This window comes from Pistacia vera, unplaced genomic scaffold (genome assembly GCF_008641045.1).
Source record: "Pistacia vera cultivar Batoury unplaced genomic scaffold, PisVer_v2 Contig121, whole genome shotgun sequence".
In the NCBI taxonomy this organism is placed as follows: Eukaryota; Viridiplantae; Streptophyta; class Magnoliopsida; order Sapindales; family Anacardiaceae; genus Pistacia; species Pistacia vera.
The window spans coordinates 111552-171657 of record NW_022195260.1 but is presented as its reverse complement, the minus strand read 5'-3'; the positions used below and the strand labels follow the sequence as shown (position 1 = coordinate 171657).

Genomic DNA, 60106 nt, shown 5'->3' with positions numbered 1-60106 from the left:
ACTTCTTGATGGAAGTCTATTTAACAAAAACGCTGTTGTACTCACAGCCTCAGCCCATAATTTTTTAGGCAAATTCTTCTCATGCAACATACACCTAGCCATTTCCATAAGTGTCCTATTCTTCCTTTCACTCACTCCATTTTGTTGTGGAGTGTAAGGAATTATTAACTGATGCTCGATTCCAGCTTCATCACAAAATCTATTAAACATCCCTGAAGTATACTCTTTACCGTTATCTGATCTTAACACTTGAATACTACGACCACTTTGATTCTCAATCCAAGCCTTGAACCTCCAGAATACACCAGCCACTTCTGATTTAAATCTAAGAAAATAAACCCAACACATTTTGGTAAAATCATCAATAAACAGAATGTAATACTTACTTCCTTTCAAAGATGGTGTCTTCATTGGTCCTCCAAGATCAGTATGAATTAGTTCCAGCTTCTGAGATGCTCTCCACACAGATTTTGGAAATGGTGTCTGAACTAGCTTGCCAAACTGACAAGCTTCACAAGTAGGAACATCCTCCTTCAGAGTTGGTAAGTCTTTAACCAACTCATTCCTTTGCATATAAAGAAGAGCCCTATGACGAAAGTGACCCATTCTTTTATGCCAAATTTCTTCACTACTCACATGACTCAAACAAGCAACATGCTCCTCCTCAATTGGATTAAACGAGAAGCTCTTGCCTCTCATTCTAATAGTGAACAACTCCTGACCATTCTCTTCATAAATTCTACAAGTTTTATCTTCATAAATTCTACAAGTTTTATCTTCAAAAATTACTTTGAAACCTTTTTCAAGTAATTGCCCAACACTTAATAAATTCTGATCAATTTCAGGAACATAAAGCACATCATGAATAACTTTAGTACCTGATACACTATCAATGACAACCGTTCCTTTTCCCTTGACTTTAATAAAATCTCCATTTCTAATTTTAACTTTGGAAATTAAAGACTTATCAAGTTCTTTGAAAATCTCCTTGTCGTAAGCCATGTGATTGGTACAGCCACTATCAATAGGCCAACACTCACTTGAACTATTGCTGGCATAACAAGTAGCTATGAGCAATTGATCTTCCTCTTGCGACTCCTGCTAGTTTGCAACTTGAGCTTCATTTTCTTGTTGCTTCTCTTGTTACACAACTTTGCCTTTGCAAAACCTCTCTATATGACCCTTCTGTTTGCATCTCCTGCAAATTAAATCAGGTCTCCTCCAACATCTAATTTCTAGATGGTTAGTTTTTCCGCAATGGCAACATGGAGGCAATCTGCCAAAGCTAGTGTTACTGCTACTAGCACCAGCTTCTTTATTTTTCCTACATTGTTTCTTATTCTTCTTCTCTTTATTGCTATCACAAATCTGTAATTTAGCCTTTAATGCACCTTCAATAGACCCCTCCTCTCTCATCTGCAATCTTCGTTCATGTGCTTGCAAAGCACTCAAAAGCTCTGCTAATGAAATCGTTGCCATATCATTAGTCTATTCCAAGGTTGATATCTTAACCTCAAATTTATCAGGCAAAGTAACTAGGAGTTTCTCTATAATTCTCCTATCTGAAAACTCTTCTCCAAGAAGCCGAATCTGGTTGACAATCCCATGAAGTCTGTCTGCATACTCCTTGACAGTTTTGGACTCCTTCATTCTTTGGAGTTCAAACTCTTTTCGCAGGTTCAACACATTCATGCTCCTTGTTCTTTCATTACCCTGAAACTCTACCCTAAGATATTGCCAAATCTGATAAGCTAACTGAAAATTCATTATCTTCGTGAACAAGCCCTGTGAAATCACTGAATGAAGACACGTTTTAGCCTTGTACTTCTTTGTAACCCTCTCCTTGTGAGCTTTAATCTGCTGCATTGTAGGATTATCCGACAAAGGCTCTACTTCATAGTCTTCTTCTACAGCTTCCCAAAGATCTACGGCTTGTAGAAACATGGTCCTTTTTACAGCCCAAATATGATAATGCTCACCATTAAACACTAGTGGAGCAACTGGATTGAATGAATTAGAAGCCATTCTTACTCACACACCTCTCACAAGTCCCTTGAGAATTATGCTCTGATACCAATTTGTTGTAGCACAGAACAATTAAAGCAAAGGTAACAGCAAATTAAGAAGATCAATTGCAGAAAAAAACTGATTCACCATTAATAAAACTGAACTTTTTCCTTACTACACACTGACACACTAGAAAGCGTTTAAAAGTTACAGAGCATCCAAAAAAAAAAAACTTCAAAACAACTACTTACAAACTACACATAAACTGAAAAAACTAACAGCAACTTTGCCACCTTGGCATCATTGGTTGCAGTAGTATTTAGATGCACATCTACAACAGATACCAATATTGTTAAGTTGGTTGATAAGACATACGGCTAATACGGCTAATAAGGATACGATTAATGTTTTCGGACACCTAACAGTGAAGGAGTCAGTAATAAACTGATCTTGAGCTTTCATTTAATCCTTCAACAAAACTGCAATTATAGAATTCTCTGTGTTTATTTGATCAATTTCAAGCTAGCTTAGTTAGTTAATTATCCTAAGCTCGTTTTGAGTTCTTTCTGTCTTGTCTACTCCAAGACTCTTTCTCGTATACTCTGTGGCTTGGACAATATCTTGTTTTATGTTCCTAGATTTTGTCTTGAAATCTCGTGTCTCATGTTCTGTGAATTTTCTCTCCATTTTGCACGCACAGTTGTAATCTAGCGTTCAAATTCAAATGCGGCGGCATTAACTTTTTAATCAAAAGCTGCTCGACTTAGTAAAACCAAATTATCTGATTTGGAGCATGCTACAAATGGCGATTCCTGTTCTTTTTTATGTTGATCAACACATTATTAAATTTTAGTCCCCACTTTATAAAACCAACTTACTATTATCAAAATCATCACAATTCACAACAAAGCTTAGGAACAACTCTTAACTCAAACTCTTAAGTAACCATGAAAATCCAGCTACCGCTGCTTCTATGCATCGACATGATCTGCATTGTGAGTCGTGACTAGCCGGCCTCTGGCTGCTGAAGGCAACCCAGTTCCAGCTCCTGAGCGGAGAGAAGTATCTGCTAATGGCAGAATGTTTGATATTAGCCATAGGCTCACCAAGGACTTGCCTTCGTGGGACTTTAAGGACGGGATTGGCCAGTTATGATGTCCTTAAACATTCCAAAAGTCGCTTGCTTTTCAGAACATTAAATACAGATAGGTAACTAATACAAGTGATATTTTTGTTGATTCACCATCTATGTGTTGGATGATATAAAAGTATAGTTTATGTAAGAAATAATTCTGTGTCATAAATTTGTATGCTTCCAGTTTGTTATGTTTGAAATTTTGCAGCAACATTTGCTATGGTCTTCAACATTGGAAATATTGATGTGTCAATTACATTGTCTGTATTGAGACAGTTGGATTATGTCGTAGGTCAATATGATACCTGGAAGACAATGTCCTTCACTAGCTGAGATGGAATCTAAAGCCCCTCTGCCTCATCAATTTGAACATTTTTAATTTCAACAAAAGGAGTTTGGGTTTATCAATTTGCCTAATTTTCAGGCAACTTATGTGGAAAAAGGAGTTTGACTCAAGCTATGTGGGGTTCATGAAGAATGGGGCAAAATGGTTGGTGGAAAACAGAGACATTAAACTTGATCGTAAGTCAAAACATTTTCTCTTTAGTTGATCCAGGGCAACATGTAAAAGACATCACTTGCGTTTTTTCCATTTTGTTGTTGCATCGAGTCTATGTTGGATACTAGTGCGCAAATTAGAAGTTTTTGTACATTCGTAACTTTTTTTTTTTTTTTTTTAAAGAATAGTTGTAAGAAAAAGTTTGTGAGATGGAGTTGTAAATGTAGTATCTTTATATTTATATAATGCTGAAGTAGAATGCTTCTTCTGACGCCACGTAGGATTGATATATGATCGCCATATAGGATGTTGTTAATTGGTCCATGTGTTTGCTGTTTATTAGGCTTATTATAATAGAGATTATTCACATGCATTCAATTAATGTATTCAATACAAATCTTTCACATTCTTCTTTTAATTTGATAAATTACTAATGATTCGCTTGTGTGTTATTGATTTCCATGAATATTAAGAGATTGGTATAATAGAAATTATTCACATTCATTCAATTAATGTATTTAATACAAATTTTTCACATTCCTCTTTTAATTTGAGATCTTTCACATTCCTCTTTTAATTTGATAAAGATACAACATATCTTTTCACATTCATGAAATTTAGTAATACACTTTATTAATCCATTAATATTCAATGTTCATTCATGCATATTAATTATTATTATTAATATTTTTGTACCCCTTCACATTCAATTAATTATTATTAATATTAATATATATTTACCCCTTCACATTCAATTAAACAAAAATATCAAACATAATAATGAAAAATGTTTTTTATAAAACGTATTATCATTTAACATTTAATATAAATCTAAAAATTTTAAACTCATCCAATAATAATAAAACATTTAAATCAAAATAACTATAACTAATAACATGCAAACACTTATTAAAAAATATCAAAAGTCATATTAATTAGCAATAATCCAATTACATTGAACATAACATGAACAGTTGTTATAATCATTAATTATCATATAATATTATTTAATGACATCTAAAGTTGCATAAGAGTAGAAAATTCAACAATGCATACACTTTCAAATTTCACACAGATGCCATTAACAAGTGGAAGATAAAAGACCAACTATTGTCAATCCAAAATCCAAACAAACAGAAGTGTGCGGTAAATGACATCAACTGATTACTCTTATATTCTTTCTACATATTTACTTTTATATGTCCATTTTTTTATTTTTAGCAAGTCAAACAGCAACGTTAGATGGTTGGCTTAAACTGAAAGATATTCTACAAAACCTTAAACTCAGACGGAACAAACTCAACACCGCTTGACCAGATTTGGCTGTTTACATTGGTCAAAGGATCACAAAACACGAAAACGAGCATAGCCTTAATTTGGTGGTTAATCTGTGGCGGTTCCTGCCAATGAGAGATTGTACAGTTGTCAAAGGTGAACGCGTTGCTTAACCTTCACAGATTGGAACCCAGATATCCAATGGAGAAAATATTAAAAGACTTGGAAAATCTTCTTCAGAAAGCTACTCTCTCTTTATAACTTAATTCTTAGTTCATACTTTAACCGTGAAGACTATTTTATTATAGCCCAATAATATTGATGAACAATTTTTAGATGAGAAGACTGATATTTGCATTAAAGTTCTCTCGTCCCTTCAAGGCCAAGTGATGCCACGTTCATGTTGTAATCAACGGAAGCAAATAAAACTTCAAGGAATTAATTATAAGGAAATGAGGCTGACTTGCTGAAACTCCATGTGAAAGATGACTTGTATAAGAACATTCACTTAATTTTCTGAAATCAGTATCCGAATTATTAGGATTTTGGGTCTCATTTTGGACATCTATAAAAGGGGCTATTGGCAAGGACAACATCACTCAAAAAATATAGCAAGCCCTTTCAGAATAGTTCCGGGCTTGTTCAACAAATTGATTGTAATGGCTCTCTTTAAAGTGCACTTTTTTGTGCCAATTCTCTTGATGATGCTACTAGCGGTGGATGGAGCGAGGACTCCACCAGGAATTGCGAAGAATCCGAGCAATGCGAGATGCCTGGATAACAAATACAAACAATGCTATAACCTAGAGCATGTGTGCCCCAAGTTCTGCCCAGATTCATGCACAGTCAATTGTCAATCTTGCAAACCTGTCTGTGGTGAAGCCTCAACCCCTCCTGCTCCAACACCTGCTCCCACCCCTCCAACTCCAACTCCATCAACACCTGCTCCTACACCCCCAACTCCAACTCCATCAACACCTGCTCCTACATCCCCAACCCCAACTCCATCAACACCTGCTCCTACACCCCCAACTCCAACACCATCGACACCTGCTCCTACACCTCCCAATCCAACACCATCAACACCTGCTCCAACCCCATCAACGCCTTTTCCAACTCCTCCCACTCCAACACCATCAACACCTTCTCCCACACCTGCTACTCCCTCACCATCACCTAATACCCCTTCGCCACCTACCTGGACTCCTCCCAAAAAGGCTAGATGCAAAAACAGTAAATATCCCCAGTGTTACAATGTGGAATATACATGCCCCAGCTCTTGCCCTGGAGGATGTGAGGTCGATTGTGCTACTTGCAAGCCTGTCTGCAGTAAGTCTCGCTACTAATATATACATATTATTTCAAACCAAACAAATGCACCAACGTAACATATGTTAGCATTTTCCACAATTCTATCGTTCTAAATCTTCTGTTTAATATTTTTTGCAGGTTGTGATAAGCCAGGTACAGTATGCCAAGATCCTCGTTTCATAGGAGGCGATGGCATAACATTTTATTTCCATGGCAAGAAGGACAAGGACTTCTGTCTTGTTTCTGACTCCAACATACACATTAATGCTCACTTCATTGGCCGGAGAAATGACAACACGAAGAGAGACTTCACCTGGGTCCAGTCCATTGCCATACTATTTGACAATCACCAACTCTTCTTGGGTGCACTCAAAACCTCAACATGGCATGATGCCCTTGACCGCCTTGCCCTCTCCTTGGACGGAGAACCAATAACTCTCCCAGAAACCGACGGTTCCGTGTGGCAATCCGGAAATGTCTCCATCACAAGAATTGGTGAGACGAACAATGTGGAAGTTGAAGTTGAGGGAAAGTTGAAGATCACAGCCAAGGTTGTACCCATAACCGAACAAGACTCAAAGATTCATAACTATGGAATAACCAGAGAAGACTGCTTTGCTCATCTTGATCTTGGGTTCAAGTTCTACTCTTTAAGCAATGAAGTGAATGGCGTGCTGGGACAAACTTACAGAGCAGGATATGTGACTCGAGTGAACATGGGTGCAAAAATGCCCGTAATGGGAGGCGACAAGGACTTTGAAACTTCGAGTCTGTTTGTTCCTGACTGTGCAGTTGCTAGGTTTAGAGGCAACAATGGCTTTGATGAAGGTTTCCTCAAGGGTTTGGAGTTGCCAAGCTTGAAATGTGCAAGTGGGATTGATGGACAAGGAGTTGTATGCAAGAGGTAAGCGAATTTGTTTAGCTTGTTGAGATTGTATTTTACGATTCTTGTTAAATAATAAGACTGTAACCAACAGGAGGCAGGGAAAAAAGAAAACCCAATCCTGTGCATGGTTATGCATATAATATAAATATAACATATAATTTTTTCGCTTGATATATCTGAATAAGTGAATAAAAACTTGAGAATTTTTATTTTCAAATACTGTTTAATTAATTTATGTTATCTTTTATATATATATATATATGACCATGATGGTTATGCTATGTTAATGAAAATTTGAAATAAAATTTCAAAACAAATATTAAGGTTGCTCAAATGAAGTTTATTAATTAATTAAATTCAAGTCTAGATGCCTTATTTTATTGAATTAATTGTTATTTAAAATCCAAAATTATGAAAAATAATACCATTGAATTGATTGAAACTTTCAAAAAAAAAAAAATAATAAACAATTAAACATTAAGAGGAAATATATATATCATATGAATTCTCATAGCACCACCGGATTTGGACATTCGCTAAACTGTCATCTCCGACATCGGAAATGGTGTTTACAAATGTATACCGTATCCAGACATGTGGACAATGTTGGCGTAAAATCCCTATCCAAACGCCGATGGTGTGGGTTAGAGGTATTCTCCTGACATAGCACAATAGTCGGAATCCCTTCAAATTTGGCCACACGCTGGTGAAGTTGTTGTGAATTCTGTCAGAGTCCTACATTGTCGGTGTCGAGGTTGTGTTTGCAATTAACACAACTCCGATTCCAAGTAATTAACAAGTACCCCAATTCTAACTAATTAATCAAAATTTGAGGCCTTCATAAAAGGGATAAGAAATAAAATCATAAAATTATTATTATTGTATATTTTGCTCTGATGAATTAATTAACAAATACAATTTGATATATGGATACCTAAATTAGATTGTCTTCACGTGTGTCTTAAGATTTGTAACAAAAAAAATTATTTTAATTTTTTTGTGTGGTGTGTATATATTCTATTGAATTACAGAGGAGTGTGGCTAATTTACCCATGTTATAAAAGGGATGAAGGTTCTGGATAAACAGAAAAAGGAAATAGATAGGCTTTGTTTGTTTCGCTTTTGGGAATATTATATAGTATTTCCAAAAAAGTTAACAGCGAAAATCATTATTCTTAAAATATTATTCTATATTTTTAATTTCTTTTAAACCTCTTAAATTTGTTAATTTAACTAAAACACCCTAAATATTTTTTTAGAAATTATAAAAACACTTCGGCCACCCTCCGACAGTGGTGTCCGACTGCCCGTATTTAATGGGTGGGTTGGAGATATTTGTGTAACTTTTAATATTTTATATGGGATATTTAATAAATAAATAAAATAGGAGATATTTTTTATTAATTTTCAAAACTACATCGTAATACCCATCAAATTTAACTTTTTTCAAAGATTATTCTAAAAACTAAAAAATGAACCCATAAATTCGTATTAAAATATACTAACAAAAAAAAAAACGACGTCGGCTACCCTGACCACAGCCCCGATAGCCGATTCAAGCTTTAACTCAAGTCAAAACCCCATTTTGATTTTGGGTTTAACACAGAGCGGCAAAACCCTATTAAAGGGAGAGGGATAGCAGGCACGATGGAGGTGTGTGTCATACCAGGATTTCAGAGTCAAATTCGCGAGCTCAAAGATGACTACGCGAAGTTCGAGCTCGGCGACATGACGCGTCAATGGCCAACGCTCTCGGCGCGTGATGATTGCGGAGGTCCGACCATTGCTATCGACCTCGTCGAATCGAAGTCAACTCTTCCGTCCTCAACGACGAGTTCATTGCCACCGTCTGGGTCTTATCCCTCTCACAGCGAGAAAGCCATGAGCATGGCTTTCACGTGATTGCGATGCGTGTGACGGTGACGGCCAGTGGCGAGTATTGCTCCGTGGATTCCATTTGAGAGCCAAGTGCATGGGCGACCAGACTTTGGATGTCACAGTAAGGATTGATCAGTTCCGACCATAACGTTGTTCTGTCGACTCGCCGATTCTTACGCCTACGATTCAAGTGATCAGCAAAGGTGAGTTTATTTAACGTCCATGTTTATAGTAAATTTTGGATTTTAATGTAATTTAGCTAGTAGTAAGTGGTATTTTTTTTTAATGTGTTAGTGGTAATGTTGTTAAATGCAGTGCCCTTATGTTATGAAGAATTACTATAATTTTAATTTCTGGGATGTTAAATAAAAAGAGGGGGGGGGGGGGGGGGGGGGGGGGGGGGGGGGGAGTGGTGTGGGGGGTGGTTTTATGGAATAAGTGGTTACCAGTGTGTCTTAGATTCTTAAATTTTTTTATGTATTAAAGTTGACTACATTTGAGAAGCAAGATGTTGGGTTCAATTTCATTCATTTGTCCTGCAAGGAGCCATTTGTGGAGCATTTCATGGGCTTTGAACTACATGGTTCGAATGGTTACAAGGCTTCATAAGGCTCTGATTTTGTTTATAGATTTATAGATTTCTTTCACGATTTGCTGACTTTGTTGCATCCTTTGGGGCTTTCAGGCCAGGTGCTTAGCTTGTGAAAACTCCTTGAATTTAATTTAAATATACATTGTTCCTGCCCACCCACAAAAAAAAAAAAAAAAAAAAAAAAAGTCTTAATTGGCCTGAGGTTTTTTTTTAAAAAAGGGGGGGATTAGAGGTTATCATTTAAATTCCTTTTCCCCGTAATGTTCTTCTATACTGACTGTTGATTGAATAATGGTTTCAGGGTAGTGGTAGAAAAGTTGTTATTTATGTGTTGTTGAGTCAGGGATTATAGAATTATACTATTTCTCTTTTTTCTGAATACAAAGCATCTCTGGTATTGTCTATATTTCTTCTGTCCTGATTTATGGGATAATGTAATGCCGCAGAAATGTTTGCTGTTGTGTCATGTATTGCAGCCATTTTGAGTTTTTGCGCTTTCGCTTCCCTCTTGGTCCTTCTCCTGTAATGTGTACATTTTGTTTTAACATATTCCTTTAAATTTGACTCTACTACATTTGGTCATTTTATGGCAACAAACAAACACAACCAAGTCTTGTTTAATCATCAACTATTCCTTGGCAAAAATTGCTCGAATATATTGGCTGATCCAAATGGTTCTTGTTATTTTTCTCTGTGAGAAATCAATTTCGCCCGGCCTAAAGTTGATTATTGGGGCAGCCTCAAGGTTTTAATCTCTATACTTATGTTTTAATTCAGGGAACTGCCTAAATTTCTATATTCATTATGTTTTTCCTATCTAAAAATCTATAGAATAGATCTAAATCCTTTCTCTTTTTTCCCTTTTCCTCTTGAAATTGCTGTACAATGGTTGGCCTTCATGAAGATTTATGTGGTTGGCTACATAATTCACATGTTGAATTTGAGTTGGTTTATTTTGCATCTAGGGGCATATCATTGTGAAGTTGCGTCGTGGGCAAGAACTGAGGCTTAGAGCAATAGCCAGAAAAGGGATTGGCAAAGATCATGCAAAATGGTCACCTGCCGCAACTGTCACTTTCATGTACGAACCAGAGATCCACATCAATGAAGATTTAATGGAAACTCTGACGCTTGCAGAGAGACAAGCCTGGGTTGAAAGTAGTCCAACCAAAGTGTTTGACCTTGATGAAGCTACTGGACAGGTTGAAATCCCCTTAAAAAAATTACCCTAAATAGTCTTACCATTTTAGTAGCACCTTCAAATGTTCTTGTATGTTACAGTCAAAAGGATGCCTGTTGTTGCAAGAGGTAATTCAAGTGTGGAATTGTCATTTTGCCCTTAAACGACATTTAAAAAACTCTTACTTTAGCTGAAATGTTGATATGAATAACAGTTAGAGATCTCCCAAGATAGAGGAAAAGGTAGAACAGATGCAGAATGTTTGTTCTTTGTATTTATTTTAAGGGTTACACTGGTGAATATGAATGGTATTGATTTTTTAGAGACCTTTTTGGTAAGGAGCACATTGCAGAAAATTTTTGTGGGCTCTTTTCTGTAACATTCTATTAGGTTTCACTTTTTCTTTGATATTTTAGAATGCTAAATTAAGAAATTTAAATAAGCTGTTGCTTGTGAGAGCTGCAAATTGTTGTGACCATTTTAATATCTTTTTTAGAGTTTGGGATATTTGAATGTGTTAATTGTATTATTTTCTTCACTATTTTTCTATTCTTTCTTTTTTCTAGATCATTATATGTACAGATAATATGAATGGCAATAACAGGGGAAAGGATGTGAGTAAGGAATTATTGGAGTGTTAAACAGCTCTGGTGGTGGGGGTGTGTCGCTAGTGAGATGGAGAGCTGCAGTAGAAAGAAATTGAATATTTCAATTGGATATAGTGGTTGGAGAAGAGAAAATGCTTATTATATCATGATGGCCAACATCTGAAGCATTTATTTAAGGGGATATTGAAGGCATTATTGGGAATGGTAGGATTTTTAGCTTGAGGATGCTGTATTGTGGGTTTGCCACTGAACTTGTATGCAATATGTAGGGAAACATACTCAAGATTCGTAATCATGGGAGCACGTGTTTAGGATTGGAGAATCTCAAGAAACAATAATGTGGCAGTTATAAGCATGATGCATGATGTTGTGAGTAAGTCTGTGTGATTTTTGGCTTGGAAGGTTAATATTTAGTATTTTGGGGGTCTGGTTTACTGTATTATCTTATTATCTGCCGAAATTTATAGGTATCATTATTCAACGTGCATATGATGTAATCATTTCCTTCAACAATTTTCCTCCGTAAAATTATGATCTAACCTTTTGAAGTGATTCTAAAATTATAGGTTGTAGTGGTGATCATGAGGCATACACTTACGATGAGGAAGTGATTAAGAAGGCAGAAGCCATGGGGAAGCCGGGACTTGTAGAGATCTATGGCAAAGAAGACAGCTTTATATTCACTGTGGAATCAACAGGTGCAGTTAAAGCTTCTCAGATGGTACTGAATGCCATAGAAGTTTTGAAACAAAAGCTGGATGCAGTTCGTCTGTCTGAAGATACTGTAGAAGCTGATGATCAGTTTGGTGAACTTGGAGCACTAGCGAGGAGGATGATTGATTAACTTAACTCTTTTTGGTTCAAATCACTGATTTTCCAAAGCATGTAAGCCAAACATTAAAATAGATCTTCTGCCGGTGCTACTAGTTAACCTGTTGAAAATGTTTACATGTTTTCCGATATTTTCCTTCTAGAACTATCTATCGCTATTCTGGTCGCATTCGTGATCTTGTTGGAACTATGTAGCTGTGATTACCAATATAGGTATCTTAAATCCTAGTTCATACCGATTCACATTTAAAAAAAAAAAAAAAAAAAATTCTATCATATGGAGCATTACCTCGCCAGCAGGCAAAGATATAAAGTTGTTTTGACCCTTCTGAGATGTTTATGTTTTTGGTGTATTCTGTTTCACGGGTTTTTGTTACGCACTGGACAAAATTGTGTGTTTGTAAACGCAGCTAGTATCTAAGTGAATGTGAATCCTATGATTGTACTCCAGTCAGCTCAGGTTGAGCTGTTTGATCAGAATTAGTGGTTGGGAAATCCTGAAAATTTACCCAATCTTGTGTATATAAACCAGTGTTTCTTAATAACTGGCTTGCTTAATGGAATTTGGCAAATAAAATGATGATTGATATGCATTGTTGGATGGTTGGGTTAGTTTACTAGTGAATTTCCTGAGCAAACCGTACAAAGTCCAATAAGTATCCAATTATATGGTGATTGAGAACAAAAGGAAAACCAGTAATTACTTGAAATAAATGGTATGAATCCTGAATGGAATCAAATCTTCTAGACACTGCAGCCAAAATTACGGAATGTTTTGCTCCAATATCAACACATTTATGAAAGTATATCATCGAATTATTTACTCATCACTTGAATTCCTGATATTGGAGCCTTCATGAAGAGCACCAAAGAATTTATTAACCATTTAATATGTCTGAAACAGTGTGCAGCCTTTCAGCAGTAGTTTCCATCGATATCTTCTCTTATGGTTGACACACTATGATTTCATATCATGTTTCATTTGTGTACTTCACGGGTTTCAAGTTTTGCAGTAAAAATTAAAGAAATGTGGTCCAACCTAATTCATTAACTCTGGCTGCATTATATGCTCAATAATGCACATCCATTAAACTCATCCCAATGAAACTTGATAGATGTAACACACAAACTGTTTGTGAAGTTGACTAATTTTACAGGAAAAAGGGCAAGAAATGGTGATAAATTTGTTGAGTTTATCACCAGTGTAATCTTTTGTTGGAAATATTCATGTTTAAGTTACTTCAGCTCAGTATTATCACTCACCAGCATCATAATATCGACTGAAGGTTGAAGTTATTTTAGAATTTAGATAAATTACCCTTTGTCTTTTTATCTTCTGGGTCGTCTATGAATGCTACTTTCACATAAAGCCCACAATTTACCAACAGAAAACAAGTGGGTCTTAGCATGAACAGAGTTTAGGAAATAATTGGCCTTTGGTTGTCAAAAAAGAAGGTGATAGTACAAGATCATGTTGACAATCCATAAGGTGTTTGATATAATTACTGATTGAGTATGGGTCAGTAACTCCAGCCTGCCAAAAGATACCCAAATCTTTGTCTAAGAAACAGACATACTTGCAGGGTGGCAGGGCAGCCAAGTTACAGGGTTTTGGGACATGGCTGACCCTCAACATGTCAAATACTCCCTTTGTCCTTTTCTTGATCTGACCTTGTGAAATAAAGACTATTCATGGCTAAGCATTAAATTTTTTACCACATTTAAAAAGAAAAAGAAGTGCAATCAAACATCCCCATCTACCGTTTCACTCAACTTATTTAATGATATGAGTTATGGAATTTATGGGTCACCATCCCTATCATATCCCGCACATTATCAAAATGATATTTTATTATATATCATAACATCATATTATAAACATTGAACTTCAAACAATGACACAAACATAGCATAGCAAATTAGCAATCCCATTAGTTAGATATACTGTTCTTACCATTAGTATTCTATATTGAAGAGTTATTTGATATCCATTGAGGCCCCACAGAGAGATTTTGCAGTGCAAAGTGTTAATGGACTCCCATAGAGTTCCATTTTTCTCCAGGACGTGGAAGCCTCAGTAACAACTTGGAGGTGAGTTCATTTATTATGTTATCGGGGTTTGTTATTAATAAGCTAGGCAAGGATCGATCTTTTATTGGCTCAACCTCACTCACACCTGAGCTGGTCCTCTCATTTGAGCGACGAAAAGTGGTACCGAATTTTTCTGGTGACTCTTGGAATCAATCGAGACTCGAGAGAGCGTACAAGATACTTCTCTCTTTTTGTGAAAATAAATTATGCAATATCATATCACGATGTTTATTTATTTATTTTGTTTTGATTAAAGTATCTAGATTAGTTTATCTTGAAACTATCATTCGGATAAGAGTTTTAATTGTTACCTCTATTAGCACCCAAAGAGAGATTCAAACTCAGAACTTTTTTAATAATACACTCTAAGAGTCTTTTTCAAACAACTCGATCACTTATAGGTAGTTTATATCAAGATATTTATGATTCATACTATTTTCAAAAACAATTTAGAGATAGCATTAGTTTGAATTGAGAAATTTTGTCAAACACTCCACCATCTAGGCTTTAATTTGATTAGATTCATGCATGCTCAGGACTAATCATAAAATTGAATGTCTAAACATTAGCCAACATAATTCATTTACATCTAGGCTTGGTTTGATTGAGCTTTTAATTAAATCAAACCTACCTATGGTACCCCAACAATTTATTAAATCTCTTCATTTATATCCTGACGACAAAGGCAATACATGATGAGTAATGCTACAGTTATCGATGGGTGTGCACCGAATTTGTGCACCGAATGATATGGCACAATCCTGACCGTTGATTTATTATCAGTTAATATTAATCAACGGTCAGGATTTTGCCACGTCATTCAGTGCACAAATTCGGTGTAAACTTTTCGATAACTCTATCATTTTCCATACATGATTTATATGTACCACTGTATATATGAAAAATAAAAATTAAATGCAATGTCATGATAGCCAATCTGGACCACAAATCTTAAAAAAAATCTGGTCCCTTCTTTCCCAATGTTTTATTGTACTTGGCTAAATATATACATCATTTATACTTTGTCACCATAATGAACTAAATTTACATTTTACAATAAGGCTCCTTGTATTTTAAAAAAAATTATCAAATAGACGCTAAATTTAGGGGTATTCATAAAAATACCCTTAATGTTTTCAAAAGTAGTCAAACAACACCCCTTCGGCTAAAACTATTTCATTTTTTCGAACAATTTTTTTTTCTTTTTTTGATGTCTGTGGGTGTCCAGACTAGTTTACGTGCACCTCAATTAATCTCTCGAGACCCTAGAATTATTAGTCGGGTAAGAGTTTCAGTGACTACCCTAATAACAACTGAGAAGGAATTCGAACTCAAAACCTCTTGAATAATATACCTAAAAATCCTTATCAAACCACTCGGCCACCCAGAGAGACATAGAATTTAACAATGAGGGTGTTTAGAGACTAAAATTACTCTATGTGTATTACAATGCATTGAATGAATCAACCATGGGTAATTTCAGCCTCTAAACATTCTCATCGTTAAGTATGATGTATAAAATTAGTCTTTTTGTTGGGGGAAATAAAACAGCATCAGCCAGAAGAGTGCTTTTTGACTTATTTTCAAAACTTTAATGGTGGTCCTTAATGAATACATACAAACCTAGCATCGATCCATCATAATATTTTGAAAACCCAAGGGTGGTTTATGAAATTACTCCTTTTACAATAAGTTTGTTTCGGATGAGATAAATATGTTGGAATTGATGTTTGGGGGTGGAAAAGTGATAAGTTGGTTTAAAATTGTTGGCATTAGTATTACATGAGACATTGGACACTCATTGGGTAGAATCAACACATTAACTATTTAACAGAAGGTATGAATGAAACGAAAGGACTTCACTTGCCAAACTGGTTATACGATTCACGTATTAGACATGCAATTTTTGCAGAAGCTTGGGGTCCGCCATTTCTGATTTCTTTAGGGGCCACTGCTCTCTGTTCTACCTGTATTTCCTCTCAGGAGCCTTCTCTGCCCCCATGGGACCATCTCCCATATTTAATTAATTTATATTTGTATAAATATTAATTCGAACTTCCAAACAAATAATTAATAACATGTTTGTCTTGTTACCAGTGACCTTTACTCTGTCACCATTAAAGAGCTTCTACTGTATGTATATTATATATTTCTTGTTGAACCAAAAATAACTACAATTACATAAGAAGTTGCATCTTTTTCAGAAACATACCAAGGTTCTAGTTGCCAATTAACATTCATCACAATTTATAATAATGGATGGGTAAATTACCCATTTGAATTTAACTGGAGATCTTATTTTAACAATATTGAGTGATAATAGTGATGAGTAAATAAGATAACCAGGACAATGTTTGGGCACTCACATCACAAATGAAAAAGAAGAAGCAGGTAAAGCTTGATTTTCTGATTGAATTGATCTTGTTGGGTAGCCCTTCAAATAATGGTTGCTCAGTGGACTCTTTTTTGTTGTTACAAGTCTTTAATGGTTGAAATGAATGGACATGAAAAAAATATCTAGGCCTTCCAACCTGACAAAGTTAATCTTTTGTGTGAATTTCACTCCATTCTCCTTGTTTCATATCTAACGCTTATCCGGAATTATATATATATATATATATATATAAGAAATGGATGTCATGCTTATATCAGAATGTTGCACTAGGAGAAAACAGTGTAAAGGCATGGAGAAAAGAAAAGAAATAAAACAAATGGGTGAAGTAACATGGTTGCCATGTTAAATGTTTTATGTGGTGGAAACATTGTAGAAAGTTGAGATGATAACAATTTTGGTTTGGTTATTGAGTCAAAAGAACAATTGATTGCATGTCCAAGAGCTAAAGATAGCAGAGAGCAGAGGGCATAAATAAAACATATATATAAAAAAAATGGTATTTCTTTAACTGGTGAGAGACAAGTCCTATGAAAGGTGTCACTACTTTTCTTAAAATAAAACAAACCCTCACTTGGGTAGAGAGAGAGAGAGTCTGGCCCCATTTGGGTCCTCTCTTTTGCTGTCTTTTCAAGACTTTACAGCTGTTGAGCAAGAAAAAAAAAAGAAAAGAGTAGTAGAAGAAATTACAAAAAGGGTGTTTGGTCCGAAACTCCTGTGATTTAGTATTGAAAACATGGGGAGAAGAAGACCAGGTCAAAAGACTTGTTTTTTAGATCACCAAGCAAGCAAAGAGCAAATATTATTCTACAATTATTGAAGTGGGCCACCAAATACAATCACTAAACTTGCTTCATCTTTTAGTCCTTGGGAGCAAGCTGTTTCCCTTTGAAAAAACAATTCATTCCCTCTCTCTCTTTCTTTAATCTTTATAGGCTTTAGCTAGCATGCATATGATTTCTGATATCTACAGTTAAAAATCCACCAGCCTTAGAACAATTTTAACAAGACTGAAAATTAAAAAAAGGGAAATATCAAAGTTTTGTCTCCCAATTTCAATTTCAATTTCAACTTTTACCTGTTTACCTTTTATAGGTTGAGTCAGTGTCCATTAGGCTGCACCCTACACCAAAACCCCTCTCTCTCTCTTTATTTTTAGTTTGCTACTTTGTCATTTCTTGTAAAAAGGCTTAATATATAGTGGATATGTGTTAGGAGATTGCTAGAGAATGTCAACAATTTCTGATGAGTCCACAACCTAATCCCTATTATAATTAATTTAATTTATTAATAAAAGACAATCTATTATTGTGACTAAGGTTATTCATATCTTAGTTAGTCAATCTAAATCAATTTCATCAGCATAATTAGTGAGTTCTATAATGATTAACTATGGGTTGATTTATAGATAATATGATCTAAATTGATGATTTATAAGAAAATGAGGGTTGGAAGCAACTAGCTTTAAGTGGTCAAATAGTTCGATAGAGACTCTTGGATGTATTACTTAAGAGGTCATAGTTTCTGGCATCGGCTTGTAAGTCGGCTTGCCCCTGGAAAGGGTCGTCGAAGAGGGTGAGAGCCCCATCATGCCTAAACCCTGTCACACCACGAGGCGTTGTCTACGAGTCGGATTGTTCCCAAGTCCCTTGGAAAGGGGTGCTTGAGAGGGTGAGAGCTCCGTCGCATTTGGACCTTGTTGCACCACAAGGCATTGTTTAGTTAGATTCTTCTCCTAGGTGAACTATTTTGATTGCTAATAGTAGTAGTCATTGAACTTCTTACTTGGTTGATAATTCCAAAGTTCTCGAGGATTAGTTTAGGTGCACGTAAGCTAGCCTAAACACTCCGTCATTAAAAAAAAAAATGGAAAGCCCTAGAGGTGGGTTGAGCATGATTGATGGCGAATTATTTCTCCAATAAAGGTGGCACAAGCATGCACTGTTGAGATTCAAAGAAAGGAAATAATTAATATAAATGTACAACACGTGAAAAAAGTGGGAGGGAAAGGGAAGTATTACTACTACAATTCAACCTCACCTCACTCTTTGCCCATTAACCCTAATTTTTATTTATAGCGAAAGGATGACCTATACAGTACGTAATTGCAAACTCTAAATTATAATTAATCAAATCTCATTAGAAAGCGGAGAGAGATCAGTTGATATAAAAGCCAAGAAGAAACATTCCAATTGTTAAAGTTGGAAGCAATAAAGCATTCGGAGATTTATTTTGGGTGTCGTTTACTGATCATATATAAAGAACCAACATGTGATCTTACAGCGCGTGTGAGATTTCTGTAGTTAGGTTATTGACAAGACCAAACCAGAGTTTCCTCCAACATAACGCATTCAATTTTCATTTGACTTGTCACCATGATTTAAACATACAGTACCTAACTTCAACTCCAAAATCCCTTTGTTTTCAAACTTCATGACAACAGAACTCTCCAAAATTCAATACACAACGCTTTCACATCTTCTCCAAGTGTTAAAGAAAATACTTTGGCCTAACACATTTATAGCTGTGCAACTTCTGTTAGACTTGATTTGAAATCCATGCAAGGGAGAAGTGGGTTGAGTTGTGTTTTGTCCACGCTCCATGAGAGAGTGAATGAAAATTCTGAAAGCTGGGGGAGCCCCCACAAGAGTTGAATCCAAAAAGTGTAGGAAATCTAAGAGCAATAGATGTGTTTTTTTAGTTGAGATTAGGTTATTGATAGCATTTACACTACAAACAACACCAGTGGCAGTGTGTAGTCACCTCAACCAAAGGGAACTTGGCTTGGCTTGGTTGGCCTGGCCCTCGCAACGAGGTCAAACCCCAAAAGTCTCTCTTTAAACCAAACCCCATAAACCCCACTGCACTGGCCGACAACATTTTCTTCTCTTCACATGCAAACAAACAAAACCTATCCAACTATTTCCAATTTAATAATTCTGATTACGATTTTAACATTTAATTATTCTGATTTGTCACATTCTTCCTCTGAGAGTTTAGACTAATGAGAAGCCAACAGAAGATATTGTTCATCTTAATCTTAACTTATTATAAATAAAACAAAAATGTTTTGGTGTTTTTTTAATATAATTTTTATAAATTAATATGTCCACATAAAGTATGCTAGATGGAAAAAGATAGCAGCCTACTACTACTACTGCTGCATACATTCTTCAATGCCGGTCTTTCTCTTGTCCCTTTTATCTTCTTGTAAAATGCCATCTATCTCCATCTCTACAGGTCTCTTCTTGCATAGGCATTATTGGAATTGAAGAGATGGAAGACAATTTATGACTGGCACCAGAAAAAACAAAAGAGACAGAGAGAGAAAGAGATTTTTAACTGGGACGACTGCCAACAATGTCCACGAACACCCTATTCAGAGATGGCATTGGCAAAGGCATCTGTTGCTCTTGGGCCCTGCTCTTCTTAAAGACCCTATTTTGATCTGGAGATGAAAGGACTTGTGACTTGTTCACTGCCCAAGACTCGTTTGAGCTTTCCCCACAACTGAACTCAGATTCAATGACACCGCTAGGGCTGCACGGGAATGGCTCACATTTGCGCTTGCGGGGATACTGATAGGCGTTGCTTTTGGGATTAGATAGCTCCAGAATAAGCTTGTAGCACTCGTTTACTTTTTCCTGTTCCATGTAGTTGAGTATTAAATATAATTAACGCCCACATTATGTGTAAATAATTGTATTAATGAATTACTATTGTTTGTTCGACTTAGATCTACAATAATTCGATCAATAATGAACCCAACAAACAACAGACTGTAATGATGGGTATTTAGATTCAAACCTTGCTTATTTTAAGAACACCCAGAAGCTGGTTTTTGTAGTCAATGGCATTCAAAAGCTCAACTTGGTCTATTACGTGCATCATTGTCGCAGTTGCCAATACAGATGGGAGATAACTGACAAATCTTGATTCTAACAAAAATAATCAAAACAAAAAACGTTACTTTATTTCATGAATCGAAAACAAACTTTATATTTTCTTGATTTACTTCTTTGTTCTTATCGAAATATCTAAGTTATTATTGTCAAAATAAGAACCTGAATGAACCGTGTTATTAAATTCTTACCAGAGACCACAATGAGGAGGAGACGCTCACATCTCCGGAGAAATTCCCAGTGGAGATTGTTCTTCAATCCAAGCCTCCTTATAATATGATCAAGAAATGAAAGTGGAGTCACAAGATGCATCTTCCATTTGAGGGCAGAGAGCACCAAGAGCTCCATTCTCTGAATGGCTTTGGCCTCGAAAACATACCTAGCTTCCTCAACCTGCATACAAAAACAAACCCGGATCGTTTTAACAGAAATGCAGTGCAATAACACCCAAGGCTAAGTTAAAGTTGTAAACTTTACATACTTGGAGGTCTAGGAGGAGAGGCACTTGAGTTTCTTCAACTTTGGCAGCCAAAGAGAGACAAGTAACAGCCAAAAGCTGGATCATCCATGGCTTATCTCTTTGGAAATGAAAGCCACAGAGGAACCTATCGAGATAGTTAATGGCAAGAACTGCGGTGAGAGTTGTGAATCCATAATGGGCATTGACCTTAAGCACCCACTCCACAGCCTCATTACGAGCTAAAGAAAGACGAGAATCCGTCTCCACGAGACTCACGTTGAAAAGCGTTTGTTGTTGTTCTTTAGAGAACAAAGAGAGAAGCTCTTCATCGTCCCAAAACAAGTCATGCTCCAACAAGAGAAGGGGAAACAAAGAAGGGTTCTGGGCATTACAATGAGTAGCATTAGTCTCACTCTCACCACTCTCTTCTTGCATTACATCTTCTATCTCTTCTTCCTGACAGTAGAGTTCATCTAGCAAGAATGAAGAAGGGTTTTGTTCGTCATCATCATCATAAGCATGGCGTTGTTGGGGATGAAGAATTGCCATCTTCTTCTGAGAAGAAGTGGTGTTGAGGTTCAAAGTTCATTATACAAAAGAAAAGCTCATTCCCCCACCCATTTCCCTCTTTCTTTCTTTCTCTAAGTTTGTGTGAAATGTACCGAGGGAATAGGTAAAAAGAGAAAGATAGGGGCTTTGAAGAAGAGAGATGAGATTCAGAATGAGATCGAGAGAAAGAGAGAAACTATTGAGTTTTTATCAGAGTGAGTTTCACGCTTGTACTTTAGTTTATATCATTATTATTTTATTTTTATAAAAATATTTAGATTTTGGGGTTTTGAAAATCTTTGTGCTTTCGGTGTGTTCCGTTGGCGGGCAGAAAAATGTATTGGCACACACACCAAGTCTGACCCCACCAAAACTACCCTCTTATAAGACATAAGTACTCTTATTTTTTTCCGGTAATATTAATTATAATTTATTTATTTTATGATTTTCTAACATAATAATAAATTTAATTGTGAATCTTTTCATAATCATCAATTTTTTTTTTCTCTTGTACCCATACCTTAACTAATTTCTTAAAACTCTAAAATTATTGGCTGAATGAGAGTTTTAATAGTTATCCATATTAAAGATCGAGATGAGAGTTAAACCCATAACCTCTTAAATAATATACCTAAAAGTCTTTATCGAATTACTCAATCACCTAGATGTAATTCATAATCATCAATTTTAATTCCTGTAAGTGAATTATTGAAAATCTAAGGCTCCGTTTGATTCATTATTTTGATAGTTTTTAGAATGATCTTTTGAAAAAAAAGTTAAATTGGGCGGATATTACGATGTAGGATTTAAAAATTAACAAAAATATCTCCTATGTTTGTTTATTTACTAAACACCATATAATAAAATATTAAAAGTTAACAAAAACATTTTTAACCCACTCATTAAATACGGATTGCCGGCCACCACCGCCGGAGGGTGGCCGGAGTGTTTTTGTAATTTTTAAAAAAAATATTTAGGAGTGTTTAGTTAAATTAACAAATTTAAAAGGTTTAAAAGAAATTGAAAAATATAGAATAATATTTTGAGAATAATGACATTTTACTGTTTAACTTTTTTAGAAATACTAATAATAGTATTCCCAAAAACGAAACAACCGAAGCCTAAATTACTAAACTCAGTCAAATTCTCTATCTTAGCTAAGAATATTTTTTTTTATAATTTAACATGTGTATATATAATTTAAGCATAGTCTATAAAAATATAAAATTGATCATTTTTTAAACATATTTATAAATTGGGAAAAAAAAATCGTATCCAACAAATTAAAACAAGTGGAATATTTATACTAGACTTTAATTATATAATAAATAAATAAATAAATTTTTAATCTTTCCATAAACTTCCATTTCAATTAATTATCTCTAAGTGATTGAGTGGTTCGATATGATCTCTTGAGTGTATTACTCAAGAAGTTTTAAGATCGAGTCTCTCATCAGTTTCATTGAAGTTTCTATTTGATCAATAGTTTCAAAATCTTTGAAAATTAATTGAGATATTCGTAAGCTGACCCAATACCCTTGACCATAAAAAAGGAAAAAAAAAAAAAAAAATCCATCTCAATTCATGTAAGTGGTTTTACTTGGTTATTGAAAATGTAAGGGTTAGTAAATAAAAATAAGAAACGATCATATTTATAAAACGTATTTATAAATTTGAAATAAATAAATAAAATGTAGTATTATACAATAGGAGTGAATTCCTGGTATCGTATTTGTATGTAAGTATGTATAATACAAAGATTAAAATATTAAAAGATAAAAAATACGTAGACAGATGCATCTCCATCTGCAAAAAGACAATCCACAAACTCCACCTCTCACAAGTCACAACAACAACGCCATCCACGCGATTTTCAACTTTTTTACCTCGCGGTCAATTTAAACGCAGCGTTTTAGATATGTATTACTGAAGAGCGTGTATTACACGCAGTATAAGTTGCAACGGGTGAAAAAAGAAGCTGACTCTTTAGTCTTTGTTTAAATTAGTTTACTTGGATCGAAAAAATCAAATAAATGATGCCGTTTTGTCTGCGGCAATGACACCCCCCGACTCATTAATAAGCCGTAGTCGTACACGCTGTCCTACCCTTTTAACCCCTCCTATTTTATTTTCCGTTTTTTCATTTAACTCCATGAACTTTCATTATATTAACAAAGACCCCTTTAAATTTCTTTTTTTTTTTTTAATTTCTTTTTTATAATCGAAAATTTTGCCTAGCAGGTGACATTTTCTTCTTGTTTAGTCAAAGTACAGTAAATCCATTGAAGCAAGCTATTTCTTGCAAATCTGCAATGGATCAGAATTCACAAGAAAAAGCAACATCTCTATTTTTATTAATTTTTTAAAATTAATATATATTTCATTTTACAGCTATTTTTAATTCCTTCTCCATCATATTCATGACAAGTGAGAGTTTGTCATATTCATGGAAGAATGGTACTAAAATTTCTTAAGCCCGTGACATTTATATCATATATAGTTGCTTTATTTTCTTGGAATTTTTCATATTTCCATTTCTATTTTTTTTTTTTTGGGATCATCAAGATTGTTCTGATAAGTTTATGCATACTTCAACTAATCTCTCATGACCTTAAAATTACCGATCGAATAAGAACCCTAATAACTACCCTTATTAATGTATGAGAGAATTTTAACTTGGGAGCTCATAGTACCTTCTTTTGATTTTTTACCATCAGATCACCTAATAATAACTTCTATTTCTATTTGGCCCACTAAAGATTTATGAAATGATTTTATATATTAAAGGAAAAACAATTGAGTCTATTTATATCGTCGGCATAACAAACTAATTGCTGTGTTTATGGGGGGAGGTAATAATAACTCAACATGAATGTTGAAACAAGTAGGCTTAGTTTCACCGTACAATTAATTCCAAGATTATTAAACTCTTGAAACAAGTACTTGCGTGGCTGAACTCAATGATTGTTTATATAATGATGAGAGCCATTAATGTTAATCAACTTTTAACTCCATCTAAACCAAAGTCTTCCACTCAATTAGTAAAATTCTTTCTCTCTTTCAACTTTTAGATTGGGGGTGGGAGAAAGTGCTTTCAGCAGAAGCACTTGTGCATGGCCTTGGCATCCACTAAATACAACAGGAATCATATACCTCACATGGACCTTTGACCTAGCTAAAGAAAAACACAGAATTATGAATTGACTCATACTTGCCTCAACTTCAACCACTCATATGGAAAAAAACAATAGAGTTTAGTCAGTTCACCTAACACCTATTTTAAATCAATTTTTATGTGTTTTTTTTTTTTCAAATGTTTCATCAACATAATTATGGTGGATGGAATATCTCAATCGGTTTGAATCAATCTCATCATAAATTGACAAACCAACTACCTAAATTTGAGAATTGAGATCAATTAACCTTCTTCCTGACAGTCTAATTAAAAAACTGCAGTTTTCTTAATACATTCGCCACATAATTATATGAATATGATTGCTAAATTCCATAAAAAGATTTTCAAGATATTTAAGCTAGGCCCTCCTAATATATACTAACTGAACTATAGGTTTCACTTTCATTTAATGCTCAATAATTTGCCCTTTAATTGGTTACAATTTTTACCACGTATGGATCTTTAATATAATATCTTTCTCCATAATCGTACTTGTGCCAACGAAGTTTGTTCTTTGCTGTCCAAGTTTTCTCTGTAACTTGAGAAAGATGATTCAATGTATTTGATAGCTAGCAAACATAATGGACACGAAGTGCCACTATTACTGAGGAATTTTAGCAAAAACTATCTTTGTTTATTGTAATCAAAGCAAGTGTATATAAAAAAATATTTTGGCTATTTGAAAGCATCAATTGTTAATAAAATCAAGGGGAAAAAGTAAAAGAAAATACACAAATGTCAGGCAGTCCTCTCCTTTGGAAATTGGAAGCTATTATATACACGTTGTTTGGTTTTTTTCTCGGCCCAGAAAAAATGATTTGTCTTACGTACATTTAAAACTATTTAGAGAAAACATGGTCCTTTTTAATATGAAAATGTGATGTCTTTCAACATTGCCAGACAAAAATGACTATGCATTAATGTGTTCTTAATCATTTCAACTACTTCGAAAAAGCAACAACTCTTATAATCAACGACAATTGCATACGATAAAATAAGAGATGATTAATTAACAAGTAACTTTTTTTTTTTTTTTTTTTTTTTTTTTTTTTTTGGTAATTAAAGTGTTCAAACTAGTTTATATTTACTTAACTAATTTTCAAGATCTATTGAATATTATACAAAACTATAGTATTAGGTAAGTCATAATATTATGTAATAGGTTGTGATAAGTGATTCCAAAGGTTAAACCCAAGAACTAAAAAAAAGAATATAAATTTATTGTGTTTAATAACAAGTATTAACGTTTGAATTCTTTCATACTACGCAACATAAGAGAATTGATTAATTTGAAGAGAACAAAAAATATTTGTAGAGATACATTAAGATAATCATATATCCAAGTTTGAATACACCAATTAAAGCAATGACCTATGAATCAGAGGTGTGTCTTTCCTTGGATAGAAGAGGACGATAATAGTTTCCTGCACGAGGAAGAGCAGAAAAAATTAATTTAAGAAGTGAAATGATTTAATATTAATTATAAACAAAGACAAGTTGTATATATATACTACCACCAGGAGGATATGCTCCACCAGGGGCAGCGGGGTAGCCACCTGGGGCAGGCGGGTAACCAGCTGGGGCAGGTGGGTAGCCACCATAGCCCTCTACAATAGGTTGAGGCGGAGCTCCATAGCCGCCTGGTGCAGGTGCAGGGTATCCATAGCCCCCTGGGGCTGCTGTTCCTGGTGGGGGTGCTTGTACCGAATTATTTACTGTTGATGCTTGATTTTGACACCAACTATTCGCACGTGAGAAATGCTGAGTGAGTTCAGAAGTCACATGTGATTATAGAAGTATGTAGTTGATTGAAGGGTGAAGGACAATGTTTAAAGTGATTCGGATGCTCACTAGGCGAATCCTACATCCACTGATATTGTATTAATGGGTGAAATCAGGTCGCATCAACGAGCTGAATTACAGCTTACAGAATACAAGAGAGAGAGAGAGAGAGAGAGAATAAGGTTTTTTAGAGTGAAATTAGCCAATCCCACAAATGGGAGAGAAATCCTCTATTTATAGTGGGATAAACCAGGGTAATGATTATTAAATCTGCGAGTAGGGTAGATACCGTGCAAATCCATCTCTGCGTCCCCTTGCTCACCTGCCTGCGTGATTTCCTCGACTCATGCAAGGATTGGACACATGGATCGCTTCCAACCATTCGCCAATCTGGCGTACACCTACTACACTGGCAGGAGCATGCCACTCGCGTCATCATGCGACGTGGCCACATCTGAGCGGTTGTAGAACTTTCTCAAGTTCTGACCGCTCATGCTGGCAAAGTTCTGCGTCAGCCCTACTTTTCCAGGCATAACAAAAGTCCTATAGTTTTTAAGGTTTGAGAATCGAACCTTGAGAACTAAATAATTATGTCTCGATTTGATATGGATCAAATGACGCCCGACCGATTCAACCTGGCTGCGAGGAGGAAGAACATTCATCTCGCTAAGCCTTTGTACCAAAGGGAACACAAACTTTTCATTGAATGTAGGGTTCTTATCACCATCTAAAAAAAAAAACAAATCAAATTATTGATTTAAATCCAGATGTATAAATAAATAAGAAAAACAAAGAAGACCAAAAAAAAAAAAAAAAAGAGAAAGCTTTAAATATTACCAGAGCAGGTTTTGGTTCGGTGTTTAGCAGTGCCATACTCAATAGCAACATATGGATCTTGTTGGATTGTAATACAAAATTGACAGCAAAACAGCAGCAGCAAACCAATGAAAGAACAGTAACGAAACAGCAGAAGAACATCAGTGAAACAACAGAAAAATAGCAAGAGCACTGCAGGAAAAATAGCAGAGAGACAGCAGCAATACAGTAAAAGAACAGCAGTGAAATAGCAGAAAAATAGCAGGGAGACAGTAGCAATACAACAATAATACAGCAGTGAAACAGCAACGAGCACAGCAGCGAAATAGCAGCAAGACAGCAGCGTCAAGACGTGCAAAAGCACTGTCCTTAAGATCAGAATTTGGCCCCTGCTGGAAGAATCTTCATGGTGCAAAAAGGTTCAACAGCAGATTGACCTCCAGGATACAATGACGAATCTCCTTTTAGAGTGCACACTCTAATAGAGATTTAGAACAATATAAGAAAAGTAACAATGGTGAAGGAGAGCTGGAAAGTTAAAAAACACAGAGAAACAAAGATTTTTCAAGTGAAAAGTTGTGTTTTTCAAATGAGAAAACCACCCCCGTTTTATACTTGAAATTATGCCCGTTTCCCTTGCTGTAACCGAAGCCAATCAATTGCTTTTAAAACCATAACCGTCCATTTGAATTGCAATAACTTGGAACAATTCAATTGCCTTTAATACGTAACAGTCCAACAAAAAAGCAATATTCAATATCAATTGCACATAACAGTCCAAAAGCAATTAAAGTTTCAATTGCTTTTAACACATAACAGTCCCAAAGCAATTAAAATCACATAACAATCCAAAGCAATTAAATTGTGGTATTTTGAAATACCATAATAGCAGCTTTTATCACAATTCCCCACATATTTCAAAATAACCAATCACCACTAATTATAGAATTTAATGTTTCTGAGTTGGTGCCTTTCAGACTATGAACCAATCATTGAGTAACTAAATGTGAGTTACAAAAATTTGGTGAAAGTAAGTTTCTATGAACCAAAAATTTCTTTATGTAATTCAGAGGATTAGTTCCTCACACTAAATTCTCAATATCGTATATTGTTCTGCGGTTTAGCACTTTATGGCCCTATGCTAGCGTGGATTTCATGAGTGCTCTAGAGATGCCTACCTAAGCTCTCATAGGAATCGACCCAATTCCACACTCACATAGGTGAACCTCCATAAGGTGTGAATTGCAGTTTTTCACACCACCATTTATATTGGCTATGGATTTCATTAAGATTAATTCTACTCAACCTTATTCACTGCGATCAATATTATCTCGCCATAGGGTGGACTTTCTATATAAAATTCGATAATACTTATCAAGACAACAAGTGACTTGTTATTACCCTTATGAACCTACTTCCTGGGATCTCCAATCACATAGGTAGGGTTACCATCACTCTTGCCTTATGCTTTAGGCATAAGTCCCATCCCCCTCGACGTGTATTCCACTAACCTCCTACTTAGTGGTTTAGTCAGAGGATCGGCCAAATTTAACTCTGACTTCAGAAAATCTAGGCTCACTAACCCAGATTCTAGCAGCTACTTTATAATGGTATGTCTTATCCGGATATGTCTGCTTTTCCCATTATAAATTTTGCTCTTTGCTTTCGCTATTGCGGCCTGACAATCACAATGGATTGATACTGAAACAGGAGGGTGAGTTTCAATGGGAAGATCTGCTAAGAAATTCCTTAACCACTCAGCCTCAGAACATGCCTTTTCTAAGGCCATAAGCTCAGACTCCATGGTAGACCGAGCTATGCAAGTTTGTTTGGAAGACTTCCAAGACACAACACCTCCACCAAGTGTAAAGATATAACCACTTGTGGATTTTATTTCATCTAAATCTAATATCCAATTGACATCGAAATATGCTTCTAATAGAGGTGGTGTACTTCCAAGCATTAGCCCATAATCAATGGTGCCCTTCATATATCTAGCAACTCTGTCTAATGCTATCCAATGACTCTTATCAGGATTATGAGTATACCTACTCAATCTAGTGACAGCATAAGCAATATCAGGCCTTGTACTATTCATTAAGTACATAAGGCTACCGATGATTTGGGCATATCTATTTTGACTCACACTATATTGTGTATTTTTCTTGAGTTAAGTATTTCCATCATAAGGAGTTGAGATGGGTTTACTGTCTAAATACCCAAATTTTCTTAAGAAATTTTCAACATAGTGTTGTTGTGATAACTTAAGACCATCATTTATCTTAATGATTTTAATCCCAAGAATAACATTTGCCTCTCCCATATCTTTCATATCAAAATTTGAAGCAAGAAACCTTTTAGTCTTAATTATCACATCCATATTAGCACTAAATATTGACATGTCATCAACATAGAGACATATTATCACATAAGTGTTGTCTTCAAATGATTTACAATATACACATTTATCTGAATCATTAATTGTATAACCATTTGAGACTAACACTTAGTCAAACTTCTCATGCCATTGTTTTGGTGCTTGTTTAAGTCCATAAAGAGACTTTACCAGTTTGCACACTTTATGCTTATTACCTGGGATAACACAACCCTCTGGTTGTTTCATATAAATTTCTTTATCCAGGTCTCCATTAAGAAAAACTGTCTTTACATCCATTTGATGTTTATGTAATTTGTAAATTGCAGCTAAAGCAATTAACACTCTAATTGATGTTATTCTTGTTACAGGAGCATAAGTGTCAAAATAATCTATATCTTTCTTTTGTGTATAACCTTTGGCAACCAATCTTGCCTTGTATTTATCAATTGATCCATCGGTCTTTAATTTCTTTTTAAATATCCATTTGCACCCTATTGGTTTAGTTCTTGGAAGCAAATTAACTACTTCCCATGTATGATTACTCATAATGGACTCGATTTCATTATTTATTGCCTCTTTCCAAAGGAATGCATCTCGAGAAGTCATTGCTTCCTCATAAGTATGAGGATCATCCTCTGTAAGAAAGACATAGTAATCATCGCCAAAACTTTTGGCCCTTATATAACTTCTTACTTCTTCTTATGTCTAACTCTGAACTTTCAGAAGAATTCCGAAGAGTTTCATTTTGAGGAGAACTCTCAAAAGTTTCATTTTGAGGTAAAGCCTTTTCACAATTGATTTTCTTAGGAAAAACATTCTAAAAAAAATCTGCATTTTTAGATTCAATGATTGTGTTTGCATCATACAAACCAACCTCTTGCTTTATTACCATGAATCTATAAGCAGCACTGTTCTGAGCAAAACCTACAAACATACAATCAACAGTCCTGGGTCCTAACCTTTTCCTTTTAGGTTCAGGAATTAGGACTTTAGCAAAACACCCCCACACTTTAAAATATTTCAGGTTAGGTACATGACCTTTCCAGAGTTCATATGGTGTTTTGCCTGTTTTCTTAAAAGGAATCTTGTTTTGTATGTAACAAGCTGAAAGCATTGCTTCCCCCCACAAATTAAAAGGTGCTCCAGAACTAATCAACAAAGCATTCACCATTTCTTTTAAAGTTCTGTTTTTCCTCTCAACAACTCTATTAGACTGTGGAGAATAAGGAGGTATAGTCTCATGTATAATACCATGATCTCTACAAAAAGAATCAAAGTCATTTGACTCATATTCATCTCCTCTATCTGTTCTTAACCTTTTAATTTTCTTATTGAGTTGATTCTCAACTTCATTTTTATATGTTAAGAACATTTTAATTGCTTCATCTTTACTTCTCAATAAGTATACTCTAGTAAATCTAGAGTGATCATCAATAAAAGTTATATAAAACTTTTTTCCTCCTCTGGTCATGGTTTGTTTCAAATCTCCAAAATCACTGTGAATTAAACCCAGAAGCTCATTTTCTCGTTCTAGAACTGGTTTACAATTCTTTTTAGTGGATTTAGATTCCACACACACATCACATTTATCAATATTTGAAATATTGATATTTGATAGTAAACCAAGTTCTTTCATCTTTTTCAGATAACCATAATTCACATGACCTAATCTACCATGCCATAAATCTATNATGAATCTATAAGCAGCACTGTTCTGAGCATAACCTACAAACATACAATCAACAGTCCTGGGTCCTAACCTTTTCCTTTTAGGTTCAGGAATTAGGACTTAGCAAAACACCTCCACACTTTAAAATATTTCAGGTTAGGTACATGACCTTTCCGAAGTTCATATGGTGTTTTGCCTGTTTTCTTAAAAGGAATTCTGTTTTGTATGTAACAAGCTGAAAGCATCGCTTCCCCCCACAAATTAAAAGGTGCTCCAGAACTAATCAACATAACATTCACCATTTCTTTTAAAGTTCTGTTTTTCCTCTTAGCAACTCCATTAGACTGTGGAGAGTAAGGAGGTGTTGTCTCATGTATAATACCATGATCTCCACAAAAAGATTCAAAGTCATTTGACTTATATTCACCTCCTCTATCTGTTTTTAACCTTTTAATTTTCTTATTGAGTTGATTTTCAACTTCATTTTTATAAGTTAAGAACATTTTAATTGCTTCATCTTTACTTCTCAATAAGTATACTCTAGTAAATCTAGAGTAATAATCAATAAAAGTTATATAAAACTTTTTTCCTCATCTGGTCATGGTTTGTTTCAAATCTCCAAGATCACTGTGAATTAAACCAAGAAGCTCATTTTCTTGTTCTAGAACTGGTTTACAAGTCTTTTTAGTGGATTTAGATTCCACACACACATCACATTTATCAATATTTGAAATATTGATATTTGATAGTAAACCAAGTTCTTTCATCTTTTTCAGATAACCATAATTCACATAACCCAATCTACCATGCCATAAATCTATAAGCAGAAGAAGGTGCATTTTCATTCATAATAATATTAAGTACACTGAGTTTAAATAACTCTCCAGAACAATACCCCTTCCCAACAAAAGCCCCATTTTTGGACATTACAATTTTGTCACCCTTAAAGGAGACTTTCACTCCAGCCTTCCCCAATACATAAACAGATACAAGATTATATCGAATGTTTGGAACATGTAAGACATTACTCAGTGAGAGAGTTTTCCCAAAAGTAAGTTTGAGAAGAATTTTCCCCTTTCCCATAACAGGAGTAGAGCGAGAATCACCAAGGTAAACACATTCTTCTCCATTCCTCACTGGTATATATTCATAGAAAGAATTTCTATCTCCACAAATATGCTTTGTGGCCCCATAATCAATTATCCATTCTTTCTTTTCAGCAATCATGTTCACTTGTGAGACAACCACAGCAGCAATAACATCATCTCCCTCAGCAAGATTGGCTTTAGGAGGATTTTTGTTGTCTCTAGTTTTTCTGTATCTGCATTGGCTAGCAAAATGTCCAGTTTTCCCACACACAAAACAGTGTCCTTTCTTTTTGAAAGCGTTGGGTTTTTTGTTGTTAAACAATATCTTACTATTGTTCTTAAAACTCTACGGTTTCTTGTTCTTAGGTTGAGGATGAGCCACTTGGTTTTCAACAACATTAGCTTTGGATGTCAATTCCTTGGCCTTATCGACTTTATCTCTAAGCCTATTCGTCTCCTCAATCCTAATATGTACTATCACATCTTCTAAGCTCATTTGCTTTCGCTTATGTTTCATACTATTCTTATAATCTCTCCATGAATCTGAAAGTTTCTCAATTAAACAACCAGCCACAAAGGTTTCAGGAAGAATTATTTCTTCATTTTTCAAATCATTTATCAATAAATGATAGTCATGGACTTGCATATATACCTCTTTTTCTTCTATCATTTTAAAATCTAGAAAGTTTCCTATAGCATATTTTTGTGATCCAGCATCCTCAACAACATATTTCTTTTTCAGGATTGCCCATATCTCATGTACAGTCTTATAAGCACAATAAACATCATAAAGCTCATTTGATAATGTACTGAGAATAGTATGGCTACCTTCCTTATTTCCTTTCTTCCATGTATCAAGTTTTTTGTCAAAATTGTCCACTTCAGGTTTTGGTTCTTCTGTTGAGAGATACTCTGCAAAACTGAGCACATCCAAGGAGTCGAATACTTTTCTTGCCACCTCTTGAAATGAGCTCCGGCAAAAGGCTCAATTTTGGAGATGTTAGGAAGTGATTTGGCAGTGAGAATTGCAGCGTCCATCAGTGGAAAAATTCTGATCTTAAGATTGTTGGAATTATTGTTGGAATTTATTAATAAAATCGGTAGCAAAACAGTAGCAGCAAACCAGTGAAAGAACAGTAACGAAACAGCAGAAGAACAGTAGGAAAATTACAAGAGAACCGCAGGAAAAATAGCAGAGAGACAGCAGTAATACAACAAAAGTACAGCAGTGAAACAGCAAGAAAATTGCAAGAGAACTGTAGGAAAAATAGCAGAGAGACAGCAGCAATACAGCAAAAGAACAGCAGTGAAACAGTAGGAAAAATAGCAGCAAGAACAGTAGGGAGACAGCAGTGTCAAGGCGTGCAAAAGCATTGTCCTTAAGATCAGAATTCCGCCCCTACTGGAAGAATCCTCGTGGTGCAACAAGGCTCAACACCGAATTGACCTCCAGGAAACAATGACGAATCTTCTTTTAGAGTGCACACTCTAAAAGAGATTTAGAACAATATAAGAAAAGTAACAGTGGTGAAGGAGAGCTGGAAAGTTAAAACACACAAAGAAACAATGATTTTTCAAGTGAAAAGTTGTGTCCGTCAAATGAGAAAACCACCCCCTTTTTATACTTGAAATTCTGCCTGTTTCCCTGGCTGTAACCGAAGTCAATCAATTGATTTTAAAGCCATAACTGCCCATTTGAATTGCAATAACTTGGAACAATTCAGTTGCCTTTAATACGTAACAGTCCAACAAAAAGGCAATATTCAATATCAATTGCACATAACAGTCCAAAAGCAATTAAAGTTTCAATTGCTTTTAACACATAACAGTCCAAAAGCAATTAAAATCACATAACAGTCCAAAGCAATTATTGGTATTTTGAAATACCATAACAGTAGCTTTTATCACAGTTTATGCACACCTCAATTAGTTCTTCGACCTCAAATAAGGTCTCCAAAACAGGATAAGTCTTGCGGTCCGTGATCAACAATATTAACAACCGTTACTATGATTCAAACTTGAAACCACAAGTGAAGTAAACCCCTTAGTCTCGAGTCTTTACCACGCAGCCAACCTATTGTAAAAGAATTTCATAAATTTTATAATTTATTATTTAATTTCCCCTAGGTATCATTAAATAGCAAACTCCCCTTTATAAAATTGAATTTCCTGAAGGTATCATTATATAATTTTTTTTTTTTTTTTTAAAGTTTTGGGCAGTGCCAAATTTATTTTGGACAAATATTTATTAAATAATAGAAAGATACATTATAAAATTGAAGATTGAAACGGCCCCAACATATGTTCACTTTTCATTCTTGTTCGATTGTGAGATTAATTTTAACTACTGAAGATAAAACTGTCTATCCCCTTACAATTCGAAGAAAAAAAAAAATGAGTTCATTTGTCATTGAGTAATGCTACAGCCACTGACGGTAGTGCACCGAATTTGTGCACTGAATGACGTGACAAAATCCTGACCGTTGATTAATATTAAGTTAAAATTGATTAACGGCCAGGATTTTACCACGTCATTCGGTGCACAAATTCAGTGCACTACCGTCGGTGGCTGTATTATTTTCCTTTGTCATTTTATGGACCGCAACGGCATAGCCTATTGGCGACATAGGTAGTTGTTCCAACTTCCAAATACAATAATATTTTTCGTTAAAATAGAAAGAGTGATACTACATCAACAATTTTCTCTTACAAACTTTTTCTTATAATTAACTTACAATCGATCAGCTTACAATTAAGTAGTAAGACCCATGTGGGACCTATTGTGAACTGACTAATGAAAAAAAGTTTGTGAGAAAATGTTGTTATTGTAGTATTATTCATAAAAGGATTTTCTTACTGTTATCTAGTTTGTGAAATGATCTCAATTCTCTTATATATGTTTTTTTTAAAGCATCCACTGGTTTAAAGAATGACATCAATTCAATCTTTAAATTAATTTTAAAAATATATTAATTTCTTAATATTATCAATAAATTTTGGATGCTAAATTGATTGAATTTTGATAAATTGATAAAAAGTCATTTCCTTCAAATTTAAACAGAATAATCTAAGAGTCTTTAAAAAGTGGAGGATAGTGATACTTTTCCAAGACCAACGGATACTACCGCATTTTCATCACAAAAAGGTCACACTCATAAGGATTATGTCGTATTTTCGAAACTAACAGGTACTCACACAGAAAGATCAAATATATCAAAGTTTATTATGAAATACCCATATATAAAGTATGATACTATCAAAGTTTTTGTTCAAAGGATAAAAATTAACGTAAATTTTAAGTATTTTTTATAAATAATTATTTAGCTAAATTAATAATTTAATAAAAAATTGAAAATTAGTTGACAGAACCGTACTAATGGACAGTGATCAAAATTTATCAAACTCAACTTAAAATAACAACTAATTAACCTATACCTCAAAAATCAAAATCCACATCAAAATCTATGAATTTCATCTTCTAATTTCAACACATTTATTAAGCTCACCAAAAACCAATCGTATTACCCAAAATTAATTAAATGAAGCTCCTTCAACGTACAATTATGCAAATTACATACCTAAATTGATAAAAACAACCCAGGATAACATAGCTCATAATCTTTGATCAATTAATAAAGATAAAAGAAGAGTTTTTAAGCAAATTAACAAATAATGAGCATCATCTTAACTGGTGACCTCCAAATGAGTAGTCTTTCTTGATTAATCTAATTAAAGAAATAAGAAAGTATGAGAGAAGAGGAGAGTAACCGAGGGAGAGAAAAAACCTGAAAAAAAAATATGGGCATTTTTGAATGGTGTGTTTGTTTTATTATTTTGAATAGTATTTTTGAAAAAGTTGAGTTGGGTTATTATTAAGAAGATAGGATTTGAATTTGAAAATGTATTTGGTCAGATTATTTTTTAATCCCCTATATTTGTTAATCTAGTTAAACACCTCCTACAATGAAAATTTTAAGATTAAAAAAAAACACCCCCACCCACCCATTAAATGTCAGCGGCCGGCCACTGGCTATCAGAAATATGTGGGTTGGTGGGAGTGTTTTTGTCAAATTATAAACTTATTTTTGTTGATGGTGTTTAGTTAAATTAATAAATCTAGGGGGTTTGAAAAATAGTTGAATAGAATAAAATTTGATTTTATAATAGGGAAACCAATATGTATTTTTGAGTAGGATAGAAATATCATAGAGTAGAAATATAGGTAATTTTAGTGGTCAAAAAATTGTTAATTACCATAAAATATATACATATTTTTAATAATTTCAGAATTTTAGTAGGGTTAAGTGACTCCACTAGCTATACTCTGACTACGTCTCTAGTTGTGTTGTCAAATGTGCCGGTGATGATCTCATGGCCAATTTTTATTTAAAAAGTTATTATCAATATATTTTAATAATTAAAAAAAACTTATTTAAAAAGATCTATTTTGTTTTTATATATATATAAGTAATTTAAAAACTAAACTTTAATAAACACTTTATAACTTTAGCATAAAATTGTAATTATTTGTAACCTAGAGTCATAAATGATCAAAACAGAAGTTACAACAATCTTTAATTTAAATTAATATTAATATTAATTTAATTATGCAAGAAAACCGAGAGGAAAAAATAGGAAAGTTAAAGTTAATTTAAACCATCTCACGTGGACTCCAATCTACATTAACTAGATATGGTCTCAAATGCACTTCAAAATTCAAAATCTCGCAATCATGATTCCGTTGATTAAGGCTTTTAAGAGAGTAAAAAAAATACAATTGGTTATGAATTTGGACAAATCATGGCTAGAATATTATCTCTTTTGTTAGAGAATTGACACTTAAATGATACGAAATCTTGACCATAAAAGAGAAGTAAACACTGGTTTGAATTGAATTTTGTACTATTTCATTCATATGTCAAAATTGGTTTATATACACAGACAGAGTAACTATGTATGGAAAGTAAATAACGAAAATATTAATACAATGTAAAACCGATCCTTGATTCTAGCTTGCTGCAATCTTGGCATATCAGTTGTTAACATTTTGAATCTTCTATTACATGTGAGTTGGCATATGATGACAGTTCATTCTTCCTTGATATGCCCCCGCAAGAACGGGCTACCATCTGTCAGACCGATCTTGTTTCGTAGATAATCTGTGTGTTGCCTTGAAAGAGGTTTGGTGGGTAAGTCTGCAAGCTGGTCATTTGTATGGACATGTCGAACATTAAGAGCATTTTTTTGAACCAGGTCCCAAACAAAGTGCAAATCAATTTGTATGTGTTTAATTCTTGAATGCTGGACGGGATTAAAACTAAGATGTGTTGCACTAAGTTTGTCACACAAAAGCATTGGTGGCTTTGGAAGAGTGAACTTCATTTCAGTAAAGAGTGATAGTATCCACATAGATTATGATGCAGCTGTTGCAAGCGCTCGGTATTCAACTTTCATCGATGATCTTGCAATGGCACGTTGCTTTTTTGAACTCCATGAGATGGGATTTGAACCAAGCATAATTAAATATGCTGATGTTGAGCTTCGGTTGTCCAGATTTCCTGCCCAATCCGCATCTGAGTAGCATATAAGAGATGGGCTAATATTTTTCTAGATTGAGATGCCATGAAAAATTGTATTCTTCAAGTAATGCAACAACCATTTTGTAGCAACCCAGTGATTTGTAGTTGGAGAGTGCATGAACTATGATAGCTTGTTCACTGCAAAGCTAATGTCGGGCCTAATGAGTGAGAGATATTGCAATGCACCAATTACCCTGTGATATTATGTGGAGTCCGACAACTGCAGATCCATCATCTAACTTCAAAGGGACCGAAGTTGACAGTGGAGTGGTGACATCCTTGGCTCCATCCATGAATGTTCTGACCAGAAGGTCTCAGATGTATTTATGTTGAGGGAGAAACAACCCATTGTTGGTAGGAATCACCTCAATTCCAAGGAAGAAATTTAAAGGTCCCAAGTTTTGAGAGAGAATTTTGCCCCAAGTTTTTGTATGATGCTTGCAACAAAATTTGAGTAATTGCCAGTGATAATTAAGTCATCAACATACACCAAAAAATAGGCAATTGTTGACTCAACAACATACACAAATAAGGAAGAATCTGACTTGGTATTAACAAAACCAAATTCAAATAGGGCTTGTTTGAGAGCATAATACCAAGCACGTGGTGCTTATTTAAGACCATATATTGCTTTTCTAATGCAGCCAACATAATCAGGTTTTGATTGATTCCGAAAACCTAGAGGTTGTGTCATGTATACCTTTTCCATAAGATGACCATGAAGAAAAGCATTATTAACGTCTAATTGTCTTAGAGACCAACCTCGCATCATAGCAACAGATAAGACTGTTCGAATTGTCACTGGTTTGACTACAGGATTGAAAGTTTGAGTGTAGTATAATCCAAGTCTTTGATTAAAGCCTTTTGCCACTAATCTGGCTTTAAATTTGTCAATTGATTCATCAGCTAGTCGTTTTACCCGAAACACCCACTTACACCCAATAATATTGCATCCTATGGGAGGTGGTACCAGACGCCAAGTATCATGACGCATAAGAGCTGTGAGCTTAGATGACATAGCATCGCGTCACTTGGGATCAGTTAGGGCTTGAGTCACCCAAGTGGGTTCCAAGGATGGAGGTATAGGGTGTTTGGTGACCATGAACAATTTTTTAGGTTTGTAAATGTTGTTCATAGATCTGGTGACCATATTGTGGGTACGAGGTTCAGTATTGATGGGTACCTCAGATGCATGACTCACATTCATATTTTGAGAGGAATTTTCTGGTGGATCTAAAGGGAGTGAAGAAGGTTGACTTACCTGTGAAGGAGCCGTCGTGGGAGGCAAATCCACCAAAGAGAACGAAGGAGCAGCTGTACCCATTGCTGAGACATTTGGTGCTAGTGATTGTTCATGATGTAGTGTCGGCTGAGAAAAGGTCACAGTTTGAGGTTTGTGTTATGCAACGGAAACATAAACTCTAACGCTAGCTATTGAATATAATAATAAGTAGTAAAGCATAAATAAATAACCAAAATTAAATGCAAAAATAAAGAATACCAGGAATTAACGAGGTTCGGTATTAAAACCTATGTCCTCGGGCGCTGCAAAAGAAAACTCCACAATCTCCAAACAATATTACAAACTTTTGGGCAATACAACAAATACCCAAAACAAAGGGGAGATACAACAAAACTTGCAAACTAAAGGGTCCTTAAAGAAAGAACCCTAAACAAAAGAAGTATAATGGAATTACATCTTGGGATACAAATAACAATGATTTAGGTCCTTATATATAGGCCCCAAAAGTTTCCCACTTTTCATTCCCAAGCAATGTGGGACAAACTAACATTTTGGCCTATTACATATAAGTCCCTAAACCTTTTTCCATTATCACTTCTACCCCCATGTGATTTGCNTTTCCCCCATTTTTTTAATTCTTTTAATTAAACTATTATGATCAAACTCTTACAAATAATTTTACACAATAATATTAAACTATACTTCTAAATCATAAATATTAAAATGTATAAAACTTCGTAATCATATAATTTGACACATTGTTATTATTATTTTTTATGGTACGTAAAATATAAGAAAATTAAATACTAAAGTCTTATTCTCAAATTTCCATGTCTTGTATAAAATATAATTCATTCTTCTGCTAAAGTTTCATCAATGAAAGCATATACAAATACAAATAAACTGTGATACCATCACATTTTACAATTAAATTATATAAATTTAAAAAAATAAAAAAGATAATCCAAAATATTATCTATTAGATAATCCAAAATATTATTTATTATTTATAATAAATTTTTAAATACTTTAGCACTAAAATATATTTAATTAAAAAATCAAACATTTTTAAAGACTAAGTCCTAATACGACCCATTATAAAACGACTTATTAACAAATTGACCATTGATGACCCAAACCGATAAGAGTAATATTACATATACAACATTCTCATACAATATTTCTCATATAGTATTATGTGGCAAAAGATAATTGAGTGAAAGTTTAATTTAAATTTAAAATCATTCAATCTTATTTTGTCATATAATATTGTATAAAAATATTGTATGTGTAAACCATCACCAAATTAGTTGTTTTGTAAATTGTAACTTGTAAATTAATTGTCAATTATTATACTTCTTTTTCTTTACCAAGTTTTTCTCCCATTGGGTTTTTCTTGGTGAGGTTTTTAACGAGGCAATAATTGTTGTAATTTCTTATTTTATTTTTTGATAAATGAATAGATCTAATTTTTCTTATATTACAATTTTATTGTATTAAAATTGAATTAATATTTGAAATGTTAACAAAAAATAATAATAATAATAATAATAATAATTGAATTGAATTATTGATATTTAAAAAGTTAACTAAAAATAATTACATTTATAATTTATTCATTTATAAATTAGTAATTATTTATTTGAAAAGTTAACTAAATAAAACAAAATAAGAAAAAAAATAAAAAAGAGGGCTAACTTGGCCCGGCCCGTAGCCCAACCCAGCAGGTTAGGGTTGACAGGCCGGGCTGGGCCAACCATTCTCCCAAAAATGGCGGGCCTAACCCTACCTACCTTTGTTGGCGGGCGGGTTAGGACCTATCCGCCAAAATTAGTAACCCGCCGCGGGCCGGACAGGTTACTTTTCCAGCTTTACAAAAGATAATGACCCAATATGAGATACAGGCAAACCTGATCTGTCACCAATCACCACTTCAATATGTACCGTAATATTCGGAGTGGATTGAAAGATTTGAAAGATCAGTTGTCATGTTGTGTGAAGCAGTCGAGTCCACTAACCATTTCTGATCTTTGTTTTTGGAGGATGCTGCACAATTTGCTGAGAAATCATTCTGAGTATGCTTTGGACATGTTTTAGCCATGTGACCCAACTGATCGCATAGCTGGCACTTGGGCTTATATTTGCAAAAACCTGATTCGTTGGTGCGTTTGTTGTTGTCACGACCTTTGGAGGAGGATCGCTGTCCATTCGTTCCGGATGGGAGTTGCTTGCGCTGAGTGTAGTTAGCTGTTGCAACCAATGGCTGCGCAGCTTGTTGTTCCAGGCATTTGAGATAGCTTTCGTGACTGATTAACAGATCATGGAGCTCCTCAAACCTCAAAGGATTTTCTCGAGCTTGTATAGGGGCAGCAATTTCCCTATATTCCGGACCCAGACCATTTAGAATATAAAGGGTCAGATCGTCATCGGCAACAGGATGATCAATCCTGGCAAGTTCATCAGCTATAAGTTTGATCGCCTAGAGAAATTCTGTGACAGTCCGATTGCCACAATTGTTGAGAGTGAGACCTCCTTCAATTGCATCGCACGAGTGCGGGATTTTCCTACATAAAGACGGGTTAGTTTGTTCCAAGCTTCATGAGATGTTTTACATGAAGCAAGCAACAGTGTGATTGTGGTGGATGTGGAGGCTAGTAGGGCATGAAGGATCAGTTTATCTTGGCGAATCCAGTGGGAATTCGCTGCTTTGGAAGTGGTGGAATTTTCGGCATCAATAGCAGGACATCGAAGGTCACCAGTGACAAAATTCATGAGATCATAGCCAATAAGCAATGCTTCAAATTGTGCTCTCCATTATGGGAAGGTAGATGGTGTAAGCTTATCGTTGATGGTAGTAGCGGCATTAATGGTTATGATCGGTTTATCAGGGGTTATCAGAGGATGCGGAAGAAGACATTGTTGACGATTAAAAAAAATACTCGTTAGAGATTGGCTCTCTTGATACCATAAAAGACAAATAAGCACTGCTTTGAATTGAATTTTGTACCATTTCATTCATATGTCAAAATTGGTTTATATACACAAACAGAGTAACTTGCTGCAATGTAAAACCGATCCTTGATTCTAGCTTGCTGCAATCTTGGCATATCAGCTGTTAACATTTTGAATCTTCCGTTACATGTGAGTTGGCATATGATGATAGTTCATTCTTCCTTGATAGACCATTCAGTAATACATGAACATCTTAATTCTGTTTTCATTTGAGATAGAATATCTGTTGTATATTTGGGGGTTAAACCCTCCTCAAGTTTTGATTTCCTAACAAAAATCTCCCTAAAATTTATGAAATTCTTAAACAAGAATTGTTTTTTACTAGAGATTAGTAAGCGGTTAGAAATTTACCAATATGAGTTAATGAATATTCATCAAATTGTCATCCTGCCGTTTATTTTAACATTTAAATTTAATAGTAATGAAATTCTATTATTTCAAAAATCTCATAATTTTTTTTTTGAAATCTTTTAAACTTAGGACTAGTTTGAGATTTTTCTAGCTTTAAGATTAATGAACTTTGACTCAACTTTGGAAATAAATCAGTTTTGAAAATAATTTGAAATGTGTTTGGTAAAACATATATTTTAAATGGCTTTGATTTTCAAATTCTATAATGTTATAATTGGTAAAATAGATTTTTAATTATTATTATATATCTAATGACAAAAAAGGACAGTTTTTTTTTTCTCAAAATATTGTATAATTATAAAATTGTATTGTATTTGACAAAAATCAAATGGAAACAAACCAATAAAAGTCTTGTTGGGTTTTGGTCCATGGGAGTATCCGATCTACTTGCGTTTGAGTCGTATTTGCACTTGGGCCGAATTACGTACAAACTCGCAGACCCATCCCATTCAAATTAATGTAACCAGTGATAAATCAAACTATGCCGTATCTGGCCTGCTTTCAAAAAGCCCACCTGGCACGCCACAGCTTCGGCAGTGGTCTGAAACCCGACGGCCCATCCTACATTTTCCTGATGCAGGTCGCGTACATCATCATGATCGTCAACCGTTAGCCGTCGGATCCGTCTCTGAAAAAAATGGTGAATCCACCAAAGAAACAGTTTCTCCTCTTCTCTCTATTCGCCCTCTTCTTCTTCTCTTACTATCACCACTCCTCTCTCCCCATCTCCTCAGACCCCAATCCCTCTTTAACTCAGAACGTTAACGTTTTTCGCAACCATTTTCCCCAAAACTTCACTCTCATTATCAAACTCCTCACTTTCAATCGTCTCAACTCACTCTCCCGCTGTCTCCACTCGCTCGCCGCCGCAGATTATTTATCCGAAACCGTCCATCTCCACATTTACATTGACCATTTTGCCCTTCCTAATAATAATCACTCCTCTGAATCAACTGATTTTTATTTGGAGGAGCCTCGTCGGATCTTGCGGTTTGTCGAGGGGTTTAAATGGAAATTCGGAGAAAAATTTGTGCATTACCGGACGGGAAACGTGGGACTGCAGGCTCAGTGGCTGGAGGCGTGGTGGCCTTCTTCGGATCACGAGTTTGCGTTTGTTGTGGAGGATGATTTGGAGGTTTCCCCTCTTTTTTATAAGTTTCTTCGGGATTTGATTGTGAATTATTATTATAAATCATCCAATTCTAGTCAATCTATCTATGGAGCATCGCTTCAGCGCCCGAGGTTCGTTCCAGGTACCATTTCATATGTTTTTTTCCCCTGTAAATGAAACAAATTGTGGATCAGAAGCAATAGCTAGGACTTATTTTTTCGTATTGTTGATGTTGTTGGTGAAGCTCTTGCTTTATTTTATGATTGGTGTTATTAGAGAATTAACTGGTAAAATGGAACAAATTTATATGATATCTCATTTCAAAAGAACATGGCATTGATGTGTGAGATCTTTTTTTCTTGTTGTAATGTTGATTTATGAGCTTTAACAACTAGCCAGCTGATGTTTCTTGGAGGATAATATTTATAGCATTTCAAGGGCAGTTTTGAGATTGAATTTGGATGCAATTTTTTGCCTTCAAATTGAGAGAGTGCTGTCTAGTACTGCACTCAATTCTATTTTTTGAAGCTCTAGTTCCTTGTTACCAAGGATTGTGCTGTCGTTTTCCTATTTTAGGTTGAAGACTTTTGCATATAATACAACTTGTCTTTTACTATATTCTTCTGTGATGAATTGCATTGTGTTGTTTTAATTTTAATGTAGTGTGCCACTTGAGTCTTATATATTTTTATATTAACTTTTCATGGAAAAATTATTGATTTTGTGGTTGTTGTCTTGATACAAAAGATAGTTGCTTTATTGATTTGCATTATGGTGCTTCTGTCTTCAGTATAATATCATTTAGAACATTAAACAGATCTATGCACATATGTTAGGGATAGCCAATATTTGATTTGATAAGAATTTTTTTACCTTCTTTATTAGGATTTAGTTTCCTACCGTATTTATTAGATTTCTAGTATCTTACAGTTGATTTCTTTTACCTGTTTGGGGTTGATTAAGAATCATTTTTTTTAACTAGGTTTGTGTTCATTATAAAATAAGGCTTTAATTTGTTGAATTTCCAGATTCTGAATGATTAAATATATAGTAGATTATTAGGCCTAAAGGTTGAGTTGACTGATTAGGACCTCGAGTTTCAACAAAGAGGTCAGAGATTCAATTTCCTTTAGAGTTACCAATTTAACACATAATATTCCACAAGTTTCATGGCTACTAAGGTTCCAAGGCCTAAGAATGACCCTAGCTTACAACTTCGTATGCTCTTGAAAGAGTTTGGAACTTTCTAGATATCAAAAGAGACAAAAATATATAGTAGAAAATTGAACTTCTCTAAATTTTAGGGATTTAGGGACATAAAGTCCTATTTTCTTGTTTAAATCATATTAAAGTTTCTGAATTTAGTTTCTTATCGGAGTATTCTAGCATGCCTCTTGATTAGAATTTGGCGACTGTAAATAGGGCCATATTCTTTGTTTTCAGATAGACTTTTAAATTGATTATTGTTTTTGAAAATCGATTTTCTTTCTCATTTCTATCTGGTTTTTCTTATTTCTAATTCTTCTATTTTTATCTAATTTCTTTCCCTATCTATCCCCCAACATCTCTCTTTCCTTTCTATTATCTTCCCATTTCATATCATACTGTGTCACTTGACACCTTTCGTTTTGATAGAAAGTATATTGCATGTGTGTTTCTTTGCCTTCTCATGACCTCTTCATTTGTTATCCCATGGTGTACATACCGTGGGCTTGTTTAAATTTCTAGAGCTTTCATATTATGAAGATTTTTCTATTTTAAGTTTATTTGGTTGCTGACTCCAGGTAAACATGGAAGCAAGATACACCTTGATAGTGGAACACACCTTTTCTTGTATCAGTTGGTTGGAACTTGGGGTCAGCTTCTCTTTCCAAAACCTTGGAAAGAGTTCAGGTTTTGGTATGATGAGCACAAGGCCAAGGACATCAAGCCATTTCTTGATGGGATGGTAACTTTTATGCTCAGTTCTTCTTCCCTTGAACATTTTAAAGGCTATAGAATTGGAATCAAAGTCATATGATTCTTATTTCAAATTGATATACACAGTAGGTATTTACAGGATTTAAGAAATAATTAGTAAGCTAATCAATCTCTAAAAATCCTACAGCTAATCCTATAATAATAACAAAGATCCTACAGCTAGCAAAAGTAAATTGTCAACAGCTACTCTAATCTAATTATAGACAACAAATCTTCTGACTTTGATATTTTCCAGCATATTTCTATGGTGTATACTTAATTTTTGCTTGTTAATCAAAAATCCAATTTTTTTTTTTTCAGGTGACAACAGGATGGTACAAGAAGATGGGAGAAAGAATCTGGACTCCTTGGTTCATTAAATTTATTCATTCTCGTGGCTATTTTAATTTTTACACCAATTTTCAGAATGAAAGAGCACTTAGTGTCTCTCACCGAGATGCTGGTGTTAACTATGGGAAATCAGCTGGGCCAGATTCCCAACTATTGGATGAAAGTTCACTTGATTTCAACTTTCTGGATATGCAACCTTTAAGTAATCTGAAATGGTATGATTTCTGTTTCAGAGAAGTATTTCTTGGAAGAGTTGTAAGGAGCATGGATGAACTTGGTCCTGTTCTTCATGCAGTACAGAAACAAGAAACTGTTCTGCTGGTGAGCCTGTTTGGGGCATCTGAAGTGGTCATAAGGAACCTCCTCTGCCACTTTGAGAGGGTAAATATTCGGAACTACTTATTAATAGGCCCTCATTCTGAACTTCTTTTTGATCTTGCAAGAAGGGGACATCCAGTGGTTGATGCAGATCAATTTCTTCAAAATATCAGAGCATACAAATTTATGAAATTTCAAGATTCCAATGGAAGATTTACTAATGAGGTCTTTGTGAAGGCTTATGTAATCAAGAAGTGTTTAGAATTTAGGTACAATTCTTGGGTAGTGAATGGGAACTTGCTTTTTGTTAATAGTGATTTCTTTCTTCAATCCATTGATGCCACGGCTGACTTCTTAGTTGCGAAGAGTTTGGAACTAGTTCACATCAGGAGCTCATCTGCTGTTCAGAAAATCTGGACAGATGATTTTTTGTTTGAAGTTGCTACTATGGTGGATAAAGTTTCTTTACCAAGAGCACGCAGAAGTTTTGCATATATTGTAACAAACTTGTTGGAACAGAAGGGTAGTGTGGCGATTAAGAGGATTGATGAAACAAACTTTGGCATGGTGCTTGATGCTGAAAATGCTAATCGATCCTCTTTGGAGGTTGGGAAGAAGCTTGTTTATTGGTCTACTGAACTGGGGTTGGATATAGTTCAAAAGAGGCTCAAAGAATTGAGTATGTGGATTATAGATGGTGACTCATCTTGCTTAGCTGTCATTTGTCATCAATCATAGCATCTGATAGCTGCTATTTTTTTTTTATTTTTTTTAAACCCACTTAAGATTTGAAATCTTCATTTATACATTACATTTGTATCATTCCTCTTCCCAAAATGTAACGAGACCTGCATGCCCAGAAAACAAGGAGGCTTTGAAGTTGGACATCGCAAATTCTGGCTCAATAGGGATGATGAGGTCACCAGGCTTGTTTTCCTATTCCTGCTGGTGAAGAATTATTGTGATTAATTCAGAAATTCAAGTATTTTTCATTGGTCTTACACACAATCCAACTTCTCCGAAAAAACTGGAGGAGTGTTGGGGATTTTGGCGTTTGTTGAGTAATCTGGAGCAGAAAACATTCAAAATTTCCACAATTCGCGGATCAAACACTGGTAAGTGTAACATTTCTGATCTATGTGATTAAAATCCGCAGATACTTATGGTTTTTGTGTATGGTACTCTTTATCAGTGGAGTTATTTGAAGTGCTCTGAAAAGAAATACCAGTCCACCAATTTTCCCTTGTTACATTCATTGTTTTAAAACCCGGACCGGAGGGCAACCTGCCCTGCTGTCCCTTTTTTATTTTGTATTTTAACATTTCCATTTTTTAATAGGACAATAACAATTTAATTATTGCCCAACGTGATTCAAAGTTCAAATTCAATAACAATCCCAACATAATTTAAGTATTTAACAACAATCCAAAATTGAAATTCAAACATAATGTTGTGTTCATCTTCATCTATTACATATTAAAGTTAAATGACAAAATACATAATAATTAATAATAAAACATTTGGTGCAAGTGTTTTTTCTTTGATCCGTCTTCATGTTGATTGAGCTTTACACACTAGCATCAAAATTCATCACCATCATCATAATCATAACTATCATCACCACCACCACCACCACTATCATCTACATAAATTTAAGTACAAAATAGAAAGCATAAGTTAAAACTTGTAATTTAATTTAAAATAGATATTAAATTGCTTAAATATTTGAAACCAACTTTTTGAACCATCGGTTGAATCATAAAAAGAGGGGTGATCAGTAGCTCCAGCAGGAATAGATCATTCTCCATATAATATTTGTTCCAACTCCTCGTAATTAAGTTCATTGACCTCCTTTCATCGTCAACTATCAAACATTCAGTTTTGGCAAATTTGGTGCAAGTTTTTGCTCACACATATCCCTCAAAAGCTCCTTATATTCTTTGGCTGCTTGATCCCATGCCTCAGTCTCAATCTTCACTTGCCTTCTCTTAAGCATATGATACTTCTTAAGACCCCATTCCGTGCCCAATTTTTTTACTTTTTCTCTTAGTATTCACTCCCTCTTTATGCTCTTCTCTCTTCATTTCTTACAACAACCCCCGAACTTCGTCAACAACTGACACATCTTCTTCAACATCAGTTGAAGAAACAGCCTCAGCTACACTGGCATACCCTCTCAAACACAACTCATTACCCTAATTACCATTCTTCAAAACTCCAAAACATGGCCTCCCCAAATAATCCTCATGACTAAAAATCTCACTAATCGGACGAGAACCCAGTTCATGATTTCCGCCAAAACCCAGCTCCAAACATCCAAATTTGCATTGTCCACGAAAAATCGAGTCTTGAGAAAATCCTAGAAAGCTGTAAGCACGTGAAAAGGGTTTTTTACAATCAAGGGAAGAAGATCTCAAAATTGCTTGCCTAGCAACGTTTCTCCACATAACTGAGGAAAAATTTTCAGGGTTTCGATAAAGAAGCAGAGTTTTATTGTTATCACAAAGACCCAAGAGATGAAGTTTGTGGGCAGAGATAGGGGCTTTGGTATTGAACATTAATTGAGTTGTCATCGAGGAATGGAGCTGTTGTCGACGAATGGAGCTGTCGCCGTCGATTTCCAGCGAGGAACAGAGTTGTCGTCGTCGTCGTCGTTGTCCAGGAATGGAGCTGTCGTCGATTTCTAGAGAGGAATGGAGCAGTCGTCATCGTCGTCGATTTCCAGCAGGGAATGGAGCTGTCGTTGTCAATTTCCAATGAGGGAGGAAGGCGTCGTCATCAATTTCAGAGAGTTCAGTTGTGATTTGGTGAATGGTTGTGATTTTAGACTTTAGGGAGTGGAGTTCATTGTGATTTCAGACTTCAGGGAGTGGAGTTCATTGCGATTTAAATGGGATTTTAGAGAGGAATTTGCGTAGAGAAGAAGCTGATAAACATGAGAAACAGAGAAATGAAATCAGAATGGAATGGGCTTGCGATTGCGTAGAGTTAGGGATTTTTGCAACTTTTCGGACCAGCGGTTCACATATTTTATCCGGTTTTTAAACGGTTTAAAGCGGGTTATTATATAATAACGGGTTTAGTGTTGACTCGAACCAGACACGTGACTGGGTCTCGGTCCGGTCTGGTTTTTAAAATAATGGTTGCATTGAGCTAAATAGTTCAACAAATTTTGTATAACTTGCACTAATTTAATTTGCTTTCACTGATTTCCTCATTAATAGATAAATCATTATTATTCTTTAAAATTCTATTATCTGATGACTTAAGGTTAGACTTGGGCAATATTATATGATTTATCAGTTACTTCCACAATATATGCCCTTTGAACACACCCCTGTCACTCCTACCGATTGAATGGTTTGGTAAAGTGTTTAGATCAAGGTGAAGTGTTTATATCACAGCAACGCAGGTGGTCTGTTGCCTCTGACGTTGCAAGAAGTCCACTGAACCTTATCATTTAAAGAAGGGAGAAGTTGTAACAAGGTTTCGATTAGTGAATATGCGGAAGGATCATTATTGAAACCTACCTAGCAGAAGGACCTATGAACTTGTCTTAATATAAGAGGTATGCAGGCCTTGTGCCCATGTGCTCCAACTTGTGTCGCGTTGGGTGTTGGTTGTGCATTTTGGCATGAGTCCTCGCCCTCTTGGTGCATTAATGAACCTCGGTGTGAAATATAACAAACGATAATGCTTGATGCTTGCTTCCAATTTCAAATATTACAATGAAGAGATAATTAACTAGTACTGAACAGGTCAAATTGTTCTGTTGCCTTACAGGCTATGTTTTAAAAGTCGGACTGGACCGCCCGGTCTAATTGGTTCGACCGAGACCCAGTTGTGTGTTTGGTCCGAACTAATATAAAACCCGCTATTAATTAAAAACCGTTTAAACCCGTTATCAAATCGGATGAATAGTGCGACCCGCCCGGTCGAACTGGGCCGCTTGGTAAATCGGGTCAATGTTTAAAATGAAAAAACCCTAAATCTGATTTATTTTTCACGTGACTCCACTTCTCCACTCTCTTCAATCTCTCAACTCTCCAAAATCGCAACTCCCTTCTCAAATAACTGCACTCAGTCTCAATTCAATTTCTTAACTCCATCTCAACTCCACTCTCCCTTGGACCCTTGCTCAACGACGGCAACACCTCCCTCGCTAGATTTCGACGATAACGCACTTCCCTTCTCCCTTGCTCGACGAAGGCAGCATCTCACTCGTTGGATTTCGGTGACGACGCACCTCCCTTCTCCCTTGCACGACAATGACGGAGGACGACGCCTCCCTCCTTCGCTAGAATAGATGACGACAACACTTCTCCTGCTCAAAATCGATGAAGACGACGCCTCTCTCTTTTGTAAAGATATTTCCACTTTTTTTTTTTTTTTTTTTTTATGAATCTATTGCTTTGATGGATAATTTGTTCACTGAATTTGTATGTAAAAAACACTTGTGGTTTTGTTATTAATTATTATGTATTTTATCATTTGATTTGTAATGGATGATGTTTGGAGACTTAATTTGTACTGGATGATGTTTGGGGACTTTGGATTGTAGTTAAGGATTATTATTCAGTTTTAATTGGGTAGTAATTAAGTTGGTATTCTGAAATTTTCAAAAAAAAAAATATATTTTGTTTTGACTGTGCTAACATCACTGGTCCAACCGGCCGGTCTAACCGGTTGGATCGGTTGACCCATGACCCGGGCAATGAAGCGGGTTGCTCTCCGGTCCGGGTTTTTAAACAATGCTTACAGGTAAATTAATCTAATATGAAACTAAGACTTTCAAATCTCATAAGATCTAATTTCCAATGGACAAGCAAGTTTAGATGATGACTAGGGCAAGCTTATTTTATATATCATGTGAGATCGATTAATATTAAAACATTTAGCAAAAGGTATTATATATTCTTTGGATAATGACTCCAAAGTCCTCAAGGTTTTCCATTACGTATTCTAAACTCTTGGCTGTAAGTAGTGACCTTGAACTCATTACCCAAACATTATGAAATTTATTATTGGAGGATGGTAGAGGCCGTAAATACCTATACTGCCCATGTCTTTTAATTTGTTATCAAAAAATAAAAAATTATATAATAATATTTTCATTACTCAACTAATAATTTATAAATTTTATTTTTTAAAAAATGTTTCAACTAAAATTTCAATGACAATGAACATCTTATACAGATTTTTAGCAAAAGCATACAATTTTACAGGGTTCTTTTTTCCTCTTGCTATAACATACATCAGTTAATTATGTCAACCAGAAAAAAAAAAAATTTACATTCAAACACTATTGACCCAAAAACTATTAAGAATATTTTTAAAATACTATTTTCAAATAAACATGTTCAATGTATTTTCATTTATCACATTTTCCAATCCTTTTAAATATATTCAAATACATAAAATTAACTCACCCTAACTTCTTTCTCTTTTTCTGTGTGTATTTCTTAGGTAACTCAGACCTGAACCGATGAACATCCATTAACGTCGTAAAAACGTACTTGCTTATAAAGTCTTTTCGTTATCTTTCTTCTCTATGAAGTTTCTTTAGTTAAGAGTAAGAGTACTTGGCTTTTATCTGAGGTTTGTTGTTTTTCATCCTCTTTTGGCTTTTTAGTCTCAGATTATATTTTTGTCGGCTCTGTTCTGGGGGAAAGATGGGTGCATCACTTCACAGGAGTTTTAAGGGACATGCGATAGGATTTGAACCTCCATACTTGATAGTAAAGACTAATGCTGTGAATATTTTTGAACGTCACCTTTTTTAATATGCATATCAGATATTTGTATTTCTTTTGTATGATTACATGAATTTCGTTGTTTTTTTAGCATCAATTGTATCTCTGTTCTGGATATATACTCTTCTTGTTTGTTACGAACTATCCATGTAATAATGCAGCCTCTTTTCGGAATGTACGGATATGGAGGACCTGTTGCATGAATGCATCTAGGAAGAAGCTATGATCTCTCAGGAATTTTATTTCCTTTCTTCATTTTCCCCAAGATTGATTATATGTACTGACTTAAGTAACGGAATTGTTCATTGTTTGGCTCTTTTTCGATTTACTGCATTGTTATAGGTCTACTTTAGTTTCTTCAAAGACATGAATGTCTAAAAATGTCTACACATTACATCTTGAGAGAGAGACTTTACTCAAGTGTTCTGATTCTGGATTCTCTTAGAGGGTAATCAAGTCTCTTGAGCTGAATGTTACCTTTCTTTTTATTTCTTTTGTTTAATTTACTCTATATGGAGAACTGTTTTATTTGCTGCTTTAAGCTTGTGTATATATTTTATTTCTAGACTACTGGTGGCATCAGTGTTCCTTCAAAAGGTGAATTTTGATGCACTTTTTTTTCTCTCTATTGGGGTCTTAAGTGTTTCATATCTTCACGCCACTTTAGATATAAAGTCAGTATATGCCGTTATAATTTTAATTAGGAATATAAGGTGCAGGTCTTTGGACTTTTAGTTTTGTTATTTTCGTCTGTGATTGAATTAATTTCCTTTTTGTTATGTTTTTCTCAATTATTCAGTCAAGTCAATTTGGAGTGGTCTCATTTTCATCCATAGAGGTTTCCTTTTGACACCATTGATGAGGTCTGCAACATGATCTGGTTTCTGAGTCAGATAGGTAGAATATTTTTTAGATGATGCTTGCGAGATATATCTTTCTATAGTTTACTGTTTGTTTAGATCAGTTTGTGGTTCTGTTCAATAAATGTCTGGAAGATCCTGTTCACTTATGTGGGAATTTTCTGTTGTTATTTTTTGTTTGAATGATTTTATGTCATCTCAAGATCTGTACCTTTAATACCTAAAGTATTTCAGGATATGAGTGACTGAGTTTATGAATTAGAGTTTGCACCAAGCATCTAACCGAGCACTATAGATTTTCTCATCGCAACATCACCAATGAAAGAACACTCATTCTCTTATTCAAGTATCAAGGGAAAATCAGAGAAAACTTACATAAAGGTCTTGTTGTGACCTGATAAAGACAACAATCTGTTAAGATGGAACTTTAGAGGTTTGTTTACCATTGCCTCTATGAAGAGTGTTCTCTTGTTCAGCTAAAGTCACTGTGATGGTTCTTAGCTTCTCCTGCTATACCAGGTTTGTCGTTCAGCTGTTTTACCTATGCATAATTTGATCTGGCTATTCTTGACTTGAACCATCAGGCATATGTATTCATTTATTCAGTAGATCTTCCCTTTTTTTTTTTTTTTTTTTTTTTAATAACCCCCTAACGGCTAGGATATTACATTAAATTAACATTTAGTTGGTAAAATATATTTTTACAAGTTTTCATTGTACCTCTTCTCAATATGGATGCGTCTTCTATGGCCAAAATGTTTTCGGAATCATTATCTTTTGTTACTGTTTCAAACTATCGTTATCCTCACAAATGAATTCATCCATATATGTATCTTTTACATCTCTTATTGATTGGACAATATTTAGATTGATGATTGTGTTGTGTTAGGTAACATCTCTCACTAAGTAGTGTTTCATCGATGTCAGCTTCATGATTATGGATGAATTGATCCGGGATGTCATTTATTAGATAGCCAAGATCAAGATCAAGGTCTTCTTCATTCGCTATAGAATTTTCCCGAGGCTCCCAAACACCCCGTCTTAGTCACTTATAAACCACCCTCCATCCTTGACCAAGTGGAGGGCTATTTATATACATTACTTGCTCTGCTTGACTAACAAATATGTATGGGTCCTCATTATACCAGGTATGGTTAATGTTAATAGAGACAGTGTTGTAATTATGACACAAGTTTTTTTTGTCTTTTTAATCTACGTCAATATCATTTACATTTAAAAAGTACAACACGTTGGACATGTACTTGATTTCAAGGATTTCACATAGTGTAACATAGAATTGTATCTCAGTATGTCCATTGGTTGTTGAGCACAACAATGCTAGAACTTTGGGTTGTCCTTCGAACATCTCTTTCTTCAATTAAGTATCGTATATCATTAACGTCACACCCCGAAAAGCGTCATACTTAAAGATGTGATCCATGTGGCAATGCATCCATTGAATCATTTTCTTCGAGCATAGCACTATGTTGCAAATTCATCATATATAGTCCATGCAATATTATCAGTAGACATTGAATAAGGTATACATGAATCATATGTTACCAGTATAATTAATTTTAAACTTACTTTTGAGAAATAATGATTGTTGATTTCTTGATATGTTTGATCCATTTGCCTATTAGACGTGCCTTGTGTTCTTTGTAATAGGACGTGTCTATAGATAAGTTTGAGAATACACTTTATGTTGTAAGAAGTGATGCATATAAGAGACTCAGTTAATGTGTGGTTGAACCTCCTCACAGTTGTTTAAAATAAACTATTTATTCTCTAGATTACACTTTCCTGTTAAGAAGACCAAAACGATTGAGTGATATGTGAGAAAACCAAAACGATTGAGTGATATGTGAGAAAATAGATATTCCCATCTCTTAGGTAAGGACAACGAGTAACAAGCATAAGGCATTTTGGCGCATACAAAGTGTTGGTATGACATTCATTGTAGCTACTGATGTTGTGATGACGTTGGTGGCTTTCAAAATGGAAATGACTCATACAGGGATGAGAGAAAATCGTCAATGATGGTCTAGTATTTAAATATATACATACTTGACCATCGAAAATTCCACCATACGAATAATGTGAAGCCTTCAATGTGTTGGAAAGTAACCCTATCACCATCCTTCATTGTTCTGCCAGTGCCCGACTGCACCTCAAGGGTGCCTTGAACTTGAACCTCAATAGTAGTCTTGCAAGAGCCTTCTAAGGTCACTGGACTTTCCCTTTTGGAATCAACACTTTGCTTGGGCTTTTTTACATGTTTTCTTTTTCCTTGTGATTTTCGAGAAGCTTTTTCCAGATTATCTTTTGACTCTTCTTTTGTAATGGATTTTGTCGGACTGTGAATGAATAATGAAGCAAATTGTTTTTATTTTATAATGCAATGCAACTTTTTAGATTATTTTAGAGATGAGTTTGAATTTCTATGAATATCTACTAAATAGTTTTATTACTTTGGTCTTTTTTTACTTTTTACATGTTCAAATAGAATATACCGTGGTCCGTGAGAAAACTGTTAGAATTTTAATTAATTAAAATTCATTGCCTAAAATTACTATTTGGTCCTTCATTTTATATATATTAATTTTATATAAAAAAAATTAAACTGCTTAGTGGTTTTCAGCAATTATCCCAGCAGTTGTCTTTGATGGAAATACTTCTGCATACTTTAAAAGGGGAACAGTTACAGATCCTCAATACACGCAATTATTCTGATTCCCAAAACCATCGTTCTGAGTATTGCAGTGCATTGGAAGAGTTTGTAATTTTTGAAGAACACAGCAACAACAAAATTGCTATGGCTAGAGGTTAGTGGTTAAATTATTTTGTTTCTGCAAATTTCCATGAATATATGAACATGTATATGAATAATGATGTGAAAATTGCTATGACATGTAATTGTTTGTTGCAAATTTAGAGAATATTGCATAAAATTGGGAATTTTTATTTAAACCTATAACTTTAATAGGACATAACTTCTTGAATAAATCAAATATGTTTTCTATTTTAGTGTCATTGGAATCCTTGTTGAAAAAGCTTTCCAATGATATATTATTTGTCGAAAACGGAGTTGTGGTTGCAAAGTTATGCTAGTTTAAAATTTCGGTTAAAATTACCGTTTGGGTGATTTCGGCAACCATTTATGGCACCGATTTGGGACGAAAATGTTATTTGGGATGTCACCGACATAGGCCATACGTCCACGTTCAAGTTTTCCCTCTAAAACGCCAGAAAAATGGTCAGAATCGGGCTGTTAAAAGCTGCAAAAAGCGAGTTTAAAAGTTGTAGAAACTGGGTTAAGCAGACCCAGTCAAGGATAAAACGGGTCAAATTGACCCGATCAAGGTCAAACGTCAAATCAGATCAAATCGACCCAGTCAAACTAGACCAACGACCCGTATGGGTCAACCCGACTCGATCAATGAACCAGTCAACGAGTCAGACCAATAAATGAACCGGTTAATGAGTCAAACCGATCAAGGTGGTCAAATCGGGTCAACAAATCAAGTAAAGGTCAACTCGACCAGGTCAAATGGGTCAATTTGACTCGTGTTGACTAATAGCGCATGTATGCATGTGAAGGTGCACGTGCTTGTGTTAGGTGTGTGGGGGATGTATGTTTTAGCGTGTGTAAGCGCGTGGGAGAGCCGTGAAGGCACGTGGAGAATGTGTTGTCTTCTGGAGGCGCGTGACAGCACGTGAGGACACTTGGTTGCGCGTGGTTGAGTCATGGTGGCGCGTGGGAGTCGGTGATAGCCCGTGTGATTGTTTTTCTGTCATTTATTAGTCTATTATGCATAAATAATGTGTTATTTCTTGTATTTGATTTATGTTATGTTGTATTATATGCAATAATTCATGTTATAACTACTTGATGTTTTATGATTGTATATATTTGATTAATTTAGAATAGCCACAACATCTAAGTTATGATAATATATGCATTAAGTAATATTAGTTATGATCATATAAAGTTAATAACATCATTTTACAGTTAATCATGTTAATATAATCATTTTACCCACAAGGAATGTTATATTTTCATGATTAATTAGGATGAAATAGAAATTATTCTTATTTCTTAATTAGCCCACAAGTATTATGAAATATTAATAATTTATAGTTTCATCATTAAAGGATAATGAATCATAATATGTAATGTCTTTACCCACAAGGAGATTTTATGATATGTCGATTCATTTATGATTTGTTATTTGTTTTACATTGGTAAACTTATAACTGTAGTTGATGGTTTGTGCCTCATAATTTATTTAGTAAGCATATCTGTTGATATATCTATAGGTGATCAAACTTTGATGATGATTGAGGATAAAGTTCCTTATTTAAATGGTGATAACTACAAATCCTGGAGGGAGGCTGTCTTTCTTCATTTAGGGTGCATTGATCTTGACTATGCTCTTCGTAAGGAAGAGCCACCTACACCTACGGATACGAGCACTCAGGCTGAGATTGCTTTGTATGAACGGTGGGAGCAATCCAACCATTTAAGCATGATGTTTATCAAATCTCAAATTATGAGTAGTATTGTGGGTCGATACCGGAGTGTGAGAATGTCAAGGATCTGATGGATGCAATTCCTGCTCAGTTTGAAACATCAGATAAGACATTAGGCAGCACCCTAATGAGTAGATTGACATCCATGAAGCTCACTGGTATTAAAAGAGTTTGTGAGCACATTATGAAAATGAGGGGCTGCGTTTGTTTCAGTTTTGGGAATACTACTTTTAGTATTCCCAAAAAAGTTAAACAGTAAAATACCCAAAAACTCAGATTTTTGGGAATACTACTCCCAATATTATTCAACTTTTTTTAAACCCCTTAAATTTGATAATTTAATTAAATACCCCTAAATATTTTTTTTAAAATTATAAAAACACCCCAATAATCCACATTTACCAGATTCCAGCCACCACCATCGGAAAATGGCCGGAATCTGGTAGGATGGCGCACTACCTGCTGAATCTGGCCGGTAGTGCACCGATCTAGCCTTTTTCGACCAGATCGACCGTGGATCTGGTCGGAAAAGGCCAGATCTAAGGCCAAAGATCTGGCCGTTGACGGCCAGATCTTTGGCCGTAATACTCGGTCACAACGGCCAACAAACAGTCGTCGTTGAGAGCAAATACGGCCAGATCTGATCGTAGATCTGGCCTTTTCCGGCCAGATCCACCGTGGATCTGGCCGGAAAAGGCCATAACGACGCATGACCGGCAAGATCCAACCGATCATGCGCCCATACGACGACTCCGGCCACCTCCGGTGGTGGTCGCTGGCTGGGGGTGTTTGAGGGTGGGTTAGGGGTATTTTTGTTAACTTTTAATGTTTTATTATAGAGGGTATTTTGTAAAAAAAAAAAAATAAAAGATATTTTATTAATTTATAAATTCTACATCATAATACCCGCCCAATTCAACTTTTTTTTAACTTTTTTCAAAAAACTTTTCCCAAAACCCCCAAATTTTGAACCAAACAGAGTCAAGGACATCGCTGCTCAGTTGAGATCCCTTCAAGTGGAGATTAATGATGATTGCCTGGTGCATTATGTTCTGAACTCTCTCTCATCTCATTATACTCCTTCCAAGATATTCTATAACACACAAAATGTTAAATGGTCAATCAATGAGCTTTTGACCATGTGTGTTCAAGAGGAGGAGATATTGCTTCAGGAAGTGAATGAAACTACACACCTAGTGACAGGGAATGTCAAGGATACTTCAAACAAGAATAAGAAGTTGAAGGGAAAAGACAAGTTGCATGAGGTTACGAGCAAAGGAAATAAGGACAACATCAAGTGTTTCTTCTGTAAAAAGAAGGGACACATCAAGAATGATTGTCCTAAAAGAAATGTATGGCTTGACAAGAAAGGTAATCTCACATCTCTTGTGTGTTATGAATTTAATATGATTTGTGTTTCTCATAATGATTGGTGGATTGATTCTGGTTCTACAATCCATGTTTCTAATACCATACAAAGTTTTCTGGATCAAAGGAAACAGATGGGAAATGAATGCAACATCTATTTGGGAAACAAGATGCCTTCACGTGTTAAAGTTGTTGGAACATATAGACTTATTTTAAGCACTAATTTTATTTTGGATTTGGAACGAATCTTTTATATACCTAGTTTATCTAGGAATTTAATTTCAGTTTCTAAACTTGTACCTTGTGGATACTCTTTCAACTTTTATGACAGTTCTTTTAATTTAATTAAGAACTCATCTATTGTTGGAAATGGTACTATTGCTTGATGGTTTGTTTAAAATTCATTTAAGTGATGCTGTTTCTTATAGTTTAACGACTTCACATGGTAGTACTGGTATTAAACGTACTATTATGAGTGAAAACTCTTCTTTTCTGTGACATAGGAGATTAGGGCACATCTCTATTGATAGGATTAAAAAATTGGTAAATGTTGGAGTTCTTGAAACTCATGACTTTACTGACTTTGATACTTGTGTAGACTGCATTATTGGAAAATAGACTAACAAATCTAAGAAAGGTGCCAGGAAGAGTTCTAAACTTTTAGAGATCATACACACAAATATTTGTTGCCCTGACATGAGCTCTAGCTGTTGGAAACATTTCATCACTTTTATTGATGACCACTCACGATATATGTATCTCTATTTGCTTCATTACAAGGATGAAACATTGGATGCTTTCAAAATATATAAAGCAAAAGTAGAGAAACAATGTGGAAAATAAATTAAGATTGTGAGATCTGATAGATGTGGTGAATATTATGGTAGATACACTGGTATAAGACAAGCACTTGGTCCATTTACTAAATTTCTTCAAGAGCAAGGTATTGTACCTTAATACACCTTGCCTGGCACATCATCTCAGAATAGTGTAGCAAAACGGAGAAATAGAACATTAATGGATATGGTACGGAGTATGCTGAGTAACTCTAAACTTCCTTATTCTTTATGGATTGAAGCTCTTAAAACTGTAGCGTATATATTAA

General features: G+C 34.9%; 6 protein-coding genes across 9 annotated transcripts; 3 read left to right on the top strand and 3 right to left on the bottom strand.

Moving 5' to 3' along the window:
• Window positions 1-1488: 1488 nt before the first annotated feature.
• On the bottom strand, window positions 1489-2025 carry LOC116113122. The gene has a single exon (XM_031399271.1). The coding sequence runs from the start codon at window positions 2023-2025 to the stop codon at window positions 1489-1491; it is 537 nt and encodes a 178-aa protein (XP_031255131.1).
• Window positions 2026-5532: 3507 nt separating this feature from the next.
• LOC116113992 lies at window positions 5533-7308 on the top strand. The gene is made up of 2 exons (XM_031400145.1): window positions 5533-6245; window positions 6366-7308. Exons 1-2 carry the CDS (start codon window positions 5576-5578, stop codon window positions 7133-7135), a joined length of 1440 nt encoding a protein of 479 aa, XP_031256005.1. The 5' UTR covers window positions 5533-5575; the 3' UTR covers window positions 7136-7308.
• A 1466-nt stretch (window positions 7309-8774) lies between these two features.
• Window positions 8775-12396, top strand: LOC116113561 (DNA-directed RNA polymerases II, IV and V subunit 3-like). 4 transcript variants are annotated; one of them, XR_004125444.1, is made up of 4 exons: window positions 8775-9194; window positions 10549-10785; window positions 11641-11740; window positions 11938-12396. XR_004125444.1 is itself a non-coding variant. In XM_031399709.1 (4 exons), the coding sequence occupies exons 3-4, from the start codon at window positions 11726-11728 to the stop codon at window positions 12213-12215; spliced, it is 297 nt and encodes a 98-aa protein (XP_031255569.1). In that variant the 5' UTR covers window positions 8775-9194; window positions 10549-10785; window positions 11641-11725; the 3' UTR covers window positions 12216-12396. The 4 variants fall into 4 exon arrangements, 2 of the variants coding, with proteins under 2 accessions (XP_031255569.1, XP_031255577.1); XM_031399709.1 differs by having other exon boundaries at window positions 11641-11744; XR_004125443.1 differs by lacking the exon at window positions 11641-11740.
• Window positions 12397-19740: 7344 nt separating this feature from the next.
• LOC116113592 (cyclin-D3-1) lies at window positions 19741-21811 on the bottom strand. Its single transcript, XM_031399742.1, has 4 exons — window positions 21069-21811; window positions 20779-20980; window positions 20493-20623; window positions 19741-20329 (listed from the first exon to the last, which is right to left on the bottom strand). The coding sequence occupies exons 1-4, from the start codon at window positions 21594-21596 to the stop codon at window positions 20024-20026; spliced, it is 1167 nt and encodes a 388-aa protein (XP_031255602.1). The 5' UTR covers window positions 21597-21811; the 3' UTR covers window positions 19741-20023.
• Window positions 21812-32216: 10405 nt separating this feature from the next.
• LOC116113113 lies at window positions 32217-39406 on the bottom strand. Its single transcript, XM_031399263.1, has 4 exons — window positions 39344-39406; window positions 33627-33759; window positions 32854-33415; window positions 32217-32736 (listed from the first exon to the last, which is right to left on the bottom strand). Exons 1-4 carry the CDS (start codon window positions 39404-39406, stop codon window positions 32217-32219), a joined length of 1278 nt encoding a protein of 425 aa, XP_031255123.1.
• A 3889-nt stretch (window positions 39407-43295) lies between these two features.
• LOC116113703 lies at window positions 43296-47382 on the top strand. The gene is made up of 3 exons (XM_031399870.1): window positions 43296-44001; window positions 45644-45807; window positions 46140-47382. Exons 1-3 carry the CDS (start codon window positions 43386-43388, stop codon window positions 47223-47225), a joined length of 1866 nt encoding a protein of 621 aa, XP_031255730.1. The 5' UTR covers window positions 43296-43385; the 3' UTR covers window positions 47226-47382.
• The last annotated feature ends 12724 nt before the right edge of the window (window positions 47383-60106 follow it).

Coding starts and splice junctions, on each gene's coding strand:
- LOC116113113 (XM_031399263.1), bottom strand. CDS start 39,406: ATGGGTACAGCTGCTCCTTCGTTCTCTTTGGTGGATTTGCCTCCCACG. Junction 33,760..39,343: donor CCACGACGGCTCCTTCACAG/GTAAGTCAACCT, acceptor TTTTTCCTACAG/TTCTCTTGCAATTTTCTTGC. Junction 32,737..32,853: donor CAACCTAAGAACAAGAAACC/GTAGAGTTTTAA, acceptor TAGCCAATGCAG/ATACAGAAAAACTAGAGACA.
- LOC116113992 (XM_031400145.1), top strand. CDS start 5,576: ATGGCTCTCTTTAAAGTGCACTTTTTTGTGCCAATTCTCTTGATGATG. Junction 6,246..6,365: donor TACTTGCAAGCCTGTCTGCA/GTAAGTCTCGCT, acceptor TATTTTTTGCAG/GTTGTGATAAGCCAGGTACA.
- LOC116113122 (XM_031399271.1), bottom strand. CDS start 2,025: ATGGCTTCTAATTCATTCAATCCAGTTGCTCCACTAGTGTTTAATGGT.
- LOC116113592 (XM_031399742.1), bottom strand. CDS start 21,596: ATGGCAATTCTTCATCCCCAACAACGCCATGCTTATGATGATGATGAC. Junction 20,981..21,068: donor CTCTCCTCCTAGACCTCCAA/GTATGTAAAGTT, acceptor TTTTGTATGCAG/GTTGAGGAAGCTAGGTATGT. Junction 20,330..20,492: donor GTGTTCTTAAAATAAGCAAG/GTTTGAATCTAA, acceptor TACATGGAACAG/GAAAAAGTAAACGAGTGCTA.
- LOC116113703 (XM_031399870.1), top strand. CDS start 43,386: ATGGTGAATCCACCAAAGAAACAGTTTCTCCTCTTCTCTCTATTCGCC. Junction 44,002..45,643: donor GCGCCCGAGGTTCGTTCCAG/GTACCATTTCAT, acceptor TGCTGACTCCAG/GTAAACATGGAAGCAAGATA. Junction 45,808..46,139: donor AGCCATTTCTTGATGGGATG/GTAACTTTTATG, acceptor TTTTTTTTTCAG/GTGACAACAGGATGGTACAA.